We start from the raw sequence: 72,089 nt of genomic DNA, 5'->3' as shown, positions 1-72,089 counted from the left end.
CTTTATTAGATCACTACAACGGCATAGTTCATATATAAATGTCTTGAACATGCAGCTTAATACCTATCTACTTGTCAGTCAACCACACGAGGTTTTCATCTCCCTGTAATCGGTAATAATGCTGGAATAAGACTAACCAATTTCCATAGTGAGTAAAGTTAACAGCAACAAACACTCAACATAAGTCATGTTCAAAGAAGCAAAACATGGCTATGATCGACTCTTTTGAAGAGACATCGTTATATATATATATATATGAAATACATATATATATATATATATATACGATATTTGAGAGAGGGAGAAGGAGAGATAAATTTTAACACGCTGTTGATTCGTTTTATTTTTCATGTCATCAAGATCAATATGCCAGCAGTTATTCATATTTCTGAATAATACGGTATAAAAATTGCCGAAACTCTTTTTTCCCCCTTGTTATAAGCGTACTACACATAACCCATTTTTACCCTGCTCATCATGTATGATTTTGTAAAACATTTCAATCTTGGATTTTCAAATCTGAAACCATTGGTCAGCTTTTGTTTGAAGAAAAAAAAATAAAACATGGTTATAGCATTTCATATCATGGCGAAAAAAAGTCATTATCTAATGCTGAGATTACACTCAATCTATTATGTTTATCACTTCATTTTGTGGTTTGTTATGGTCAAAATTTCTATTTCATGTTTGTGTAAACAGACAATAAAAAAAAAGCTAACGAAGACCTAGGGTCGAAAGCTTCTACCACCGGCCGGCATTGCTGTCTTCATTTTCTCAATACATTACCGTATGTAGATATATATTGAAAATTACCTTTGCTTGATAAGACTTTCGCCTGGTGGATCTGCAGGCTTCTTCAGGTCGAGCGCGGGGAAAGACTTCCCACTAGCTGACGTAGCTGTTGCACGCCGATCTGAGAGAATTGGATCGTATAGGGCTCACACCTGTAAATAAAATGGAATGTCCCAGTCCCCTTCACAAATTCATACCAAAGATACCAAAATAAATGAAGAAAAAAAAATTGAATATCATTAATGCATTTTGGCATAAATTGAATAGCTGCAGATATTGAGCGTGAATTCCTCTACAAACTTCATTTTGGTTTGAAGATGAAAGCTTTTCTCATGGAATTTGAAGGGACTATATTTCATTGGGTGCATGCACGGGAAATAGCATGCACGGGAAATGATTTTTTGAGTGAAAAGAACTCGTAGTCTGGCTTTGCGGACCTTGGACAGAGTTTGAGCCGAAGAACCTGCCTTGGAAATTTGATAGATGTCAGGGTGTAGCTCACTTATCCAGGTTAATGAAGATGAAACACCTCATTTCTCTTTTTTTTTTCCATTTTCATTTTCATTTCATTTTAGAATTTTCAATTTTAACATACGTCTCTATGGAGAATAATTTACCCGTGTGAGCCCTATATTGACGAAAGTGAGTATTGCCCCAAGTCTCGGTTGAAGGTTTTCCCATGTGAATGGCTTCCCTCATCCAGTGTGAGGTTTTCCCAGAGTGTCTGGCTAGGATGGAACACTTCTTCCAGTTGATGTAGTGATTTTCACTGGCCCCATGGTCGCTGATTTCCGACTTAAGAATGTGGGAGGCATGGGGATTCTCTCAGATCGGCGTGCGCAAGCTACGTCGGCTAGTGGGAAGTCTTTCCCACAGCGCTCGATCTGAAGAAGCCTGCAGATTCAGCAGGCAATAGTCTTATCAAGCAAAGGTAATTTCCACTGATTGTGATAAAACGAACGTTCAACCAGTTGATTTTCCAATCAGATGAATCTTTTCAGCGTGTATGTTATATTATTATGTATATAATTGTATTTTTATATTATATATATGTTTATATTATATATTTCACTGTCCTTATACATGTGCTGTATATAGAATCTTCTTTTCTTTTTTTGGATATACGAAGGTTAGAACATTAATTTCAACATCCCTTACAAACATACACACATGTGCGACAGGCTATTTCACGAAAGAGCTTTAGACAAATTCTTCATATCTTTTTGCAAGCTTAGTAATCCAGAGGAAACTACAAAAATCACTTGGGACCAAGAATTATACATGGATAATTGAGCGCAACACGCTCATTAAAATCAAAACGCTGGGTTGCCAATGTGAATAAGCTAACTATCTACATTGCCCCAATCAGCTTCCGCAGGGCGGCGATTGACTTTTCCCCCGTCAGGTCGGCAACGGCTTCTCCATGCTTTTCCTTGGTCTCGGGTTGAACGACAAGGTGTCTGAAAAGCGGGTCGTCGACCTCAACGCATTTCGTCATCAAGACATCAACTACCTCGTCCACTGAAAGGCCAGGGAATTCGGACTCTCTGTCGTAAAGGCATCTTAGTTGACGTCTATCGATGTCGTGCACGGTATCATCATTCATCTGGGCGTCAATTTGAGACAACATCGATGTCTTCATTCCAGTGTCCACCTTAGAAGGTTCGATCAGGCACACCCTAAAGTAAGATCAACAATACATAATGTTCAATCCTAAACTGAATATACTGTCACAATACCTTAGTACAACAAACGCAGACATGCTCATAAGTCACACAAGATCGAACATGGATCTAACAATGTTCGCTACAAGGAGGCCACGCCAGGAGAGATTCGTCGTCAAAAAGGCATCTTTCACTAGCCCTGATGACCTTGTAACCTTTGTTTTAAAGTTATTTTTCACCCATACACCTCTTCTGAAAATCGCCCTTATTTCGAAATAAGAAAGAATCCTTTCTGCTGCGTCTTAAAGTCTACCTCATAAGCAGCTAGCACGTTGTATGCTGCGTCTCGTTTGTTGACCGTATTTGCCAATGATAGATATCCTTATTCAAGAATAGAAATAAAGGTATCCCAGATCCAGAAGGTTTCCGGCTCACTACAAAAATTTAATAATCTGTTCCTTGTGACATTATCAACGTTTCCTGTCAGTTTCATCAAAATCTGTGTACAATTTTCTGAGCTATTTTGGAAACAGACAAACAGACATTCAAACAAACAAACAAAACAAAACAAACCAACGACGGCAAAATCATAGCCTCTTTGTCGGAGGTAATTATGGATCCAGAGGTAAATTTTGATACAAACACCTCAAGTTCGCAAATGCCAAGTCTGGAATCAAGTTGTCAAGAACTTATAGATAATTTTTTTTTTTTTTTTTTTTTTTTTAACAAAATGTGAATCATCACTTATGGTAACTCATCGGTTTGCTCAGATATTTCAGATCCGATTTTTGTCAAGAACATTTTATTTACCACAGAAATCAAGCGTTACTTGTCTTGGTGTCTCAGTATCTGAAAATCAATTTCAGCAAGTAATGGCCGCTTTCAAGTAAATTTGAAAGGGGAATTTATCTTAAAAACTAGTACGCCTGCAGATGTGGTGAATGCACGTATAGACCAGTAGTACGCATCAGTGATGTTTGAAGTATTAAAGTCAGACTAGCCTTTCAGGAGTTATAAACTTATAAAGTTGATGACACGTATAATTTCATTTTTCAACATAGTGAAAGAGAACTTTAACTACCTCTTGTAAAAGTCAGTGTAAATAACTTTACCTTTTACATTTTATTTCAGTAATAAGTCAAAGGAATGATCACTATTTCTTTAAAAGGTATGTTGATTTTTTTCTACAGTTTCTTCATATTACTGCAGAAGTCTTTTCCAGGGATCGTGCATTTAACCTTTGTTTTAAGAATAATCATAATTTTAACCAATTGTCCAATTTTCCTTAAACTTCACTCAGTATGACATATACGCTGATATGTCCGTGTGCAATGATTTCATTGAAATAAAATATTTTTTTGTGGGGGGAGGGGGAAAGGATGTAGATTTCCTGTGATAGTATGAAACGATGTTAATTGCAGAGAAGAATCATATCTTGTACCTGATGTTGAATGACTTGACAGTAGATAGTAGTGATTCAAAGAAACCTTCCAAGGCAAACTTGGAGGCACTGTAGAAGTCGGCGTAAGGTAAACCTGGAATTCAATGAGGCAGTACGATGTAATATCATTGAATGAAAATAGTTTGTGTAAACATGTGTGTTACATATATATATATATATATATATATATAGCAATAATGTCACAATAGAGGAATGCATTGAATGCCAATTGCCTTGATTTTATTGAAAATTCATTCGCACTGTCACAGTCATCCCTGACGAAGGGGGAGGCCCCCGAAAATTCGGATTTTTAATAAAATCAAGGCAATTGGCATTCAATGCATTCCTCTATTGTGACATTATTATTGCTATTTCTAGTACTGCCAATACGTGGAGCAACTACAATATATACGAATATATATACAGTGTATATATAGGTGATTCAGGTTGACGGTCGTCATTTTCATAGGCTCAAAAAGTATGTTAAAAAACATTGTATACAATCCGATTTTTTGGTGAATGTACATTAAGTAGATATTTTACAATACAAAGAATGCAATTAAAGAAAAAATGAGCGGTTTTTTGAAAAGAGATTCACTTCCATGCTAGTCCTATTGACAAAAATACCGTAAATGTGAATTTTTTTTTTGGCAGACATTTGAGCGCATTACTCCTTTTACTGACCTAGCGTAATGAAAAACAATCCGTTACTCTTGGAAGTATATTGTCTGCAGAGAAGTACTGTAATAATGGAACCTATATATACATGTGTCCATGTTTATATTTATATATTCACTTATTCTTTTTGTTCAACAAATTGGTATGGTAAAGATGGATATGATACTTAACAAATACAGTAAGAGCGAATTTTGTCATGAGACGCATGCTCGAATGAAGAACTTCGGCAACAATATTTATTAATGCATGAAGCGATATTCCCGTACCTTGCTTTCCCCTCCGACTCGAGGCAATGATGATTTTTCCCGCCTTTTTCTGCTTCATGTGAGGGAGTACCGCCTGAGTGAGTCGAATTGTTCCGATAGTGTTCACATTAAAGATGCTCTCCATCCTGGCACGTGACACGCGTTCTGGGACCTCTATGATAATAATTCCCGCTAAGCTGACTAAGAAATGAGGAAATCAAGAAGTGTGCATGACCAAATCATAACGAAAAAAAAAAACCCTTCCAATCTCCACTTTCATAATCGTATCATGCAATTGGTTAATGTATTGCGGTTGCACTTCACACGTCAATCATGCCTTTGTAAAGCATGTGGATTTCACTGCGTCATCGCTTGCTTAAAGCCCGCCGCACACTACGACTCACTTCTATAGACTGACAGACATCAGACATTGGATCTGAAATTTTAAACAAGCGTGTTTATTTTGAAGCTAATTGTGATTTATTTCGAATCCGAAGTCTGTCAGTAGTAAAGTCGTGAGTCGTATAGTGAGCGCCGCTTTAGATTCACCAAAAACAAATGACGTAACCTTTTGCTATAAGCAATGCATTCATTGATCAACAGGTTTTGGATTTAATGATGGGCAAGAATATTATTGTTAAAAACAGACTCTTTGATGGACGGGACTCGGATGGAAAAAACTAAAAAAAAAAAGGGAAACACTAAAAAAACATTTACTGGCCATTCAGAAAAGAGGACAGATTCGGTAACAACTGAACAGAGGTTCCTGTGCACTCATTAATAATATCCCATGCAGATAACTCTATGCATTTTTCTATCTTTATCATCTGTTTATGGACTTTCAGAAAGACGTAAACCTAGGAAAGAGACTTCGTAACAAAACAGAAGGCTGATGGCTGGTGTCGCTCTAAGAACTCTGTTGAGCAAATTTTGCTATACACAAGAATCGCAGCTATGCCGAAATACGTAGGTAAAGTCATAGCAGGGTGAAAAAGTAATGGAACCGTGCAATACACCTTTGATACTAGAGCCGATACAAGGGTGTCCTTTGAGGTTCTCACTTGAAACAGTAGTTAAGGTTATTGTTATAGTAAAAACATGTAAATCTTTAAGATATTATTGCCATTTTTTAGATCCGATGTTGATGAAGATTTAACCATTATTTTGGCACCATTTATCTAATTAAAGATAAACAACTGGTAAAGTTAAATTGATGAAGCCAACATGGATATGGTGTGTATTGGTCGTGCCTTTCGACACTGCAAATCATTAGAAGCACAACAATGCCACATATACGCAGGAAGTCTCATACAACAGATTATACACGGTGGAAGAGAAACCGGATTCATGTAAAACATCTTCAGCAATAGAACTGAAACAGACCTTAGTATACAGGAGTGCACTGTCATGTGCTCTTTTCGAGATGTCGTGACGGTATTATTGTTGTGAAATCATGAAAATCTTTACGATTCTTTAGCCCTTTTATTTTTAATCAATGTTGAGATTCTTATCATTATTTTTTGATATCACGTAATGAATTTGCTAATATTTATGAAGATTGTTTGAAATTGACAAGAGAACAACCATTTCGGGGTTTTGGGCGTAAACAAAAAGGCTGCAGAAAATGGAAGGAAAGAGATTATCATTTTTGCTGGCAGCTGATCGTTTGCCGACCTGTCATGGTAAGCATGGTAAGTCAAAACGACTAAAACAAAACTGAGAAAGATCGAAGTCGGCAACATGACGCTTATGAAGCATGCAGTCCGACAAGCGAAATTCTCATTAGGATCATGGGCAATAATCAATTTAAGGTGCAATCTTAACCAACCAAGATCTCCGGAAATTTGCTACAGATATCATCACTGTTTTCATCATTAAATTGGCATGCTTTACTCTCATTGCAAAATTTAGTTTTCTAGAACAAGTGATATGTAATGGGTTTAATTCTGCTCGAAGTAGGAAAGAAATCTCCACTAATTTGCTGACATGAGAGGACATGATTCCATGATCTCTAATCTTGTAAAGATTGTGCTGCACATACCACGTGAGAATCAGTTAAGAAATACAGCAAATGAACCATTTGAAATATTGATAGAGCCATTTAAACATAAGGGAGCAGTAATCTTTGAGACCAGAAAATACTCACTGAGAATATCGATGCGTCCGTGTGTTTTCATGACGTCATCAACTACTCGTGTGATGTCTTCATCCTTGGTGATGTCCATCTCCTTGATGAAGATTGTCTTATCAATAGTGTCCCCAACGGCGGCAACTAACTCGGTCTTTTCTGCCATGGCAATGACGGTAGCGATGACAAGGTAGCGTTGATCGGGGTCTTGTGCGAGACGTCGAGCCGTAGAGAGCCCGATACCGGACGAACATCCAGTCATGAGTACTACTTGAGGAGCCATACTAACCAAATGAAGTTTTTTGATAAAGAGAATGTACATGGGGGTGAGAAGCTCAATCTGTTATAATCGGGGAGTCTTTAAGGTAAAGGTGAGATGTCGATCTCAAATGTCGTTTATCGTTTTTATTTTCAATAATTTACAGTTGAAATGAATATGCAAATAAGAGGGCTGATAATGTCATCAACTCACAATTTTCCATTGATCGTACACACAAAAGAAAGAAATGATGAAATTCCAATGTTTCGCTTCTTAGGGTGTAACATATGATGTAATTCTTGACTGAATAACCTCAGACTAATGATCAATCAGAACCAGGATTTGGACATTGGCGCATATTCTTTTTACAGTGAAAACTGGAAATGTCAAAATCATACATATAGACATTATGACAAGTTATGAGGGAATTGGGACGTCATCATTTAACTATTTGAGTATTTATATTGACTCTAAAAGAGCGGTATCCACCCCCCCAAAAAAAATAAATTCAGAATTTCTTAACTGTCTTATTTTCGTCCCAGTTTGATCAAATTTTTATCGGTGTTCTAACATAGTCTCACTCCTTCTTATCAGACAAACTCAAATCTGCAATACATATTCACCAAATTCATATTTTAAATTTCTTGGTATTTTTGTAGATAATAAACTTTCTTGGAAAATACATATAGATCATATCTGCAAAATTATTTCTCGCAATATAGGTGTTATGAATAGACTGAAATTTTATATTCCTGAAAAGACCCTACTAGTTTATACTCCTCTTTGATACTCCCTTACCTTAATTATGGAATTTTAGCTTGGGGCAATACTCATCAGACACTGCTGAATAGAGTGTTATTATTGCAAAAGAAAGCCCTCCGTATCATTTCTAATTCTCCTACACGTTCACATACAAATGCATTGTTTGACTGTTATAAGCTATTGAAAATCAACGAATTATTCTTATTTAACTTAGGTCAATTTATGTATATGTATGATAACAGTTTACTCCCACCTATCATTGATTTTATGTTTCAAAAAAATCAATCATTCCATAATTACCACACCCGACATTCTAACGAGTTTCATTTACCACTTCTTCGAACGATTTTAGCAAAGAATACACTTATTTACACTGGACCAAATTATTGGAATTCCCTGAATCATGATTTAAAATCTGCTCCATCTATATACTCATTTAAAAGGAGATTAAAGTCTTTTCTTTTACAATCTTATAATGACGACTCGCAGAATCAGATTAGTTTATAGGCTTACTTTGTTACTCATCCGCAATATCGGCATTGCCGTTCTCTGTATTATTGTAACTATTGCTCAAGCCTTGATTATAAGATTTTCTTTAATCTATACTTCGCAGTTGCAGGGGTTGTTCTATATTCTTTTTTCTTCTTCTCTTTCTTCCCCAAACCTCCGAGGATCGTCATCTATGTTGCATATTCCTGTCTATTTTGTTACCTCTTTATCACGCTATAGTCTTGTTTCCTCTTGTGTCGTCAAGTCAGTTTTTTTTTTCTTGTTTTTCCTCCTACAAGTAGTCTTGTTGTGTCCCAGTCCTGTTACATGTTCATTACTCTGTTTGTTGTTGTTTTATGTATAACTGTTTGTTCGTCTGTCTCTTAGTGGGCTGCCAAACTTTTTTGTGACGAACTTTTTGTGCGGATTTTTTGCTGTTTTCAATTCAATTTTTACATCGGACTTCTAATAAAAGAGGGGCCCACACTCTACAAGCTCTGTCTTTTTAGTGGGTCCCTCCGTTTTTTTTTTTCACACAGTGCATATATTGAAAACTATTTCACTTTCGTTGTCTTAGCAACTATTGCAATGTATCGATACTGTTAGTTTTTTTTTTTTGCTATTATTGTTGTTTTCTCTGTACAATTATATGCATTGATTTTGTCACTTAAGAAAGTGAGATTTATGTTTGTGTTATATATTGTGGAAAAAAACGAATAAATATGAACTTGAACTTGAACTTGAACTTGAACAAATGCCGGCAAGTAAATCGCGAGCCATTTTATAGTCCTTGACTTCATGATGACCACTGTTGTATCTCCCGTGTTGGACATTCATACGTAATCTGGCTTATAATATTGGAACTTCTGTAAACAATGGGTAGGCCTATACACACAACGAACATAAACTACAGCAGGGGGATAAATAGAACAAGGAGAGTACTTTCACAGGATGTCGATTGTGGTATATCCGACTGCAGGAATCTGGTGACCGAGAACATATCCGTTCTCCGTATAATTCCACGCCTATGAATTCGGGAACCTAAAGTTTTACAAGCGCCATTGCTTTTATGTAGGCCCCACCATATTTCTAACATTTACTTGTGACATCCTCAGATGATGATGACCATGTACATTTTTTGTGCTAATATGTTTTTTTCTTTCTTCTCCAATCAAAAGATATGGTTGTATATGTTTTTTTACTCTTGTTTTACTGTCAACCATTTTGTAATCCCATCACTGAGAAAGTGGAAATATAAAAAATAAACTTGAAACTTGAGTATTGGCCTTTACACTATGCTCTCCGCTATCTGTTCCTGTAGTCCTCGCCTGTGGAGACGAGCAGAATGTTTTCTGCAAAATGAGTTTTGATTTCAGCCGATTCCATTAAATATTTTGTCAACAGAATCTTACACTTGTCAGATAACTAAAGGTTGAAGGTTCTACGTATACTTGAAGACACATAACGTATTTCAATTTCAATTTGATTTCATATTTCTCGATGAAAAAAAAATACATCGAATATAACAAAATTAAATGAAATACAGCTGTACATGGTATCCAGCTGGAGACCTACATAGAATATTGCAAATATATAAAACATAATAGTGATCGATCTATGGAGTTTGGATTCTTTGAATGAATGCTAAAGAAATATGAAGGAATCTACTTAAAAGCGAGCTTGTTGAGCGTAGGTCCCAGTTAAAATCGAGTTAAAAATTAAGATGGAGAGCACAGGTACAACAATGACCGACACATAGATAAAAACAAAATAAAAAAGTACAATTATACAGTAATGTAGCAAATTCTTCTCTAATGCAGGTTTGGGGTCGGATAAGCCACATGCTGTAGGCGGAGGAACCATTGTCGTTCTGGCAATAATAACAATATGAACCAATATATAATAACAATGATACGGTTTAGACAATATTAGAAATTTATGCATTGCGTGTATTAAAAAGGGAACACATGCACCTGCAAACCCAGAAAAAAGACATTTAACAACCAGTTACAGTGCAGTGAGAATTAAGATACCAGCTGTTACCTCGCCCCAACTGTCTTTAAAGAAGGAAGAATATACCTGAACACAGTGACAGAATTTGAGGGCGCAAACAGCTGGGCTCTTGAAGTCTGGAGTACAGTACAGCGGGATAGTCGTGAACAGCACAAAACAGAATTTTAATGAGATGAATTAATGTAATTATTCAATAAATACTGTCTTAATTTGAATTTTGAGGATGATAGTGATAAACAACCTGTGAGTTCAGGGGGGAGATCGTTCCAGTATTTCGGTCTCGCATACATTGGCATACATAATTGTTTTCATCGCGAAATTGTGCGAGGTGGAATTGTGGAAGGTGATAAGCGTCCCGTTGGCCGGTGGGATAATTGTGAACTGAGTAGTTTCTTTTGAACATGTGAAGTAAAACATCAGGAAGATCATTCGTGGAGTACTTATACCTGAAAATACCTAGGTTGTAATCAAACGAATCCGTCAATTTCAAAATGTTATTCTTGTGAAGAAACTCATTTGTATGAGATAAATATCCAGCGTTAGTGATAATTCTGATGGCGCGTTTTTTTAAGAAGGAAAAGCGAATCAAGCAAAAATCTGGACGAATTACCCCATGCTAGAATTCCATAGTTGAGGTAAGGGGAAATCATTGTTGAGTATATAATTTGTGATATATGTATGGGGAAATAATATTTCAGCTTGCTTAAAATTCCTATGTCAGTTTCTGGACAAAATTTTACTTAAAAAGTTAATATGGGTTTTCCAGATTTAGATCACTATCAATATAAAGTCCTAGAAACTTGATGCTATTATATTTGGTTTAAATTGATACCATTGATCTTGACATAATCAGAAACAGAGTGCAGAGAATTGCTGAACAGCATATAATGCGTCTTATCATTATTTAGTGACAACTTATTTGCGTGGATCCAGGACTGAACAAGTTTTAGTTCATTGTTTAACATGTGTTATATAAGCGTGGTGGAGTTACGATGTGAAAGAAACAAATTTGTGTCATCAGCAAAGCATATGAAAGAAAGAATCTGAGACGAATTTTTGAGGTCGTTTATGTACAAAATAAATAATAATTGGCCAAGTAGGGAACCCTGGGGGACACCACAAGAAGTTGTTTTCAAGAGAGATTCATAACCGTTTGAATAAACATATTGCTTTCTATTAATAAGGTAGTCTCTGTCCCGCGAATGCCGTAATGGTTTAGCTTATAAAGCAAAATATCATGGTCTATCGTATCAAACGCTTTTGAGAAGTCGAGAAAAACACCGATGGTATGGGAAGCGTCGTCTAAAGCATGTGCTACTTTATCAATGATAGCTAACAAAGCGTGGGTTGTGCTATGCAATTTTCTGAAACCAAACTGAAAAATTGAAAAAATTGAAAGATATTTTCCACACATACAAAATTTGTTGCATTTTGACGTGTAAATTCGTGATAGTGTCAGATACAATTGTACTTGTTTTTGCGTGAGTATACCTTTGTAATTGGACAATATGCAAGACGAAAACGTTTAAAGTATTTACACAAAAAATAACCCAACTTGTTTAAGTATGTTTTTTGCGAACTGTGTTCAGAATCCAACCAAAATATGTGTGTCCCTGAATGTTTATTCAATATCATGGCTATAATCGGTGCTTGTTATTATACGATGATAAAGGGTAATTTGTCGATCATGTATAGTGAAAACAACTCGATACAAGAATTCATAAATTTGAATATACACGCTCCCTACGAAGCGCTACTGGAACTAAGCTGGAACTAAGCCTCGCAGCTGTCTGGGTCAGTAGTTCAATAGCTATGATGTCTGTCTTGTAACGAGGAGATCATGATTTTTTTTAAAATTTATTATGGCTACTCCAAAAACACTGAATAGTTAGTGCGTATTTACGTGAATAAAGAGCAATTACCATGCCAATCGGGTTCAAAACTATATTGTAGTGTATTCTTACCTGATGCTAGTAGTCGGGAATCCAGTGGTATGGTGTAGAGTACAGTGCGATCTTGAGTGTGTTGTGCGCCGACAGTGAGCATGATATTTCAGACAAAATGACCTTTCCATTTCATAGTCATGTGACCTTTCCATTTAGTCAAGTGACCATCACGAATGCGAAACAGCTGAGGGTCAAAATCCATGGATGCATTCATATTTTTATATTCCTTTCTTTGAGTGTATACAGGGCTCCACACTAACTTTTTTTGTGGCCCGATGGGGCCACCAAAATCATTAATTCTAAATTTTTGGTGGCCCGAGAGAAAAATTTGGTGGCCCGAAAAAAAAATAAAAACTTTTTTAATGAGTCACACACTCACTGCATGCATTTATGCATTTCCGGCACAAAAAGTTACGAATTTATTAACATAGGCCCCCTACTTTTCAAAAAATTTTGAACTTTATTGAAATTTGGTTTCCCCACTTTCATTTTTGCTGGCCCAGGGCCACCGGGCCACCGTTAATGTCGAGCCCTGGTGTATAGTTTATTGAGTAGCTGTAGATGTAAGTTATGAAAATCGAAACTTGTTTACATGATTATGTTTAGTGGCTGATTCAGTATCACGAAACGATGTGACTAATGAAAGAATTTTACGAATCAGGCAAACGTATAAGGAACAAATTTTTGATATTAATTGTGCAATCGAAAATTGAAACGGGAATTGCGATTATAGAGTTATGCAAAATGAACTCAAATGTAGTTTATAAGTGCTAAAAGAAGTTTATCAAGTATAGGTACACAAACATACACGCGTTTTGTCCCTATCAAAAATGCAGCAATAAAAGCAGAGGAACCAGCAGAAGAGCATTGGACCCACCAGAAATAAATAGATATCTCGTTATGGTAGTTAAGTTGACAGTTATATCAGGACTAGGGACGATCGGAGACATCATATTAGTACTTCACAGAATGATTCGCAAGGCACAGAAATGCAGTGCTACATTCATTCATTCATCCATTCATTCATTCATACATTCAATCATTCATTTATTTATTCATTCATTTATTCATTCATTAACTCATTATTCATTCATTCATTTCTGCTATTTCCAAAGAAACATGAAATATTCGAATCATATGAATATTCTAGGGAAATTGAAAACATAAATTCATTCATTCATTCATTCATTCTGCTTCCAAAAGAAACATACAAATATAAATACACTCAGCAAAAAAGAAGGTAAACACTTTTTCGAGGTAATATTTTACATAGAAGATTGCGATGAAAATCAATGTATTATGTACCATATTAAAGGTGATTTAATTGGTTATTAAGCACATAGGTTGATTAAAAAGAAAACTTTACACATGAGTGAGCACATTCGTTTTTTGTCCTTCAAAGCACAAAATCAAAAATGGCAAAAATTGACATGTTCTCTTTCATTGGCAAATACCCTTCACAATAACATTGACAACAAAAGACCAGTTTAACACAATGAGAGACATGAGTGAAATAGCAAAAACAAGTTTTCATTCTCTTTATCTCTTTATAACCTCTAAGAAAAGCAAAATGGGAAATTAAAGGGGAAAAATAAGAATTTTCTCTCAAGTCAAACTTCAAAGGACATAGGAAATAATAAGCATACAGATGATAAAATGAGCAGAATCTTACATCTATTTGTGTTAATCTAAACCAAATCTTATTTACAATTTCCTTATTTTAAAAGAAACAATTTCTACCATTACATCTTTTTTTATTCCATTTGAATTTAGATTTGACATAAGATTCTTTATTTTCCTCCTGTATTTTTAGCCTTCATTGATCATTTCGGCTTAAAAGATATCATAGAGATCAAAGATTTATTTTTGCAACCTAATTCATGTTTCCTTTTGTGTGAAATTTGCTGTTTGTTCTTATTGTTCTATGGGAGAGCACATACGCATGAATGACAACTTGTTCAGTTTTGCAATTTTTACTTTTGTGTCCTGGAAGATATAAACAAAGGTGTTCACTCATGCGTAAAGTTCCTCTTTTTGTTGACCTACCAGGTCAATAGCCAATTAAATTATCTTTAATATGGTATATAATATATCACCTTTCAGCCAAATATTCTATGAGAAATATAAACTTGAAAAAGCGTTTACTTTCTTCTTTTTTATTTTGCTGCGTGTATATCACAGATATTGAATACATGAATTGCATCAGTTGCCACAAGACGATGACACGATAATGACAGTTAGTAAGAAAGATGGATAAATAGTCAGTATCTGGAAATTGCCAGAGAAAGATATTTTCATAAATGGAAATTTAACAAAAGAAAGGATTCCAAGGACTGGGATCAATATGAGTATTTCAGTAAAAAAAACTAACAATATGAATAAGAGGTAAAAGTGAGCATACTATCGTGATTAACTATATACTAATGATTCAGCAATGACCGGAAAAAGGGTGGAAATTTTACAATTGAATATTACCTGACGATAAGAAATCGAGTACTGTGTTGAACATTACAGTAGAAGGTGAATTGACGACTGCTCTCCCCCCCCCCCCCATAAAAAAAGGAATCGAGTTTAATGCAATGTTTACTAATTTAGGAAAATGTGCTTCTCAAAGTAATTTTGATAAGACAGGGAGCAACTATCTCCGGTTACACAGTTTAAAGTAGATGCAATCTCATTTGTGTGTGTGTGTGTGTGTGTGTGTGTGCAAAACTCACTCTTTGTGTTTCGCTTACATAGCGGTCAGTTCCCGTTTCTTTTTTTTTCTGATTATTTAATTCAAACAAGCACATACATTTTTATCCAATAAGACAATATGACACATTCTATTTACGTAAACCTAAAACGGCGATTTCTCTGAAATACCGATATTTACAAATTTCTTACTTCTGAAAAAGAGATTAAAAGTCCATGTACTCTTTTATATAGCTGTAAAAACCGTGGTGATTGATTTCGTAATTGTAAGTGTACTATCCATGAAATCCCTTCGTGGAAATATCTCCGCACTTAACTCTTACGAAACCATGTGAGCAACCACGACCTGCAACTGTTCATCTGTACCTCCATGAGAAAATATTTTGTCATGCCCTGCTGATCAGTAATCCAGATGATCTTACTTTGTGTAAACTTTTATAATAAAACCGGACAGACCTCTCCTTTCCTGTTTCCTCTCTTCTATATCCTATCAGCCTACAGGTCTTTCATTTCTTTGTTTTTCCCCGATACGTATTATATATGAGCGTTGCAAGCAAATCAAGTTACCATTAAGCTGTATAGTATAGTCCTTCTGATTATTTATTGTTATCGCCGATACGTTTTGTTATTCGTTGCAAAGGCACTGAAAACCAAACTATTTGTTATATTTATGCATATGTATGACACCAACAATGTATGATTATATACAATCCACATGTATGTGCATGTACAATGGTACTGCAGGAACCAATAAATCAAATCAAAAATATTTAGCTACACTTGCAGGTCTTCCGAGTACGTCTACGTATAATAGACCTACACTGCATGTATACAGGACAGGGAACTGAATAGAGTGTCTCTCGCTGTTAAAAGATGTGGATTGATAAACGAATGATTAAATAGATATATTGCAGAGAAAGTTTAATACACAATTTCTTAATGAATTTATGGCGGTTTATTGTGGAGACCTATGGGAGACTTACACGGCAATGACATCGTGAAAAGTCTCGTCCTCAAATATTATTCAATATTCAATGATTCGATGTTCGCTCAAGACTGCTCTGCAATTTTCATCCCTAAACCGCCAGAATTTCAATAAGAATCCCTTCTTTCTTTGTCGGTAACCTTTCTGCGGTGAGGGACAATGAATATCCATTTAAGTGCCATCCTTGAGAATTTTCTATTCAATGTTACGAACTATACATTTTAGTCTTCTTCCTCTATTAATTACAGTGATATGATCAACTTGGTGATATAACTTGCCGAAGGAAAAAAAAATCAAGAGATGTTGAGTAAAAAGCAAGCATATGAAAGCCATTTTAGTCCGTCCTTCATGGCTCATTAATCTTACTGGTTCTAATAAAGACATAGTCAGAGGTTAAGATACCCATTGTTCAACAAAAACTATGTTCGCAATATTCCCCTACAATCCAATAAGTCTGAAGACATATATCAATGCCTTAGACTGGAAAACAGAAATTTATTTCACTAAGGGAGAAAGCTCTTTTTTTTGACAAACATCCATATTTATGTCAATTATCTTTATGATAAGCACATTGACATTTCATATCCATGTGCATCACACGCATACATTTAAACGCGTGTGAATGCTTACCATTTGTGAATTTATAAATATATGTAATATATGTATATAATCCATCTGCATAGTTTGAGGAAGCACATGAAATGGTCCGTATAGCCAGAGAGCTAGCGACCACTCAATTTACCCCATCAAGCCCAAAAGGTTTGACCCCTCAGATTTGTTGGGACCACCCTCCTCATTAACAAAATGCGCGTCAGCCTGATCCCTGGGTTCTATGACATTTGCTCCTGCGACAATTACTCCCATGATATATCTGCATGCTAAGCCAAACGTAAATTCAACCCATAAACATAACCCTAACCCTAATCCTAATTCTCACATCAAACTAAACCTAAAATCCTATCACAACCCTAACCCTAACCCTAAGTCCTTAGAGAAAATAAGACCGGAGCAATTGTCGCAGGAGCAAATGTCGTGTCACCGATCCCTGAGGGCGGGTTCGGCCCCCAGGGACCCCCCTATGCCCATGGACCAAACTTGTTCTAAAAGAATGTCCTATGGGTGTACATCATAAAAATATAAAAACTGACAAAATATCTGGTTGGGAAAGGGGTTGCCAGACCGCCAGTTTGCAGGCACAAACCCTTGTTGGTGGTAATTGAGTCTGCGCCAAGACTACACTTTCCCATAGGCCCTGTACTGTAGCGTCTCCCAACAGTCCGAGGGACAGTGCCAGTTTAGTGCATGTAGTAGTCTTGGCGCAGACCCCTTTACCCCCAACAAGGGTTTGAACCTGCAAACTACACGGTATATCCTTGGGACCCAGGGTAGTTTGCAGGTACAAATTGACCAGGCACAATAGAAACACACACACAGACACAGACGCTAGCTCTCTGGCTATTAGAAAACATTCAATTATGTTTATTTCTCATTCCATTGAAACCACCTCATCCCTCGGCTTTCAATCACAAACATCAAATGAAAGATGATAATGGAAGTTATTGCTATCCACGGTCCATTTTAATTTTGCAGTTGTTATTCATCGATAGCAAATGTATTTGTTTTTATACGACCCATACCAGATTTGTTCAAAATCTAATTTACTCAATGAACAATAAATTAAGCAAACAAACAAACAAACAAACAAACAAACAAAAATACAATATCAAAGACCTGACCGCACGTTTCTCTACTATAACTGCAACTGCAAACGTGATTTTGGCAGATAAGAGAACAAAAACATTAATTAACATCGAGAAATGTCTATATCAAAACTCCTTTCAACCTAGAAAACAAATTTCAAAGCTGATGAGCTTGTCGGATTTTAAATGAACTGGTATGATGCGGTTTTTTTTTTTGTTTTTTTTTTATTTAACGTATTAAATTGTACTTTGCTGCTCACTCTCGTGCACGAGTTGGCTGCATGTCTTACAAGGCAGGAACTCAATAGGCAAAGAAAAACAAAAACGAAATAAATAAATTAATTTAGAATCTTCATGAGGCTTTTGTGGCTATAGGTCTTATGAAGTGGTACAATTATTCCAAATTTCAAACATATTATCATCCAAATGTCCACTTTGTGTACGAGGCATTTACTGCTCTCTCTATTTAACTTAGAGCTCTCTTTCAGGCGATCGTAAACGATTGCCATGTGTATAAAATATTTACCTTTTAGAATAGACAAATGCACACATTCTATAGACGACCCTTTCTTTCTCTGTGAAAGGTCCTTTTGCCCCTTTGATATCAAGCGAAAGTAGGAAGATTGCTAGAGAGTCGGGGAAATATCCTAACAATTAACTTCAGAGCTGAAAATCTCGTAGCCTTTCAATAGTGTGTTTGTCAAATAGAGGGATGCTGGAAAAGTTTGAACATTAAGAATTTCATCGGTGAATGCCCTAATGCAAGAAGCCTTATTAAGTAGTTGAAAGAAAATGAGCCTGCTCTTCCATCGCATTTGCTGACATCGCTTAACTGACAATAAGTTCTCGGGTTTTCTTCGCTCTTCTTTTTCCAAACAATGGGCTACAAAAAAAAAAAAAAAAACCTTGCATTAGGTCAGAAAAAGCTAAACATTGTTTTTCTCCCCACAAAAATCAATATCCATTTTTTTGTCCACTAACTCCACGCCGTTCTGCTGTTTCCGTAAAGTTCTAGGATCTATAGAGGAGATGTGTCTTAATTTAGATTTTAAATTGATTTTGCTTGAATGCATCCAAAGTATAATTAAACCTCTATACATTGATTTGAGGGATATATCTCTTAGGCACTCTCTCTTCAGAATTTTCATATCTCTTCTTCTTTCTCTATCTCCCCCACCCTCTCTCTCTCTCTCTCTCTCTCAGAATTTATAGCAGGATTCTAACTCGGAATGAAGAGTTTTTTTCCTGAATCAATCCTCATATTATTCCCTCCGTGTCGTTACCGCTTTATCTTGACATACGCACGAGCACACAAAGAACTTTGTTTTCTTCACTTCATTTCATTCCATTTATACAGCACATAATTAAACCAACACGGCTGCTATTACTAATTTCTGTGCATCATGAGATAAAATGACATACTAAGAGACATAACAATATATAAAACGTGAATCAAAATGGGGAGGGGGGGGGACACGAAATCGCTACGGTCGAAAACACTATATCTATACTACCTTTTTTTTGCTACTTAAGTTTTTTTTTTTTTGATGCATGTTAACATTGGTAACTATTAAAAACCCCTTTGGTTGAAACACGTTTTGATTTATTGAAGTTAATCTGAATACAAACGTATTTCTTAACTCATCGAAAGTTTTCAACAAGTTACACTTGTATTAATAAAGGGATTAAGTTTTAGGGCGATTTTGTACCATGTGCAGGATAATTATGTATGTTTATTTCTTCTCATCTGAAATACATCAATATGAATTGGTGAGTATAACAACTCTGTTGGATGTTTCAAATTTACCTTTCATACTTTTCTTAAGGATCTATTTTTCCGATGATTTGAAGACTCAGAAGGACAGTACAAACATCTCCTTATCTATAGTGTTTATATATATATATATATATATATATATATATATACATATATATATATATATATATATATATATATATATATATATATTTGGTTATAATCATATTGGAGAGACTTTATAGCCTGCACTTGTGGATGCATCTTAAACACTCAACGAACACCTCACCGTGTATGATTGTGTTTTGTTAGGTTGTCTGGTGATGCACCATTGGTAGTTGCAAAGTGAAACTTCTTGTTAGGGGCCGAGGATAAAGACTAGGAGAGTCTGAGGAGGGGGATTGTATAGAAGAGAGAACCTGTGAAAGTCACGGGTTTTCTTTTGTATTTGTGTGTGTGTGCGTATGTGCGTGTGGGTGTGTGTGTGTATGTTCGTGTTGTTAGATATTAATTTTCCGCTATCCTTTATTTATTCATTTGTATTCGTTTCATTTGTATTGGCCAACAGTGTGTTAACTTGTTTTACCGTTTTCAGAAGGCAGGGGGATCAATGATTATCCTCAATCTATGTCAGTAAACAGTGGCAGAAATCTGTAATTTTCATAAAACCCCGTGTAAAAAATAACATTTTGTAGAGTTATCAATACATTTCTTAACATCGTTGTCAATTTTAAACATCATGAAATGTTGTATTCTTTCTATCCAGTCATGGTGCTAGTGAAACTTTAGAATTCATTTTTTTAAACATCTTATATTTTTTCCCATTCTTCACTGCCGTATTGTGCCAATGTTCATGCGCATTCAACAGTCGACTTTATCATTAAAATGCATACAGGCATAATAGGAACAAACTGCTAGATTGATATTCTGGAGACAAAAATCGACAATTTCCTCTCTTACACACACACACACACACACACACACACACACACACAAATCTTGTCCAGGTAGCCACGTTCCATTTCCCAAATCTGTTTCGCAATTTTTATTAAGTCGTCAGAGCTCCATGCTTTCAAAAGATAAAAGTCTTAGCTTTATTTGTCTAGCAAAGGGTAAAAGAAAATAATGGCAAATATGATAGAGAGTCGTAACCCTCCAAGTAACTGTCTCAGATATCAAACTATACGAACATTCTGTACCTTTCTAATTATAGTAACTATAATGTGTTAGTAACAGAAGTCTTGTCATTCAACGGTAGGGGAGCCCCTTTATAGTATGATTCTTTCAGTCTGAGGTTAACTTGTTCCGTTCTTGGAGGCATAATTATATGGATTTTTCCCATATTTGATCTCCAGACGACATTGGCAAATATCGATGTTAGTCATTCTCTTTGAATGTCACGTATAAACGTTGATGATAATTTTCACATGAATGATTATGTCGGTGGCATCTATACCTCCATTTTGATGAGATATTTGCGGCTATTTCCTGATGTTGTCAACGCACGAAGAATGTGTCCATGTTTTTAAAGATTAAGTTTTGTTGTTGTTGTAAAATTGTGACATTACCGTGATGAATCCAATCATGAATTGTATTTGTGTCGACCCTTCGTGTACAATACATAATGAAGTCATAATAGAGAGTTATAATGAATCAATTTACATGTTTCTATTTCACAATCTGAGTTATTTTCATTAAGCATTGTGAACCACCACGCAATGACCTAGCTGACAAACAATGAACTATTAAAACAAAACGGTAGAAGTTGTGAATTGAATTAAATCTTTAAAAAGTTGTGGAAATAAACCTCTTCATGTTTTATGTCTTAATTTTGTAAATCATATGAGGTTGCACTGATCTTACTCACATGTTTTCCATGTAAATGCATACATTTTTTTTTTCGAAATGAATTTGTTAACAATAGTTATGACCGTGCATCACAACCGACAAAAAGTCACAAGCACTGATTTAGCGTAAGCACTCCAAATAGGTGAAACGGGTCAGCCTCGTCAAATCTTGAATTTTCGTATTTTCTGAAAGAATAATTCTTCAGCAATATTCTGATGTTTTTTGTCATAAAACGAATGGAAAATTAAGAACTTTTTTTTTTGTAGAATAATGTGATGAAACATATCTGAGAGGAATCTGTTAATATCTTAAAAACCCTTGACACACTCTTCAATTTCAACTCTAATAGATTTTGAAAGGACAATGCTACTGCTTTGAAAGTTGATGTTATTCATGGATGTAATGTCTTGATAAAACATGCTCAATTTCAGCTTAGATTTATAATTCCTTCGCTGTTGTTGCTATGGGGTTTACATCCTTTACTGTCCCATTGCACAGAGCACAGCGTGGTAGAATTAAGCACTTGAAATAGACCCTATACAATATACTTTAGAGCCTCTTTTCTCAGTACACACTTTTCCAGAGTGCATGTTTTCTGTCCAATATCGAGATAGGTTAAGAGAGTCCATGAGATTGAAGTTAAAAATCATTTTAAAGCTTAAAATCTGCTCTTCCCGAATCTGCCCTTAACTTCCAAATACATGTCTAATGACTTGTTACTTTTATCGTGCAGGGTCACAATTGATCGTTTCGTCCTTCCCATCATGTGCACATATACACTTCTCCTAATACAACGATCGAAAACATTGAAAGGGAGGGGCTTTTGATAAATCGTCGAATTTTCGGTATAACCATTATTGAAGAGGTGTGAGGCAACATTAACGTTGTCGCACACATATAATGCGTATTGCGTTTGGTCTGATCTTCTGTATGCGAGTCGAAAAAAAAGAGGAGTTGAACTATTTCGGACAGAGAAACAGTTTCTTGCAATTATCTCTGAAACGTCTATTAACGGCTATGTAAACGAAAAGATTAGTGATGTGACTGACATATTTGACCTGATAGAGAAAGTAAAGTACTCCCCTTGGCATAATGCTGCCGATATAGCTGATTTGTGCGATGGAGAGCTGATCGAGCACGACACTAGGCAGCCAGAGGAGAAATAATACGGCCGTGATGACTATTAGCATCTGTGTAGTCTTGTGATCCGATTTCCGAACGTTTCTGGATCTAGTTTGAGCCTGGTCGAGGTTCTGCCGGCTTGCTGGTTCTTCCATATCCGACGGATGTGGTGGACACGGTTTGAGATTTGCCGTATCACTGCCCATGGAATTGGATGAGAAATTGTTCGATTGAGGGTCTGATGAGTTACAGGCCATATCGATGCTCTTGCTTATACAGGAGACAGCTCCCACTGTGTCTGATTTGCTCGTACGTTCGGAAGCAAATTTATCACTTAGTATTTCACGACGGATTCCTTGGTAATATCGGATGTGTTTTAAAATCAAGGCATAGAATACAGTGACAGGTAAGGCGGAGGCGCAGAAGAGAACCGCCTGTGATCGGGCGTAGACATTCTGCACCCATGCAATGTTTCCGTATACATTGCAGAAATACTCGCGGCCTAACTTGTACGACGTCGTGATGAAAAAGAACGGTACATGTACAGAAAACGCGACGACGGCGCACGTAAGAGAAAGCCAGGTAGCAGCCCGACGTCCGACACGTTTTCCGAACGGATTACACACGGCTCGGTGGCGATATGCCGCAATAGACGTCGTTAGTAACAGACTTGCGAAAAGAGGAGATCTTGAGCCAATGACCTCGATGAAGCAAGCCCATTGGTGCTCATCGTGGAAAAAGACGGCGGCTATTTTCACACCACTGATCATACTCCCAACGAGGTCGACTACGGCAAGGGCGATGAAGGCGACGTCAGTGGCATTGCTGATTGACTGCTGGGTAAAGATAGCGATGATGATCATATTGCCAGGAATCCCGAAACCGATAGCTAAACTCCCGATTGTCAAACGCACGATCGCGAAATCGCTTAAAAACATGGCAACAAATTTTCGATGGACGATGACGCTTCCAATAATAAAGAGACCTTGCCAAAATCTATACCATTTATTCGATGATAAAAATACTTGGGTGTTACCAAACTTGCAGTATCAAGCTGGCCAATGACCTTAGATGTGATGGGTGCTGAGAGGAGATCTCATTTGATTGCTCAGAATATTAGTCAATTTGTCCTCGATGTTCTTATATCAACTGTATTCGAAACGTAAAATTAATTGAACAAGGGATACAGTGCCGATATCACCGTCTATGCTTATATGGAGATGAGAGACACGTTGACTATGACTGACATTCAACCGTGATATTAACTTGCTCCTTGTCCGTGGTAGCCCAGCTCACCACTCTAAATGTCGTTGAAAATTCTCTTAAATCTCAAACTCTAAACTAACTTAAAACTAACTTAGAGTCCCACCTCAATGGCAAAATAATACATGTAAATGAATTCGGTGCATTGTAAACTGCGTCGTACACGATCATTTAGGCTCGAAAATTGTGATTACGGTGTTCTTGTATTACAATGTGTCACATGACCGACCTTTTTGTTATTTATTCTTCTACGTTGACTCATAAACATTCCAATCGAAACAGATCAAGTAAAGTTAAATCAACGTTTTTGATAAGCGAGTTTTGGTTGTGGGTACAACGTTGAAGTTTTGATATGAAAATATCAAATACAATATAAAATATAGATAAACACGTAACTTCTAGCTTTGAATGTCCGGGTTCGGGTCCCTCCTTAGAAGCTGGTGCAGCGCCGATGTGTTGCCCGGTAAACCTCGCAGATCGTCAGCAGATTCGGCCCTCAATATGCTAGCGACGTTCCTCGTATCGGAAGTCGCCCCTGCCTTACAGTCCCGCTCGCCGACGTCGAGTCAAGCCTCATGGATTATGACTGGAACCCGTTTCGATGTATATGATGTGCTAATTAAAATGTTCCTTTTAAACTTCTTGTCTGGAATATCCTACCCAATAGAGACGGCATTGACATAATGAACTTCTGTGCAAAGTCAATGGTTATAAACAGTCAAGACAAAATGTATTCCTTTCCTGACACAATGTAATAAGGGTATACACCAAAACTTAGACTACACTGGTATAGGCCGATAGCATTTATACATCTCCGATTCTGAATCTGGAGTGTGTGTCGAATACGATTGGCTGGAAGAAATGACGTAATAAAAAGACCCTAGCGCCTGAGATATTACCCTTGTCCTGTGTGGTGTGTTCATCTCCCCATCTGACCAATAATCATCAATGTTCTGTTGAGGTTTTTTTTTTTTTTGGATGATATTTGGTGGATTTTACTGGCGGCACTATGGCGGCAGGTTTCCTTTTCTGTGGAAAAATAGTGTGTGTGTGTGTGTGTGTGTGTGCGTGTGTGTGTGCGTGTGTGTGTGGGGGAGAGTTGTCGAATCATTGATGAAATTATAAAGCCTAAAGCAATGTTTTTCTGGGTATTACAGCACTGTATAATTCCTTGAGTATTTGTGAGCGCGTGTGTATTTGTATTTGAATGCACATCAGGGAAATAGAATTCCTGTTTCAATGAACAGCGAGTTAAGAGAGAGAGAGAGAGAGAGAGAGAGACTTTTACCTCCGAGGCATTCAAAACAAGTGCGTACGTACCTTCCATTATATATTACAAATTATGCCCTTTTGTTAAAGCTATACAAAGATATTGGTTTAAATTGCCCATTCAAGGATGTTAAACCTGAATATTTCATGAAATTGCACTTATAGTTTTACAAGCCAGCCCTAGTTATTAAAATTTCCGACGTCACAGAAAAGATTAGTGCAACATAAGGAGAGGAGAAAACCTTTTTTTCTTTTTATATAGAAAACCTACCGAGACTCGCGGAACACGACTGATACTTGTGATGTCATTGTATGTAATTTAACTAGCAAAAGCAGACTATGTCCTACAGATAATTCATAGGTTCAACGATTTGCAAGTGTTTCATTGGTGAGTGTTTTAATGATATTTAGCCGGGATAAATGCCATACAAATGCAAAGTGAATCTAACGCTTTCCCGTGTCATTTGAATGATCTGCTTTAAAAACATCAACAGTCACGACAGTAACGACAATCTTTCACATAGGAAGCAAAATTCCAACATTGATATCGTTGTATAACAACACAGAGGAAGGGTTGAAATTTGTGACATTGCAATTTACGAGTAGTCATGGCTACATTTTGCAAACATTCCTTTATTATACGTATGCAAATTGTTTATCTTTATTGGAAATCAAGTTATTCCTGGTTCACAATTGTCCTTTGATGCATAGGTCTTCGTTTATGATTATGGCATCATTTATGTAATATGTCTTTAATGACAAATTATATTATGATACTGCAAATTCCCTTTTCGATGTATCTCCTAATTTCTGTATGCAGTTATTTTGTCATGATTTCACAGATTATCAGTTAAATATCATCTAATTTTACAGGTTCCCATTTACACCTTGTTGCACATAAAGTTTCCCTCCTTCATGTTTATTTCTGGAGGAGCAGAAGGTGCGAAGGGATCAAAACACTCCTGTGCATATTAGGAAACGGGTGGAGACCCACACCCACGAGTCATACAGCCTCCAAGTTATACAGCCCACGAGTCATACAGCCCATAAGTTCGACACTAAGTAAACAAGGTCCACGAATCTGACACATCAAACCCTGTATTGTATCTTTCGAACTCGTAGGCCGTTTTACCCAGTGTCTGTCACATGAGCTTTATTTGCCTAGTGTCGAACTCGTGGGCTGTAGGAATCGTGGGCTGTATGACTCATGGCCGGGTGTCGGTCTTGTGGGATGACCCCGATGAAACACGTATATCTATGACGCCTTTATGAACTTTCGCAGTGCCACGATTGACTTTTCCCCCTTCAGGTCGGCAACGGTTTCAATCAGCGCCTTCTTGGTTTCAGGGGGAACGACCAGGTGTCTGAAAACTGGGTCGTCGACCTCGACGCATTTCGTTATCATGACGTCGACCACGTCGTCTACTGAAATGAAGGGGAATTCTTTCAATACGTCAAGAAGGCAGCGTAGTTGACGTCGATCAATGTCGTCAATGGTATCGTCGTTGATCTGGGTGTCAATGTCCGAGAAAACTCCTGTCACTAGTCTTGTCTTTACTTGAGTAGTCTCCATCATGCAAATCCTAGAGAAAATAATAATCAGCTCAATTGGAACTAAAGATACTGCAACTGACGTGTTCCACACACCACACTCAGAAACACACACACACACACACACACAAACACAAACACACACAGACACAAACAAGAAGACCTACCCACAACAGGCTAATCGTTATTAAGAGGTCACGCCAGGAGACATCTTGAAAGTGATCTTGTAGCCTTAATTTTCAAACTTATCTCAGTCAAGTTCAGTACAACGCAATCACCAAGCTAAAGATATCTTTCATAAAGTGTCTGAACGACTTGAAATATCTTCTCCTGACTTCCCACGTCAGTAATGGTAGAGTAATGCATTGCTTTTTGACAAATACTTTTTGGAAAAGTCTAATTTTTGTAATGAGATGGACATTCAATAAGAGGTTAAGGCTTCTCCCAATCTTTTAGTGACTTGCTGGCTAGCTTTCGTCAACTCCTGTGGACTTCTTCAGGCCAAGTGATTGCACCGTTTCTCTTGTTTTGCCTGCTAGTGTCCTGAGCACTGGACCGAATATCGGTGATAAAGTGTATCTCGAATCCTAAGTGTGGGCTTAATTCTCTTAATCCAGATGCATTCTTTCACTTTTCTTGGCCAAATATTCCTTTCAATTGACTAGGACTGCGGCCGTGGCGTCATTCCATCCTATTTTGTGTTTTGTGTTGACAAGTGAAAGAGTCCATCTTAGTTAAGATAATGAAGCCCACGCTCAATAGGGATTAGGGATACTTATTTATCACCGATCTTCGGTCCAGTGATCAGGAGACAGGCAGGCAGTGAAAGAGAAACGGTGTAACCATTTGGCCTGAAGAAGTCTAAAGGAGTGGAGGAAAGCTAGCCAGCACAATTACTAAATTCAATGACTGAGCTTCAACCAACCTTGAATTGTAGAGGGCAAGCTTTCGTCCTGCTCCTGAGGACTTTCTCAAGCCTTACGCAGTGGAGTGTTGTCTTGCTGCCGTTGCCTGTCTTTGTTAATCACTGGACCATAGATTGGTGAAAGGGTATAGCCCGAGTCTCTGTTGAGAGCAGGATTGACCCTTCTGATCCAAAGTGCTTCCTTTATTTTTCTTTTTAACCAGTTGCTTTCAAAGTCAATGTCAATGTCAAACTCCTTTGTGTTGAGTGTTTGCTAGATCTTTGTATTTGAGAGCTCGAAATGTAACCTCTGACAATGATGCACTACAGAGTGAATTCCACCATATTGACAAGGCCCTTACAGCATGTGGATACCCAGCTTGGATGAGACAAAAAGCCAAGGACAAAACAAGAACTAAGTCACCCACAAAGGAAAGGAAGGAGACTAGCATTAGGGTAGTCCTCCCCTTCGTAAACACCATATCCTCCCTTCTGAAAAGAGCATTCCACAACAAGGATGTTGATATTGCATTCAAGAGCTCTAATACCCTGAGAAGTAGACTAGTCCATGCTAAAGACAAAGTCCCAAGGCAAATAAGGTCAGGCATTGTCTATAAGATCACTTGTGCTGATTGCCATGATTGTTACATCGGGGAAACCAGCAGAACCTTGAACGAGAGACTCAAGGAACACAAAAGGGCGCTGAGACTAAAACAATCCATCACACTCGGCGATAGCTGAGCACTCTTACAACACAGGACACAACATTGAATGGGATGAGGCGCGTATCATTGACTTTGAAAGCAACTGGTTGAAAAGAAAAATAAAGGAAGCACTTTGGATCAGAAGGGTCAATCCTGCTCTCAACAGAGACTCGGGCTATACCCTTTCACCAATCTATGGTCCAGTGATTAACAAAGACAGGCAACGGCAGCAAGACAACACTCCACTGCATAAGGCTTGAGAAAGTCCTCAGGAGCAGGACGAAAGCTTGCCCTCTACAATTCAAGGTTGGTTGAAGCTCAGTCATTTAATTTATCATCATCCCCAGCCGATGAAAGTTTTTAGTACAATTACTTAAGGTTGGTAGAAGCATTTACAGTTCGACCTCGATTATCCGGCCATGTCGGGACCGGCGCTCATCCGGATAAGCGAATTGGCCGGATTTGGGAGACACAATGTTAATGTATATAGCTGCCGTCCAAGCTGCCGTCCCAGTGCACTGGCAGCTAGGCAGGTAGCGTACCCCGCAACGGTGGTGTAATCTATGTAAGCCTGCGCAAAATTGTAGTCCCTTCTTCACAAAAATAAAGTTTATCTTTATGTGAAAATCATACATGTTTTACCTCATTAGATATTGAGAAACCTATCATGCACATCTTATGAAATTAGTGAAATAGATCCATGAAAAGATGTTAAAGTCACTGTTTTTTTCTCAATTTTTGGATGAAAAGTCCTTCAATGCGTGAAGGCGTCCGGATAATAGAGATTTCCGGATAAAAGGAGGCCAGATAATCGAGGTCGAACTGTACTTCCTATTGTTTGATCGTCCCAAACTGATGAAAACAGATGGACATTGTCTTGTGAATAAACTGCACAAATAATAATCTGGTCATATAGGAGGTTTATACCGTATTTAGACTTTATATCTAACATAACATTGGCACGAAGCTCGAATCCAGGGGTAACTCGACAGCTTCATGACTTCATTAATACAGAAACAAAATTAACATTTTCAAGACGAAATGAGCTTTTCCGAACATACAGCGATTTCTCACCTTCCGTTTAAAATCCGGATTGAGAGATTGGAACACCATTTTGATATGGCAAGGATGATGATGACTTACTTTGGTTATCTCATTCATTTTCAAACCGATTTTAATCAAGATGCTCTGATTTACCTTTAGAATTATACATTTTGGCCTCGTTTTGTAACATACCCTCCCCACCCCCCCCCAAAAAAAAAAACCCCAACAACAACAAACAAACAACAACACCAACAACACGAACAACACCAACAGCAAACAAACAAACACGAAACCAATTGTGAACAATCCTAAGTTCAGACAAATAATCATTCAACAAAACGATCCATTTTTAGTTCTAATAAATGATTGCCCTGCTCTTAATGAACAGGGGCTGTACCGGTGAATTATACTGGCATAAATATTTCACCTGGCTGTTACCTGAGATTGAATGATTTGACAGTAGAGAGAAGCGATTCGAAGAACCCTTCCACGGCAAATTTGGAAGAGCTGTAGAATTCACCATAAGGCACACCTGCGATTTGAAGTACACGGTAGGTATGGTAATTAAAACATATCATCCAGCTTTGATATAGAGATAATGATGATAACAATAATGTTAAGCAGAATAAACCTTGACTAAGCACCTTAATCTAAACGAGGAATATTTACTGATGCTGAAATTTTCACAAATTTCACCCTCTCTACTTCTAGTGCAAAAATGATAGTACGTTTATAATTTGTGGATGTAAAGTCTCCAGAAAAGTGTAGTGACGTAAATTGGCCGGTGTGGAAAATGCATCGCCTGAAAGCCATCGTTTAACACGTTGCTAACTCATTTTGTTTTTTTTTTTTTCATTGAAAGCAAATCGTTTTCTTATGCTACGATTCGTCTGCATGTAGCTACGTCAATGGTCAAAGAAGATGTTGATACGAAGACTACTTCAGTTAAACCTCATTGTCATCAATTTACTTTTGGCTGGCGCTATTTATATTGCATTGGCGTAATTTTTTGTCAAACAGCAGGGCATTTCAGGAGAGATACATTTAGAGCAAAGTATCAACATACAAAATACTAATCTTTCACAAAATCAAATTTGCATAATTTTCCAAAGATGGCAAGTTCGGAATGAAGTAGTTTGGCAACAATTATTCATGCACGAAACTTTATTCTCGTACCTTGCTTTCCCGCCAAACTCGAGACGCTGATGATTTTTCCCGCCTTTTTCTGCTTCATGTGAGGGAGTACCGCCTGAGTGAGTCGAATTGTTCCGATAGTGTTCACGTTAAAGATGCTCTCGATCCTGGCACGTGACACGCGCTCCGGGACTCCTATGATAGCAATTCCTGCTACGTTGACTGAAAAAATGGATACATGAAAAATGTTTCAATGATCTATATAATACATCTCGAGCAGTTCGTCAAGGCAAAGCATTTCAAATCTACCGGGTAAGACTTTTCAATTCCACTTCAGATGACATGGGCGTTGCCTTTGCACCTATACGAATCATCATTACATCATGGCATGCTTTGGATTAATTAAAAAATAAAAAATAAAAAGATGAACAAACAGACAAAACAAGGATGACGTCAGAGCACCCTTGATTTTCACCGCATATTTTGTCTTGAACAAAGATTACATCACATCGCACTGAATCCGTAAAAAATAATGAGAACTGTATTTATACATTTCCTAAAGTGTGTTGCTTATTCATAAGCATCAGTCAAATATAACAGTCAAAAGGTTTTTTTTTTTTTGAAAATTGAAAGTGTCATTCGAACATAAGGGATTACTACCATGAACTGCAATGAGTACTGTACCGTATGATGCACAGGGATGGTAGGACACCATCCCGTCTCTTTAAATAGCAACAATGGAATGACAGTATTTTGTTCGCTTTGTTTGCGACGACAAATATTATAACCTGTCAAGTACAGACCTATTAACCCTTTATGTGCCCAGAGTCAAAGCTTAACTTGTAATGATTTTTTCTGTAGCATTCATTAACCCCTCCATATTTGATCTACTTAATGTAAGGTGTTGCAATCTTACGCAGGTAAGACAATGTGGTGGCATCAAATCCCGATCAGTAAAAGCACAGATGCACCTACAATGTATATGGAATTCTTTTATCCATCCAAACAAAACTGGCAGCGTATGAATAATGGCTATCCAGTTTTTGTACTCCAGATCTTGAACCTCCTTGATTTGGACATTTCGGGGTTAATAAGGTCTGAATATTTAGACCAGATATGAAAGTAGGGCCTACTCACTGAGAATATCGATACGTCCGCGCGTTTTAACGACGTCATCAACTACTCGTGTGATGTCTTCATCCTTGGTGATGTCCATCTCCTTGATGAAGATCGTCTTATCAATAGCGTCCCCTACGGCGGCAACTAGCTCGGCCTTTTCTGCCATGGCAATGACGGTAGCGATGACAAGGTAGCGTTGATCGGGGTCTTGTGCGAGACGTCGAGCAGCACAGAGCCCAATACCAGACGAACATCCAGTCACGAGTACTACTTGAGGAGCCATAGTAACCAAATAAAGTTCGCCAAGTTCGTTCCTACGAACATGATGAAACAGAATGCAAGATACCATTTTTTTTTTGAATGGATAAAAAGTTTAGATTGAGGTACCAATCATGGTGTAGGTCAGGGACGAACATTGCCCTAAAGTGAAAGTGGTTCATTTACATTCACACAACATTTACATGCTTGACAGCAACACTTTGTGATTGGTAAATATGTTTTTTATCCACTTTCTTTTTTCCAACTCAATTGATTTCTTCTTCTCCTTACATTTCTTGTCTCCTTTTTCATTTTCTCTGATAGCTCCAATATCATAGGACTAATATTAGTTTATAGTAGTAGTAGTAGTAGTAGTAGTAGTAATGATGATTATAATGATAATGATAATACTAATACTGATATCAAAACTAATACTAATAACAACAATAATAGTAATAATAGGTGGCTATACTTGCATAGTACACATGACTGTCATTTATTTGGTTCTTCCTGCTTGATAACTCCTGCTTTGGATTAAAAGGGAAATACATTTTCCATTTGTTTTTACATGATGTATACACTGACTGATCATGGGTCCTGTAACAACGAGTGCAAATCACGGTCCCACAGTAGGCCCACATTGAAAAAAAAAAACACACACAAAAAGATAGTTTTCTCACCTGTTGCCACTAGCCTGAATTTCAACGGGGTAGTTTAGATGGCAGTACGATCATCTGTGTGCTCCGTCCGTTGCTTTGGATGCCAATGGTATGTTCCAGTGAGACGGCCAGAATATTTTTCTGCTTTGGAGTTTCGGAAGACCTAAAGGTCACACACCGATCACAGACTCGGTCACAGACCGAGGTCACACATACAAGGACATATTACAATCGCGAGATCAGATTACGGTTAAAGTTCAAGTTTCCATTTGGGAATGAAGTTGGCTTTTTTTTCCCAACATAAGCTAAATACACAGTTTGAAATCTATTCGTGACTGAGTTTGAAATAGATCTATTCGGGACTACATTGAAATTGAGATTTAGGGATGTGAGAGATATTACTAATGAACAAAATATCACAAAAGAAAGTGTTGTCAAATCTCAGATTAACGTTCAATCAAGTTTACGTTATGATCAAATCTTATTTTGGTCAGAATTCCAAACAATGTTTAAGCAATGAATATGGCACGGATAAAAAGCGTCATGATATTTTCTCCATCCCTCGATCTTTAAACAGACTACCACACACACAAACAAACACACACAAGGACACAAAGACAAGATACACAGACAAGAGAGAAAACATAGAGAGTGTGTGTTTGTTTGTGTGTGTGTGTGTATGTGTGTGTGTGTGTGAGGGAGAGAGAGAGAGGGAGAGAACAGAGATGGCACCAGCTGTGGAGAGCTCGACATAATCGTTTATTTGCCTTGTTTGTTTTTGTTCTGATTGTTTATTTTCCATTTTTCTTTAGAAAAATACACAAAAATACTTATATCATACATGAATAGTCAAAGATTACAAAATAGATTCAGATTCAAAAAAGATTACAAAATAGATTCAGATTCAAAAAAGATTACAAAATAGATTACATTTCAGATCCATTGTTAGAATGATTCTATTCTGCCATGGGGCCAAATAATATCGTACATCTTTTCTTAAGTACAATAAATTCAGTAGCAATTCTGACAAACAAAGTTAACATCAGGAAAAACCTAACCGAAGGAAAGGTGGGAAGTGAAAAAAAAAAATCGGAACCGAACGCATGGTTCTGCAACCGAAATGAACAATGATATAAATGATAAATATGGGTCTCTTTTGAATTGATCAGTGCCGTATCGTCATTCCGAATCTTTCAACACTACACTGTATTTTCAAAGAATGGCGAGCCTGTAAATAATCCCCACATGCTTTGCCTGAAATTGTCATACCGGGTCAGTGTCATAGATGGCTTCAATTGAAAAAAAGGGGGCTATCCCCGGGTCGACTACGAGTAGCTATTGCACATTAGGAATCGGGTGTAACCCAGGTAGTGGGTATTTTACAACATAAATCATAATCGTGAAGCATCACAACGTTGCAACTGATTGACAAATTGCCCTACATCGACGTAAATAAGCACTGAATTGATCAGTGTTTTAGTAGTAGCCATGATAAAAAATCATGGGCGTACATACTCGAGCAGGATTCGAACCCACGACCTCCTGATCACCGGACAGGCGTCATCTCCACTAGATTACCGAGCTTTCGCCCGACAGCAAGTGTTGAAAGCACTGATCAATTCAGTGCTTATTTACGTCGATGTAGGGCAATTTGTCAATCAGTTGCAATGAAAACATCTCGACGGAAGAACTTCATAAATTTGAATAACAAAGCAGTACCCGCTGCATGCTATAAGGATTAGAACCAACACTTGCTGTCGGGCGAAAGCTCGGTGGTCTAGTGGAGGTGACGCCTGTCCGGTGATCAGGAGGTCGTGGGTTCGAATCCTGCTCGAGTATGTACGCCCATGATTTTTTATCATGGCTACTACTAAAACACTGATCAATTCAGTGCTTATTTACGTCGATGTAGGGCAATTTGTCAATCAGTTGCAATGAAAACATCTCGACGGAAGAACTTCATAAATTTGCATCACAACGTTAATCTCCTAAAATGCTTTTCCAATTTAAAGGGTGATCATACATCAAAGCAACCATTCTTGTAAGTTGTAGAAACAAATTCTGCAACCGAAATAATCAACGGTACAAAAAAAAAAGACAAAATATGGGTCTAAAGATGAGAGAGAAGTTTAAGCTTACTTCATGAAATACAATAAGAGACAAAAATAACATAAACGTGCAACATTACATATTGTTATATTGAGGACTTCAAGGGTTAAATGATTTCCTTTTTTAAACAGAAGTTTCCAAGTTCAGAAAACACTAATCTATTGCATCGATTGTCCTCAAACTTTCACTCATGTGTTCTACTAATGTTGCTGCTTTCACTCAATCCACATTCCTCTTGGGGTTTTGGTTTCCTTAAAGTACAACTCAATTTTTCACACAAACACGCACACACAAACACAGACACACTTTTCGTAACACACGTTTTGCATTATCGTCCCTCTCTCTCCCTCTCTTATATACTTTCTCTCTCTCTCCCTGTCGCTCTTTTTTCTCTTCATCAGTATTTATTTCTGCCACTCCCCTTTTCTGTGCTTCTTTTTCTGTTTGTACGTGTGAGTGTGTTTATGTTCTTGTTTGTCATGAGAGATGGATATATTATGATGCTGCATGTATTCCATTCTTTCACCTACATGAAATATTGACTTTTATTTTATTTTATTATTTTATTTACGACGCAGGAGTAACAGTGATTTTCTTTTCTTTTTCTTTTTTGGTGTGTAAACGTAATCTTGCAGAATGTCTATTGAGAAAGTCTTCACGCACATCAGGTATTATGATGCGTTCGCGAAGTCACACATGAGAAAAAAAACCCACAATAAAACACCATATATTCACGCTATGGCAGATTAAAAATATGTGTTAAGCACACATAGACTTTAACCCTCGGGTATCTGGCAATGATGTACTGTCCTGTTGACCTGAGGTTGATTCAGGGCTACTAACTCCATGGTCGATGGAAGTCGGCTGAAACTAAAACGTCATTTCGCCGAAAATATTCTCTTCTACTCATTGGTGAAAAGCACAGCGGACGGTGCACACACAAAATCGCACTGCCGTTCCATACAACCGGCAACAGGTGAGAATACACTCTGATACGTGCATGCTGCTCTATTCTTTCGACGTATTGTAGTTTGTAGACCCGTGTTTTTGCATTCGTAGATATTTATATGATGGTACCATTGTAAGCCAGCGTACGTGTAAAAAAGATGCAACATAATGTGATGGACTTTGGATTACTCGCGTTCTTGGTGTCGTCATTGGTTTGAAGTGTTAGAGATGTATCGTGTAGTAGTGGTAGTAGGCGCCTAAATTAAACTGAGAAGCGAACGGGCACGGCTAGAAGCGAAGAGTTCACATCGCAGGAAATGGGGGAATAAACAGTACTGTATTGACTGAATCGACGCTCCAATTAAATCTAAGCAGACCGTTGTCAGAGAGGAGAACATGACGTTTAACTTGCACACTTAAACTATGAAGGCCTATCAGCAGTTGAATGGAAAGAAGACACAATATGTAGGAAAGGTAGATGAAAATGAGAAGGCGAAGAAAAGCGCAATACATGGAAAATAAAATGAGGGATGATAAACTTAACCAGCCTCGCTTTCCGGTCAAAAACAATTATGATTAACGTGTGAAATTATTATTTTATCATTACATGAATGACTCCCGACAATATTAAACATTGAGATTAACATGTTCCCGTGCATTCTGTTTACCACAAAAGAACTCGGTAAACTTCATAAGGTTACCATGGCTCCTAAAGTAGTACTCGTGACTGGATGTTCGTCGGGTATCGGGCTCTCTACGGCTCGACGTCTCGCACAAGACCCCGATCAACGCTACCTTGTCATCGCTACCGTCATTGCCATGGCAGAAAAGGCCGAGTTAGTTGCCGCCGTTGGGGACGCTATTGACAAGACAATCGTCATCAAGGAGATGGACATCACCAAGGATGAAGACATCACACGAGTACTTGATGACGTCATTAAGACACACGGAGGCATCGATGTTCTTAGTGAGTAATTGCTGGGCTCAACAGTTACTGTCACTGCACGACCAGTAGTTATTCTCGACCTAGACCTGTGAACTTGGCAGGGTATATTTCTCGCCAGAAAAATGAAAAGAAAGATCCACAGGTTTACCTTAATTACCTTGTTATTTCACTGTTGGTATTGCCGCTAAAATGCAGCTGGCAGCATTTCACCTGAACTGGGTTATTCCTCTTTTTCGAGTGGAATGCATTTTTGATATTCAAAGGTTTAAACGCTTTTATTTCTTACCTGAGTCCTCTAAAGGCAGTAGACTCAATACATAGACTATAGGTTTTTGGCTTTGGTTTTATCTCAAGTGGGAAAATTTGTTAACATTTCTGATTTGTGCAGATATGAACTATTTATTTGCAGATTTCGGTGTATTGCAGTGTTTTGTTACCGCCGTTATGACAAACCATGACAGACCAACCCGAATTCGGGCGCAGGCTATATCAAAACTTCAAAAATTATATTCGCTTCCCCTCTATGAAAGCGGAACCCTCATTTTCTTTTTAGTAGTGTGATTTTGACTGAATTCCTGACATTCTGTTTCTGATCTCATCCTATACTGTATCTAGTAATCTAGTAAAGTCCACTGAACGTGGTGTGGAATCGCACACTTAGTAAATTAGGCTCGTAAAACATTCTTCCAATCACGCCAATCGAGAAGGAAGTATGACAACATGCAGCTGACTTGTGAAAGTGTAATTTTCTTCTCTAATGCCCCAGTCACATAGACGTCCCGGATCACCCCGGACCATCCCGGATCTGATCCGGGATGATCCGGGGAGAGATCCGTGTTGACGCCTTGAACATCCTTGGACATCCGTGTATGTCCGGCCGTGTAGATCCGGGGACATCCGGGAGTCCAACACGGCAACTTTTGACTTTTGGAGGTCAAAAACATCCGGCGTCATCCGGGGATTGCCGTGTTGGCAGAGCAATCCGGGACGGTTTGTCCGTGAAGACGCCGCGCTCTTCCGGCCTTATCCGTGTAGCTGCCGTGTTGATGCCGTGTGTACAGTCATATCAACGCTTGTCGACACTCCATCGAGGTCGAAACTATCCCGGATCTCCCCGGATCTTCCCGGATCTCCCAGGATCTTCCCGGATCTCCCAGGATCTTCCCGGATCTCCCAGGATCCGGGGAGAGACCCGTGTTCACGCCTTGGATATCCGTGTTTGTCCGTGTAGATCCGGGGACATCCTGGAGGCCAACACGGCAACTTTTGGAGGTCAAAAACATCCGGTGTCATCCGGGGATTGCCGTCTTGGCAGAGCAATCCGGAATGGTCCGTGTGGCTGCCGTGTAGCTGCCGTGTTGATCCGTGTAGATGCCGTGTTTGTCCGTGAAGACGCCGGGCTCTTCCGGTCTTATCCGTGTAGCTGCCGTGTTGATACCGTGTGTATCATATCATATCATATCAACGCTCGTCGACATTTCATCGAGGTCGAACTATCCCGGATCTCCCCGGATCTCCCCGGATTACCGTGTGGATCCTTGAGGATCCGTGTTTATATGTGATTGGGGCCTCCGCAATTTTGAATGTACCTCTCTAGTACTTATCACCATTGGATTTTGGAGATGCTGTTTTTTCCTATTCATACTAATCCTGTCCATCAATACGTTGGTTTGTTTCTGACCAAATATCTGTCCATCGTCAGGTTCATATACCTCGACCAAAACCTGCTGATCAACCGGTACATTGCATTTTTCCCATAGATTGCTGTTATTTTTCTTTTTGCCCTTGTGATGAATCTAAAGCTAGCTTACTTCGTACGTCAAAATGCCATGTAGACGTCATCTGAAGTAAATCCGCAGTACATTGGTGACTTTTAAATGGACACAGGTAGACTGAAAAATTTGCGTTGTGATGAGATACTCGTGATGTTTATTTCCTTTTCTCATATTGATCTCTGTTCAGTCAACATAGCGGGAGTTCCTTCCACAGATCTCCCAGAACGTGCGTCTCGTGCCAAGATCGAGAGCATCTTCAATGTGAACACTATCGGCACAATTCGACTCACTCAGGCGGTACTCCCTCACATGAAGCAGAAAAAGGCGGGAAAAATCATCAGTGTCTCGAGTTTGGCGGGAAAGCAAGGTACTAGATTTATGCCAAATTTCGTCATTCCAAACATGCCTATTGGTAAATAATAATTATAAACATCTGAGTTTATAATTGACCACTACATTCACCTAGTTCACCATGGACCTCACTTAGATAATTCCAGTCTCCACTTTGCCTCATTCATCTTATTTGCATCGCCCCTTTCTACTACAAAAAGAAAAAGAAAACTCAACAATGAACAACCCACATACACATTGTACCCTCGCCAAATTGTACATTGATAACATCCAGGTTCGACCTAACTGTTAATCCAAACCCTCCAAACATCACATAATGAGAAGACTTTGTGATAGTATCATCGTGAAAATAAAAGTGATAGAAACAATAATAATGATAATAATAATGATAATAATTATAATGATGAAAATAATGATAATTATAATAATAATGACAATTATAATAACATCACATTTGTAGCGCATTTGGCTTCAGTCCCTTTGTGTTAAAGAGTAAAAGATAATAACTTGGTGGGTAGCACAGATTAACATAACAAATTAACATAAGCACACACCTTAAATAGGAAAGCTTTGAAGGTTTCACAGCTTTCTTGAATTCACTCAACAAATATGCCTACAGTCTTGCTAATTGTTCCATCGTTTTGCACTCACTTATTTATACTTATTTTTGGAGAAACCAGTAGTGATATGTGGACGAAGATCTGAAATGTGAGGTAGGCGTGTATCTATACATTATAACTATAATACATGTATTCGAAGAGATTGCTTCCAAAAGGCGCTAAACCCATGGAAAAATGATGGGTTTAGCGCCTTTTGGAAGCAAGCTCCTCTTATAAACGAGAAATGTCCATCGAATTTCAGGTTTGCCTTACGGTGACTTCTACAGCGCCTCTAAGTTTGCCGTAGAAGGATTCTTTGAATCACTACTCTCCACTGTCAAGTCATTCAATATCAGGTACGGAGTATATCAAAAAGTTCCGTTTTCTAACGTTAACCTTGTTGATTAAATCCATGCGCCACCATCTAGAGGAATATAACAATTCATGATGTAACGGGTAGACAACGATTTACAGAAAAAAAATTATATCATTGTAGAGAGAATTCCATTTCTTTTTCATTGAAAGTATTTATTCCTTGTACTTCTGACTGACATAATTATGCTACGGATAATATTCCCCTGCTTCCTTAAAGATGTTATCACGTGGATTGCACTGTCATCATGCCAGAAAAATAAAATGAAATTGTGTGATATCACGAATTTTTATTGGCTAATGGTTAGTGGACATGCAGTGCTAATCTTATCATGATATGGCGTCAAATGGATCACTCGAAATTTTTTTAAAGTCATAAATTATCTTTCTAATTGATTGTTCGATTTCCTTCGATCTGCACTAATCTTTAGTACTAACATTGTTGCATTCTTTCTATATATTCAAATGTAAACTCTAGATTGAATCCCCCTCTATGTAGAAAGTGCAGATTCGGTTGAGAAAGCCCTTCATTCTTTTCTCATTGAATTTGTTTAGATACTTGATATTTGATTAGATTCGATTCAATAGAGAATTAATACTTAAGAATATACTATCTAATCGAATTTTACAGATTCCAGATTCGGCTTAGTTTTGTTTCTCTTGGATCGACAGACTAATACAAACTATTTTCAAAACTTTGCCACTCAGTAGCAACAATCTTGCTGTGTACAGTTTATGTATATTATTACTGTTTGTCTGTCGCTGTAAACATGACTATGGAAAGTGAAAGTATGTTTAACTTGATATGTGTGTTTTATTTATTTTACTCTGAACAGGGTGTGCATGATTGAACCTACTCTCGTTAATACAAGAATGTTACCATCGGGTTTGTCAGCACGCAATGCCCTGATTAATGACGACACCATTCACGAAATCGACAGACGACAGCTAAAATTCCTTTGCGACCTAGCGTCAAAGTTCCCCGCTCTTTCAGTAGACGACGTGGTCGAAGTCTTGGTTACGAAATGCATTGAAGTCGAAGACCCGGTTTTCAGACACCTGGTCGCTCCCCCTGAGACCAAGGAGGCCCTGGAAGAATCGGTTGCCGACCTGACGGGGGAGAAATCTATCGCCGCACTACGCAAGTTGATAGGGGCTGTATAAATAGATCGGATATATGCGCAGGAGCTTTTAAAAACAATAAATATCTATGATAATTAATGATGTTAATGAAACAAAGTCTGATCGTCATCAATGTGCTCGGGTGTATACGCGTACGTAATTGGTCCATGCATTATTGTGAATACATTTGATTGAGTGATATGTTTTAGAACCTTCGATTTTCTCCTCTCCCTAAAGAATAGAAAAACACACGGAATAGATAATCAATGGTCAAGTATTGAAGTAAATCTTCCCCATGCAAGTAAGGTAAATTTTCAATAAAGATTTTGCATGGTCATTATTAAACAGGGTTAAGGGTGTCTACCGTGTCGAAAGTCATTCTCCAACGGATGCAGCAAAGTTGTAACTCTTCATTCGACAGAATATTCTAACTATCAAGGGATCGTGTGGATTCTGGCGTTTCCTCTCGAAGGCCTCATTTTCTATTGATAGTCAGACTGAAGTCAACTCCGATTTCTGTCCTAAGTCATCTCTACGTTTCCCACCATGAGAGCCGATCAAGGCGGTCGACGAGTTGATGACAAAAGAGGTCGACGACCTGGTGTTCAGCCACCTGACGGTTACTTTCGTTATTCCGATGGTTTGTTATTCTGAAAATGACCCCCCAAAAAAGAAGCGCTATTCCGAAGATACGATAATCTGAAAACGAAATCAAGTTCGTCATTCCGATAGTTCGTTCGTATACCCACCTTGTTTTCATGTCGGATTAACGAAAATTTGAAACGACAAAGGTTATTTCGTTTGCGGATAAACGAACATTTTCTTTTAAAAAAATACACTTCTTCATAAAAGACTTTCATACCCTTGCCTTTGTTTCTCAAACATAATGCGCTGAGTATCTGTTATTTTTAACGCTGCACATCAGTCCTATTTCAGAATCACAGGATTGCGTAACTTCGTGCGGATGACCGATAAGTATAAACAGGTATCAAGCTGTGTGTTGCAGGCATTAAGGTGTCAAAAGTGCTGGTTGAAAGACCTAATAAAGTGACAATCTTTAATAACTGCTTGTCGTTTTGTCGTTCTTCCTATTGTGGTCCGGTTTTGATGAAATATTCTCCTTCGATTCCAACTTGTACTCTCCTTCATCCGCATTATGTTCTTCGGGTACCTTTTTAATCCGCAAGTTTTACGGCGAAAGTAATCACTACACTTAGCTAGCAGTAGGGCCTATTTGAATAATAAAATGAAGCACTTACCATAACAATGAACCTTCAACGAACAAGGTCCATGCCAAACTTGCTTGCCCATAAATTCCGGAAGCATTGTCGTTTTATCAGGATATGCCAGTTCATGAACTATCTATGAACTCCCTTTATCACGTTGGAATATTTGTAGAAATTTAGGATAAAAAATAAACGTAGGGGTTGGTTATTCACCATTGCAATTGAAAAGATTGCTCTACTTTCAAACATTCACTGTGTTCGGGACGGGGTCACTCTCGTAAAGCTAAAAGACGTTTGTGGTGTGACATTTAGGGGTCAGCTCTATAAGTGTTCCTTTTTTAACTTAGAGTTGAGATTACTCAGAGATAAAAACTGTCTAATGATTCCAATGTGTGATGAGTGTTCAGTTATCATTGAAATTGCCTTTTGATTACACGGTAAATCTTCTGCAGCTACCAACGGCAATGTCTGCCTTGTAACATTAAGTAGACTTGCTTCGCGTCTCTGATGGACCAGTCAGCATTGGTGTTATCCGTGCATTCCATCGTTCTCCTGAGTGAACCTATCACTCGTGATATAGACTCATTCCTATAATTACTTGTTAGAGAAGTGTTCCAAAGACTGTAGACCTTTGTACATATATGTCCTTCTTTGATAACAGGCTCTTGCCTGTAATTGAAATTCGGAACTCCTTCGTAAAAAGTCAGTTGAATGAAATCCATGCACCCATGCCAAAAAAGACATTTTGCCGTTTGATGCCGCACCGTTCTTTTCACTATAATATAGAATTGCTTTATTTATTGTTAGTAGATTTTAAACTAGTATGAAAACCTCTCTTTCATCTTTGGCCTTGTTCGGTCATATAATACCGTTGTTTTAGTGACATAATTCATTCTAAAAGTATCCTGTTCCTTCATTAAAAGTACTTTATATAATTGGCAACTGCACTTGTAGCAGGTAATAATCACTCTTTCAGTCTCAAATTAGTAAATTTCTATATTTTGTTTCGCGATTTACGCAGATTACATGATTTCAAATAGATAAAGAAATAAATACGAGCAAATATCCCTCAGTGTTCAAGATGTCATAATGGAATAGTTATTCCTGCTACCAAACGTCTTCCAGACTTGTTGTTAAAACAGACACCTGATACTCGCAAAGATGATCCAATTTTCAAGCAATCAATCTGATTCTGATTTCATACAAAGTATTTTGGTAACTATTTACATGAAGGAAATAAGTGATAGATTCAGGAGTAAAGAAACGGAAAGTGTTACTTCTAAAGAAATATGAGAGCATCTTTTCTATATATATATATATATATATATATATATATATATATATATATATAAATCATCTTGGAATTTTCCACGTGTTGGACTTCGATTGTTGTAATTATAAGAAGAATGAGTCTCAAATACGCCATATGTAGATTCAACAAGAAGGTTTTCATTCACAAAATTTTCAATCCGCCTCGTTTTCAACCCGTAACAACATAACATCATAACAATGCTCTGCAAAGCTCTGCAGAGTATTGTTATGATGTTATGATGATTCATGTTTGTAAAGACTTTCTTATTATTGTACTAGTATACACTACACTGACGAAGGCCCAAGGCGGGTTGAAAATTTTGAGAATAAAAACCTTCTTGTTGGATCTACAGATGGCGTATTTTAGACTCATTCTTCTTATATATATTATATACATACATATATATATATATATATATATATATATATATATATATATATATGATTATTGTCCTTGCACCGCTCCACCATGTCCTGGTCAAGTCCATTGCTGTCACTATAAATAAATAAATAAATATATATATATATATATATATATATATATATGAACAATTCCGCCTTTCCACAGTTGACCCCCTCTTTTGGTGTAGGTTTTTATCTGAGGTCATTTTGTTTGCCATCTGGGCTCCTGACTTGTTTGCTTTACACGAACACGCGCACACATACGCAACCGCACACACACAGACACTATGTAAATTGTATTTTCGTCCTTCTCTCTCTCCCTCTCTCTCGCGCCCTCTCTCTCTCTCTCTCTCTCTCTCTCTCTCTCGCCCTCTCTCTCTCTCTCTCTCTCTCTCTCTCTTTCTCTTTATTATTACGTATTCGTGCCATCAGACCCAGTCGTACGACTGAAACTGGCAAGACTGGTGATGTCACATCTCCGGTGTAAAGGTCGTACGACTGATCAGATCGTATAGTGTGCGGCGGGTGCTGAACATTGACCTTGGGTTGATTCATGGCCCCATGGTTGATGAAGTTGGCAAAAAACAAAAATCCGATCGTCTTACTGTCAAAGGCTCAACAAACGTAGCAGACATAAAATCGTACTGCCTTCCAACATCACAGCGGTGGATTCCATGAAACAGGTAAGAATAAGCAGGGAGGTGACCCTCTCACCTCCCTGGAATAAGTTAATATGTGGATGTTGCTCTGTTCTTTTGACGTGTTGTAGTCCTTGCAGATTTGCATTGATATAAGGAGTTTCCATTGCCAACCAGTAATGGACTTTGAATTGCTCGCATTCTTGATGTCGGCATTGTTGTGAAGTGTATTACAGATGTAGTAACTGAGAAGCGAACGGACGCAGGAAGTGAAGACTAAACAACGCAGGAAAAATGGGGGAATAAACAGAAACGTATGACTGCAACGACGCTCCAATTGTCAGAGAATAGAACAGAAACGATAGTCTTTGTGGTATATTTAAACTACGAGGACATATCAGAAGGCGAATAAAGAGAAGATTATGAAAAGGATATGAAGATGAGGAGGAGAAGAAAAGTAGTATGGAAAAGGGGCAAAAGCAATAATACATGTGAAAAGGACATTTCACCTTTACATGAACGACTCCCCGACAACACTTAGCGTTCCCATGCATTCTGTTTATTCAAAAGAATTGAATGAACTTCGTGTGGTCACCATGACTCCTCAAGTAGTACTTGTGACTGGATGTTCGTCAGGTATCGGGCTCTCTACGGCTCGACGTCTCGCACAAGACCCCGATCAACGCTACCTTGTCATCGCTACCGTCATTGCCATGGCAGAAAAAGCAGAGTTAGTTGCCGCCGTTGGGGACGCTACTGATAAGACAATCTTTATCAAGGAGATGGACATCACCAAGGATGAAGACATCACACGAGTAGTTGATGACGTCATAAAAACCCATGGACGCATCGATATTCTCAGTGAGTACTTTCTGGACTCGGTAGTTTCTGTCACTGCAGGACCAGTTTACCCTCGATACGGTCAACCTTGGTCTGCAGTTTACAGGTAATTATATTTGTCACCGAAACTTCCCCCTCCTCCCACATTTTCCCATCGATCGTCAAAAAATGACGAAATTGCACATTTTTCTGTTATCAGAGTGTAAGACATGTTGTTATTTCTGGTTGAATACCCTCAGGAAAAACGATCAGTTAGATTTCAAAATTCTATGTACAAATTATGACAAATTGTGAGGGTACGACATCATCAGTTCACTGCATGCATATTAATATTGACTGTTTAAGTGCTGTTTCCTGAAAATTAGGGACAACTGCAGTGGAAGTCCCATTCAACTGATTCCTCCGTAAGCAGCGCACTCTAAACAAAAGATTGCAGTTTTCGTTTTTGTCTCAGAGATTTGCAAATCTGTAAAAAAAATGATTTGGGAGGATTTAAAGCATTTAAACAGTACTGTTAACTTGCTCAAAATTGATATTTGATTTGCAATATTAATCAGAGATGCCAATTTAATGATAAAAGATAATGATATCTGTAACAAATTTTTGTCTTGATTGGTAAGATTGTACCAGCAGTACAGTCAGGCAGTCTGCTTTATTCACCCAGCGCCATTTTGCCGACTTCGGAATGTCGTAGTGTCTTGTTTTCTTTTTTTTTTTCTTTTTTTTTTTGGGGGGGGGGGGGGTTGTTACCAACCATGACAGATCAACCAGTATTCGGGCGCTATATCAAAATTTCAAAAGTGATATTAGCTCTCCCTGTAGCCGAGCCGTCTTTTGTCCTTTTTTTGTTATTGAGATATTAATTGAATTTCTGACACTCTGTTTCTGATTTCACCCTGTTCATAATTGAAATCAACTGAACGTGATGTGAAATTGCACAATGAGTCTGGATTAGGCTCGTACAATATTTTGCCGATCATGTCAATCGAGAAATTATCATGACAACATGAAGCTGACTTTTGAACGTGTTTTTTTTTTAATTCTTTTAAGAAAATAGAATGCGCTTTTTTATATTTATCACCCTTGGATTTTTGGCAATAATGTTTTTACTTTCTTCCTAACCGTGCGAATTCTGTCCATCAACACGTTTGTTTCTGACTTTCAAAATTCTGTCCATCGTCAGGTTCATATTCCACGTCCAAAACTTGCTGATCAACAAGTTAAGTGGTATTTGTTTGTGTTGCGGTGGATTCATTTACAAGTCGAAAGATGATAATGATGTTATTAAGAATATACCAGCAATATATTGGTGAGTTTTGTGGACAAAGTGAGATTGCAAAGTTTTGTCGTAGATAGGATACTTAGTTTAAATAGTTTACATAGTTTATCTCGTTCGCACTTATTGATCTCTCTTCAGTCAACATAGCGGGAGTTCCAGCCATATTTCTCCCAGAACGCGCGTCACGTACCGCAATCGAGAGCATCTTTAACGTGAACACTATCGGCACGATCCGACTCACTCAGACGGTACTTCCTCACATGAAGCAGAAAAAGGCGGGAAAAATCATCAGTTTCTCGAGTATAGCGGGAAAGCAAGGTACGGGAATGCAGATTCCTGCTGGAAATATTGCCAAAGATCAGCGTTTCAAACATGTCATCTCTTCATTATAATCATTTATGAACGTCTGCGATTATGACAGACTATTATCCTTACCGTGAACCTAACTGTAATTATTCGTCAAGTCTCCATTTTGTCTCCTTCATCTCGCTTAGATAATTGCCCCTTTCCACCGCAAGAAACGACCTTTGCCAAATTGTACATTGATGACCATCAAGGTTTGATCTAAATTTTAGTCCAATTCCTCAAAATCTTGCATAATGAGACGAGATGGGGATCTACTGCTAAAGGAAAGAGTAGTAAATCTGACAGTGATAATGATAATCACAAAAATAACAATAATACAAACCAATAACAATAATAACAGCGTATTTCTCTTCAGTTCCCTTGCGCTAAAGAGTACAAATAACAAATTGGTGGGTAAATAGGTTCACATACAGTTTTCGTCGTAAATAGCAAGCACCTTTATAAACAGGGAAACTTTAAAGGTTTCGCAGCTTTCTTAAATTCACTCAACAAATATGCGTACAGTCTTACTAACTGTTCCATATCGTTCTGCGGAGGAACCATGAAATAAACCTTATCAATAAACTCGTGTACTTATGTTTGGAGAAAACAGTGAGATCTCGAAGAGGATCTTGAACTTCTGGTAGGAGTATGATCATACGTGAAATCACACAGAGAGACCGAGGCAGATCCTTCCAAACATTATTTTGAATGTAAGAGTACAATTCCGAGTTAAATACGATATCTGATAGGTAACCTGGGTAGTTGTTGCAATAGATTAATGCATGGGTTACAGTGAATATGACAGGGCTTCGGCAAGAGACCTGCTTCCTTAATTCATTATTACTCGTACATTTGTAGAAACCCTGGTTTAGGATTGAGTGAACACATCCCAACTTTCTAGAAGCCTCACTAATTACAAAGCAAATTGTTATAAGGTTTAAAATCCTCAATACACATCTTTGAAAAATATTTGAAAGACAAATGAGGCGGCGAGGCTGCTCATCATAGGCGCTTAGCATATATTCCATTGACAAGTTAATTTGTGAAAACTATAGGCTTTAAATCACTATCTTCGTACTTCCCGTCAGATATCAACATCTCAAAAATACCCTAGTTTTCTCATTCATCATTCGTGAATCAAAATTTAGTTCAGTAAAGGGCAAATGTCGCAAAATTCCAAACCCCGAAATACTTTATATTTCTATTTGGTACACCGTGTTTATACTTTTGTCGTCTTTTCTATTCAGTTTATACTTTAAGTCCTTCAAAACTATATTTCAACATCTCCAGTGCATAGATATTCAATAAAAAAAACTGCCTGATAGTATAATTGCTATGACACGACATGATGAAATATTCATCAATCAAAACCTCATCTTAGCAAAATGCATGATCACACACTGCACTCTGTTGTGTCGTGATTGATGGGTAATGTTTTGTGACCTTAACACGCGCACACACACACATACACACACACACACATTATGTGTGTTGGAGGTGTTTACACAAATATCATAAATTATATACAAGCAATGTCCATCGAATTGCAGGTTTTCCTTACTCCGACTTCTACAGTGCCTCCAAGTTTGCTTTAGAAGGATTCTTTGAATCACTGCTCTCCACTGTCCAGTCATTCAACATCAGGTTAGTGTAGTGTTGATTTACCTTAACTATTTGATTTACACTATTGTGGATTTATGTAATTATAGGACGGCAGAAATAACAAGTTTCATCCCAATCCGTTCACCACTCTTTGAGTTATTTTGCACACGGACAAACGAACTAACGAACTAACTAACGAACGAACCAACGGTAACGAAAACATAACCTCCTCCCTTGGTGGAGGTAATAAGCTCTTCCTATTAGCAGACTCGTGCAGTTTGATGAGAATCAGGGGGATTTTCTAAAGGCGTAATTAATTCCATGCACCGCCATTAAGAAGCTTACAACAATTCATGATGTCACAGTTAGACAACGATGTAAAGAAGAAAGAGAATTCCTTCTTTTTGTATTGAAAGCACTAATTCCTCCTATTTGTTTACTGAAATATGGGTATGGGTAATATCCTCCCTGGTTTTTGACAGATTATTAGTAAATTGCGGTGTCATTATACTAGAAAAATGAAATCGCATGACATCAGTATTATTGTACATGTTATCCTAATCTTATCAAGCTATGATATGGACCACTCAGAAACTTTACAATTCATAACTTTTGATCGGATACTCAGATTTTCCAAGAACTTATCTACTGTCTAGTAATAACATTGTTGTATTTAGTACAGTTGAAATTAAATTCACCTTTTTTAGAGAAAATACGTATTTGGTTGAGAAATCTCATTTTTTAATACTTAGAAACGTTAAATCTGGATTTACTATTTGTGAATAAACTATTAAATCAAGTTTTACCCCTCGATTCCAGATTTGTTTCATTTTTTTTTCTTAGAGTTGTAGTAATGGACTACGTGTATTACGAAATACTCAAAATTGTGCCTCTTACACCAGCGAACGCCTTGTATTGTGCGGTTTATATACGTGTTTGTTCTTGTCATCATATGGATTTATAGTGGCAGCATGTGAGCATGCTTACTTTGAAAATGCATGTTTTGTTTATTTTTCTCTGTAGGGTGTGCTTGATTGAACCTACTCTAGTAAAAACTAGAATGCTGCCATCGGGTTTGTCGGAGTACAATGCCCTGATTAATGACGATACCATTCACGAAATCGATAGACGTCAACTAAAAGTCATTTATGAAATAGCGTCAGGGTTTCCAGCCCTTTCTGCAGACGACGTGGTCGACGTCTTGATGACGAAATGCATTGAGGTCGACGACCCGGTTTTCAGACACCTGGTCGTTTCCGCGGAGGACAAGGAGGCTATTGGAGAAGCCGTTGCCGACCTGACGGGAGAAAAGTCTATCGCCGCACTGCGAAAGTTGATTGGGGCTGAGTAGCTTGTTAGTTTTAGGTCAGATATAGGAACCCTTTCCATGTCAAAGAATCTATATCGCTACAAGAAAAAAAAATAATTGAAAGTCTATCAATAAAACGTAGTCTGATCATCATCAAAATGCCCGGACTTATAGGCACACGTGATTTGTCAATTCATTATTGTTATTGTTATGATTGAGTGGTTAATTTGTCAACGAGAGGAGGAAAACAAATATAGGCCTACATGATAATCTCACAATACCTCAAATTTCATGCAGCATGATAAATGTACAATCTGTCAGAGTAATCTGTTTAATGAAAGACTCCTTCACTTTTAACTGTAACATTTTCCATCATCTGTGAACATGTTGTCTTTTTACTTCTTACAACGCAATCAGTACATTCGGCTGGCAGTGTTTGACTTGCAAAATAAAAACATTTGATAAAACCATGGACCTACAACGAAATAAATCCATGCCAAAACAAGATTCCCATAAATCCCTAATGCTAACACGGTAACGTCTCACACGTCTATAAAACAAACTGTTTGATTTACTCTGTCCTCTTTAAAAGTTAACATTACTTGTGTGAAGCTAACTAAAAATTACGGACATTCCTGTTATATTTCCTATACACATAACTCTCGTCTATGCATTCCCGCGTTGAAATGCTTGCAATATTCTATTTACAGCTCGTTTTTATACTCCTGCAACAGGTACGATGGTGTTACACTGTCTTGAAATTAACACAACATAACAAGGTGGCAGTAAGACTGTTGAATCTTCAATGTCGTGTGAAGTATTTCACGATTTATTTCATCGAAATAGTCACGTGGGAAATACTCCACTTGACAATGAAATGAATTCCTTCTTCTACTATTCAGAACATTCGTTTATACTGGACCCAAACTTGGATATACCCTTGATAACAGTTTAAAAGAAGCTTGTAAAATCATTGCATTTAGATATAAACTACGAGAACATCTGCTTCTGATAGATAGTAATAGATGATTTTTAATGTAATAATAACGTTCATGCATTCACCTGTCCTGACGACTTAGTGTCGTATTCTATTATGCAGACCCCTCTTTTTCTTAATTCTTCTCTGTCCTCTGTCTTCTTGTACTTTGTTGTTTTGTAATGTTATTGTGTTATCTTCCTTATACGATGTTGCATCTTTAGTGTATGTATCTGAATTGTTTGTTTTTGGGGGGTTGTTTTCTTGGTTTTCTTTTTTTTTCTCACATGAGTGGGCAATCGTATGCGCATGTGTGTATGTATTTGCTATTCTTTGCTATTTATTCTTCTCCATCATTCTTTAGTTGGGTACACACAACTCAGCGAATAGTTGTAACACTGTAAGATTAGTCTGAATTTGCTCTTTTTTGGACTTAATGATTACTGTTTTTAATGATATAATTTAATGACATAAGTTTTTGAGTGGTCCACGTATTACAAACCTAGCTGTTTAGAGGCCCACACTTTTGCTCTATACTTACTTTTCTGTCAACCTCTTAAAGTTCTCAGTTATTTTACTTACAGTAGTTGTAAACATTGTGTCACTCTCATTACATCCTACATATACTTTACGATTTACATTACATTATGTATTTTTTCACGCTGATCACACAATGTTAATGTGTAATGCATACTTTGTATTTTTGTTTTACTCTTTGTTGGACAGAAATTTAAATAAATGAAACTTAATTAAACTGAACTGGGAAATTTTGCCTTGAAAGTGCCTCAAAAGCCAATCAGCAGCCGAAGCAGGTGCGATAGGACTACAGAGAGTCAGACGATGGCACTCGTACCCACACGCAGACTACATGAAGATGTGAAACTTTATGATCCGTATTAGGGCACACGAAGTAAACACAATACACCAAGATTTTGCCATCGCTTTAGGAAGACATCTTTGAAGGCTTCCGTGGCGGTAGAACGTTGGGTGGTAGAAGGCTTAACGGTGCACCACGTATTCTTTGAGAATATACTCCCTTGAGAACGGCGAGAACATGCTTGCCGAAACGTCGGGACTGGATAGGCCCTTTTCAGGGCCAAACACATACCCTATATAGGAAGAATACGTGGTGCACCGTTAAGCCTTCTATACCACCCATCGCTCAGGAAGTTTCTTCTGTAGCACGAGAGACTCCATCAAAGGTCGTACGATGGCCTTCCGAATGACCCGATATTTCCTTTTCTTCGCTCCATTTACAGGGACAGTGACAGCAGTATAACGACTTTTTCTAGGCGTCACACTTTCCTGAAGTTGAGCAAAGATGCACACGCGATAAAGCCACAGTTTACAGTGCACAAAGTCCCACTTCTATGTTTTTGCGACGTTTTATGAGGATACGTCAGTTCATGAATTATAAACTGTGAACTATCTTTATCACGTCGGGATATGTGTACATTATAAGGTAAAGAGTAAGCGTAGGAGTTGGTTCCTCGCCATTGTAGTTCAAAGATCGCTTAATCACTGGCAATATAACCTTAAAAACATTCACTCTGTACAGGACGGGGTCACTCTTGTTTAAGGAGAGGTGATAGACGTTTGTGGTATGTCATTTAGGGGTCAGCTCTAGTGTTCCTGTTGATTAAACTTACACTTGAGAATGCTCGCAGATAAAACTCTTTATCAATCCCAATGTGTATGGACGACTCGCTTATTATAGATAGCACTTATCACAGTATTTACTCTGTAAATATTTTCCATCTATTAACGACATTGTTCACCTTTTAACATTAAGTAGACTACGCTTCAAGTCTCTGATCGACCAGTCAGCATTGTTGTTATCCGTGAATTTTATTTTTCCCGTGAGTGACCCTATGACTCGTGACAGATTCGTTCCTATAAGCATATGTGATAAGGGGTTCTTATGAGAGAATTCTTCCTAAAACTTAAAGCTTTGGTTCTTTTATGATACAACCACCTGCCTGTAATTGAAATTCGGAACTCCTTCGTCAAAAAGAAGCTCTTTGAACCCCAGAAAACATATTTTGCCGTTTGATGCTGCATTTTTTTACAACAATGTTTTTATTCATTGTCTGTATACAAATATACTTTGCCATTCAAGTGAATAGTATATTTGGAGGCACCAAGGCTCAGAGTTTTAACTAGTATATAACTCGAAATTAGGCAGAGCATAATTGTTTTATATATGGGATTAAAAAAAAGGTCAAACAAAAGTAAGGGATGTGAGGCAAGAGGTCATGGGTTAGACGCGATGTTGCGGAGGAATCCTACATGAGTGACTTTGATGGAGGGCGCGATGTCACAATAATTGCTCTGTGATGTCATAATTGCTTGTCTGAATGATTACATTTCACAGTTCAAAGTCTGATTTTAGATAATTATGAAAAAAATCACCTTGCAGATTGTCATTTATTCTTACAATGTATTCACGCATATACAGGTATAATTATGATTTCACGATTTTACATGACAAAAAAAAAAAAACACAACAAAACAAATAGCGAGGAGTCCTATAATTATGGCAGGTTGAAAAAAAAAATGTCATGTGTCCTCAGTATACATAGACTTTAACCATCCCCTATCTGGCTATCGCAATGTTTAGTTGACAAGAGGTTATTAAAGTCGGCTGAAATTAGATAGTGATTTTGCCGGAAACATGTTCGTCTCACTGGTGAAGGCACACCGACAGAGCACTGATCGCACTGCCCTCTACATCCCACGGTTGGATTCTCGACTATCGGCAACAGGTGATAATACATTGGTTTGCGCAGTATTTATGTGGTTGCAGTTTGATATTCATGAATTTCCTTGTTGCAAAGGTTTCGTTAATCTGAAAATGTCAAAAAGCTTCTTTATTCCAAAGGTTGGTTTATCCGAAAACGAAATAAGGTTCCAACACTGTAAAACATCGGTGTTAGATTTAACACCATGGGTGTTAAATCTAACACCGATCAAACTTCAATAGAGGACCACACCCACAGGTGTTGAAAATGTATTCTGACGGTGTTAAAAAGTGTTCGCCTGGCAATTTGTGGTGTTAATTTGATGCTGTGGCTGGTGATATTTTTGACACTGCTCTAGAGTTAATTCAATAATGACACCGCATGGTATTGATTTGATATTGGTGGTGTTAATTTCAATGGTATAACACCCGTCCAGCTTCAATAGGGGACCACACCAACTGGTGTTGCTGTGGTGTAAATGTGTTTACACATTTTTTTTTTCAAAAATCAAGTACTTTATCGGAAAATTCCTTATCGTCTTGTTGAAGTTCAAAATTAACAAGAAGTGCAGTAACTAAGAAACTATTCAAAAAAAATCTTAAATTTTGAAATGACACCCGGAGGTGTTAATCTAACACCATGAATGAGCACCGGAAATTTAACAGCAGCTCGGTGTTTCATATTTAACACCGGACTTTTTGCAGTGAAGGTTCGTTTCTATACGCACCTTTATTCCATTTTCGGGTTAGTGACTACCACAATGACGCCACAAATATTCGAATTGACCAACCCTGTTTCATTTTCGAAATGTCGGACATCCAGGTGTACAGGGAATTTATGTATGTGATTCGGAATAACGAACCTCATTTAATTTTCGGATTAACGAACTCGTTCTTTTTCTCATCATTGTTTTCAGCTAGTCTACGTGTAAAAATCAAACACAGGAGATACAACATGAAGTAATGGACTTTGAGTTGCTCGTGTTCAACATGTTTGCATTTGTTCGACGTGTAAAACGTGTAAAATAGAATAATAAATCAGTACTTGCATCAAATTGAAAGACATCATCCAAGGAGGAGAAATAGCGATATTACTATTACGACGTAGCAGTAGTGGTGGTATAGTAGTAGGCCTAGTGTAGTATAGCAGTAGTAATAATAGTAATACACTATAGTAGTAGGAGTAGTAGTAGTAGTAGTAGTAGTAGTTGTTGTTGTTGTAGTAGTAGTAGCAGTAGTAGTTGTAGTAGTAGTAGTAATAGTAGTAATAGTAGTAGTAGTAGTAGTTGTTGTTGTTGTTGTTGTAGTAGTAGTAGTAGTAGTAGTAGAAGTAGTAGTAAATTAGTAGTACTAGTGGTAATAGCAGTATAGTAGTAGTAAGCCTACGCTTTAAGACTCTACAAAAGAGAGAGAGAGAGGACGAGAAGGATAAGAATAAGAAACGTACAATACATGGAAACTAAAAACTTGGAAAACAAAGTTAATCTCATTGCCGGCGCCACGTTTTCAAAAGTGTTGGGGGCACTATCTGGCTTCATGAGCTCACAAACAAACAAACAAACAAATGAATGAATAAATAAGATAAAAAAGACACCAAAAGTTTCATTCTTATTTTTGTAGTACTCCTATGTACGGGTGTAAAAAAAAAAAAGTGGGATTACTGCAGCCCTAAACCTACCCGGCATTGCCTTAAGAATTGAAGTGAAATCGTTTATGTACAATGTGATATGTTGAAATCAAACGCCATTTAGAATCATTTTTGACATCTCGCCTTTTCATGAAGAATCATTCCACAATAAAAATTGTCTATTCAGGTGTATTTTCCCCTATTCTCAGTACAAGGAGCTGGGATAAATTCGTGTGGTTACCATGGCTCCTCGAGTAGTACTCATGACTGGATGTTCGTCGGGTATCGGGCTCTGTGCTGCTCGACGTCTCGCACAAGACCCCGATCAACACTACCTTGTCATCGCTACCGTCATTGCCATGGCAGAAAAGACCGAGTTAGTTGCCGCCGTTGGGGACGCTATTGACAAGACACTCTTCATCAAGGAGATGGACATCACCAAGGATGAAGACATCACACGAGTAGTCGATGACGTCATTAAAACTCATGGTAGCATCGATATTCTCAGTGAGTACTCTCTGGTCTCAGCAACTGTTTTACTGCGTAAGTCAGCAAGTGTAGGCCTACTCTTCTGAAAAAGGTCAACTTAAAAATGCAGTTAAAAGATTATAGTATTTTGTCCCCTGGAAAACGAACAAAAGGTTTAAGTTTTTCTATTCATCAATGCTTTGGCGTTCCATTTATTGCGTTTACTGCTGTTAGGATTAGTGCGTTATGCCCGTAGAGGGCGTGTTCAGCGCAGTTGCGGGCTTCTCTCGGCATTTCCACTACAGATATCAAGTACTCGGCTCCATCCTGTGTATACCTTCTGGTCATGATGATTTTGCCACAATTTCAGTCACACACACACACACACACACACAGGCGCGCACTTACAGTACAACCCAAGCCAAAACACCTCCTCACAATGCTATAAGACCAAACAGCAGTTTACCAGTCATATGTTATCCCTATTGTTCAATGCAACTGTCAATGTCTCATATAGTTCATTGAATAATTTCTTTTTTAACTGATTTTTCCATGACCTATAAACCTATAAAAGATTGCAGACAATGATTATTTTTTGTCTCACACAGCCAAATTTATGTGGATTTCTTCTTCATTATTAATTTGTGCAGATTTAAAGCGTTCAGCTAATTCAAGCTTTCTCTAGAACACATCGAATTGTGATGAGAGTCAGTCAAAAGTACCAATTTGATAACGAAAGAAGCGATGATATCTGTAACAAAAATTTCCAGAGATCTCGATTCGTTTGATCACGGCTGCAATTGATATTTACGAGACATTGCCAGTCAACCTGATTAATTCAGCCAGCGTAAGTTTGCTGCCTTCAATCTTTCGCAGTTTTGTTCTAGTCGTTTTGAACTACCATGACAGATCAGCAAACAATCAGCTCCTATCAAAAGTGAAATTCACTCCCCTTCAGTTATTGTCTCCTGGCCGGCCATTTTTGTTACTCTGGAAAGCCCCCTGGACCGTATTCTACTGTAAACCAAGGTTTGAACCCACTCTAGACCCGCTTTTTAGCAGAATGCGGGCCTATATTATGTCCAGACGCCTGTCAAGTTTTGCCCAGTATGGAACACATTGCAAAAGGGACTCTGCTCATCACTGTTAATGTCATTTCTTTTTTCAAACATTCTTCAAATGTTCTTTTATTCCTTTTGAGCTTGACATTACGACAATTTCAAAATGTAATGTGCATTGCACTTTGATATGCAATAATATGTTTATAATGAATTAATATAATATGTTAAGATATAAATATGCCACAGGGGGTATACAAGATTATTCTTATTGCCTGAACTAGAATTGTTTTGCCCGAGTCGAAGACAAAGGCAATACAATTCTAGACATCATTGTATATTGTACATCGTCATAATTGTATATCAAATCTGTCCAATTTTTCCGAATGGCTGTAACTCAACTGATGTTGCTCCAATGATTGCACCAAGGTTGTGTGCTTTACTTAACTGTGAGTGTAGAATTGTCAATACCTAAAGAAGTTACATTTTTAGCATTTTGTTTCGGATTTTGCCCTATTTTGTAAAGTTAATTAAATGTGATGTGGAATTCATTACTCATTGAATCAGGCTCATACCATTTTTCTCTCTTACGACAGATGATGAGCCTCTATAATTCACCGATGAAATGTGGTGATGTACCTTGATCGGGTGTATTTTGTTTTTACCGTCTGAATTCCGTTTATCAAAATATTCGCTTTTAACCACCCAATTTTTGTCCATCGCCAAATTCATTTGCCACGACCAAAGCCTGTTGATCAACAAGTGCATGACATATTAAATGAGGTTATATTGTTTGTTTTTGATAAATATAAAGTAAGCAATGACGCAATGAAATCCAATTGCTTTTTACGTTGAAAGGCAGTATGTGGACGCATGGAGTGCAAGAGCAGTACATTAGTCATAATATTCATATGTCAAGTGAAGATTTTTTTTTTTTTTCAAATAAAATTCTTCAGTCAACGTAGCGGGAATTGCTGTCGTGGACGTCGCAGAACGTGTATCACGCGCCGGTATCGAGCACCTTTTTAACGTGAACACTATCGGGACTATTCGACTCAGTCAGGCGGTACTTCCTCACATGAAGCAGAAAAAGGCGGGAAAAATCATCAGTTTCTCGAGTATAGCGGGAAAGCAAGGTAGGGAAATACAGTTACACTCTCGTAGATACACTCAGCACCAATCTCTCAAAATAGGTGATCAAAAACGAAGCACGCATTAACAAACATATTCCTTGAAATAAAAAAAAATACCTACCAGTGCCTATACTACAGTTCCAATATTTCATTGCTTGTCTGCCTGTTTGCAGACATTGAAATATTCGTGTGTTTTGTCTTGTTTTGTTGTTGTTGTTTTTTTTTCATTTTCGCACTAGTTCAATAAAGGTGGAATTCGCTGAAATTTCGAATGTGAAATCAATCTACAGTTACGGTGTTTCATCGATAGGTCAATTATGGAAGTGGATCTTCTTGCAAAATAACACAAAAAAAAATTTGTTTCATATCTTTTGAGAGTTTAAAGGCAAATTTACTATTTGCAGATGAAATAAAAACCCAGCATTAGTGCTTTAAAATAGTTTAAATGTGAGATAGGGAACGAAACAACCACTGTAAAAAACAAAAGATTGAATCGGTAAAATCAATGTTAGGTATTGTTAAATATACAAAATGTGAACAACAGTTATAATAAAAATGCTTTCAGATTAAACTGTCTACAGCTGTTACGATTTATTGAGAAGAATACAGATATCTTGAAATAACGTTAGGCTTTATCGCGGAAATCTTATTTGATTGGATGTTTTGTGGTACAACAGAGCTACTCTTCTCCTCTTGGTTGTCTCTCGAAGTCCGAGGAAGACTAGGTGTTGCGCCCTCGTTGATGTGTTCGCATGTGACTGCGTAGTCCAAAACTGGAGGCACACATGCGGTTACAGGTGGGACATGGAATGCCAGACGGTGGGACACAGGTAGATGCAGCTTGATGCCGTCTCTCCCGAGCAGCTGCAAGGCGTTGGCGGCGGTTAACTTCAAAGGCAGTTACAGCCTTCTTTGTTAAGGCTCGCCATCGATATCTGTCTACAGCAGCTGTCTCAAGTTCACGGGGTTGTAAATGCGCCCATTTGAGGTTGGCCTTGAGATTGTCTTTATAACGTTTCTTGGGACGGCCTTGATTGCGATAGCCCTGTGACAGCTCGCTATAGAGGAGCTGACGAGGGATTATTGACTCTTCCATGCGGATGACATGACCGGACCATCGAAGTTGAGCTTGGAGGATTTTGGTTTCAATGCTTGATGTCCTGGCTCTGTCCAAGACCTCTTGGTTTGTGATGCGATCTTGCCATCGAATATGCATAATGGACCGCAGAGAGCGCATGTGGAACGGTTCCAGCTTTTTGGTATGCCTGCGGTACAGGGTCCATGTTTCGCAGCCGAAGAGCAGAGATGACAGGACAACTGCGTTGTACACCTTGAGTTTGGTTGAAGGCGAACGTTTTTGTGTTGTAGGACTTTCGTGCGTAGTCTTCCAAGTGCCAAGCTGGCCATCTGTATTCTTGCTGCTATTTCATTGTCAAGAGTACCGTCACTGGAGAGCGTACTGCCCAGGTGTTTGAAGCTTTTGACATTCTTAAGATGTGTGCCATTAACAGTGATGCTTGGCTGGCAGGGTGCACTGTTCGGTGCTGGCTGGAGGAGGACTTCTGTCTTTCTGAGACTGACTGTAAGGCCAAACATCTTCGACGCTTCAGAGAACTTGTTGACGATCAGCTGTAGGTGATTCTCTCCCTGTGCCATCAGAGCACAATCATTTGCGAACAGAGCTTCAAGAATGAGCCTTTCCAGCACCTTTGTCTTTGCTGCAAGGCGTCGCAGATCCAACATCGACTCATCTAATCTGTACCTGATGTAGATGCCGAGGTCAAGGTCTCTGACAGCGTGGAACAGGACTTGTGCGAAGAAGAGGTTGCACAACAACACAGGGGCGAGCACACAACCTTGCTTTACACCATTGGAGATGGCAAATTTTTCGGATGGTTTACCGTTTGACAGAACCTGACCAGTCATATTTTCATGGAACAGTCTAATGAGTGTAGTGAACTTTGCTGGACAGCCAAGTTTTCTTAGAATTGTCCAGAGAGCTTCCCTGTTCACACTGTCGATTGCCTTTGATAGATCTATGAAGGCAGCATAGAGGTTCATGTTCTGCTCGATGCACTTTTCCTGGACATGTCTCATAACAAAGACCATGTCGACTATACTACGATTGCGTCGAAAACCACACTGAGTCTCAGGGAGGTTTTTCTCTGCAACTGTGGAGATCAGCCTATTCAGAATGACACGGGCAAGAATTTTTATGGCAATGGACAAGAGGGATATGCCTCTGTAGTTTCCACAGTCTGCTCTTGAGCCTTTGTTTTTGAATAAGGCAACTATAGTGGCATCACGCAAGTCAGCTGGCATTTTTTCTTCATTCCAGATACTGGTAAGAACATAGTAGAATGCCTCAAAGGCCTGGTCGCTGAGTGCCTTGTACACCTCTGCAGGAATACCGCCGTGGCCAGATGCCTTTCCTGGCTTCATCTGTTTGATGGCTTTCTTGACTTCGGCTATTGATGGGGGAACATCAAGTTCCTCTTTCACTGTTTGCTGTGGGACCTGATCAAGTGCGGCTTGTTCAACTGCAGACGAGTGATCAGGAGTTGACTGAAGTGTTTCTTCCATCTCTCATTTATGCCAGCCATGTCCCTGATCAAGGTGTTTCCATCTGCTGAAAGCAATGGACAGGAGCCTGATTTTACAGGGCCAAAGACTGCTTTGATTTAGCTGAAGAACTCTTTAGATTGGTTCGAGTCAGCAAAACTATGGATCTCTTCAGCTTTTTTCTCCCACCATTGATCTTGCATTTTGCGCAGTTTTTGTTGGGCCTTTTTCTGTAACGACCTGAATCTGTTCCTCTTAGAGATGGAGTCATTGTCGTTCTGCCATTCCATGAAAGCCTTCTTCTTTTCGGCAAGCAGCTCATCGATGGCAGCATTGTTCTCATCAAACCATTCCTTGTGGTGTCGCTTCTTGAGGCCAAGCTCTAGCTTGGCAGCGTCGGTCAGCACTTCTTTCAACTTGTTCCACTTTTGCATTGGGTCTCCATTCAATGGTCCAGTGGAAGACAGCTTTTCATTGAGCCTAGATTGGAACTTCTGCAGGACGAAAGGATGCTTGAGTCTGGCTGTGTTGAAGGCAGTACGAACAAGCTTTTGTCGTCTATGGTGATGGGGAGCGATGTGCAAGTTCATGGTGGTGCGGACAAGTCTGTGATCTGTCCATCATTCAGCTCCTCGCATGACCCTGGTAACATAGACGTCCCGGAGATCTCTCTGTCGAACAATGATATAGTCCATCAGGTGCCATTGTTTTGATCTGGGATGCATCCAGGTAGTCTTGTACTTGTTTGCCAATCTGAACACTGTGTTTGTAATGACGAGGTCAACCTCAGCACACTTACTCAACAGCAGGAGGCCGTTGTTGTTCATGTTGCCAACACCATGTCTACCAAGAACCCTGTCCCATCGACCATGGTCGCTGCCTACTCGAGCGTTGAAGTCTCCTAGAAGGATGATTTTGTCAGTGGCCGGGATCGTATTGAGTATGGAACTGAGGTCGGCATAAAACTCTTCGATTGCTTCTTCTGAACTTGTTAGCGTTGGAGCATATGCACTAAATGATTGTTGCATGTCGCTTATGACTGAGGGGCAGGCGTAATGTCATAAGCCATTCACTGATGCCAGTGGGTAGGTCTGAAATTTGTCTCATCAGACTGGTCTTTATAGCCAGGCCAACTCCATGGATCCTGTCTTCCTTTTTGGCTTTGCCTTTCCAGAAAAAGGTGTAGCCAGTGGTAGGTTCTGTGATTGAGCCGTCCTCTGCAATCCGAGTTTCACTGAGGGCAGCAATATCAATGTTGTAGCGTGACAACTCTTTGGCAACTAGGGCTGTTCTCCGTTGCAGCCTTGCTGCATCATCTCTGTCCATGAGGGTACGGACATTCCATGCTCCCAAAAGCAGTTTTGTTTTTCTTTCTGTTTGTTTCCTTATTTGATTTCGACCGCTGAGTTGGATGATCCTGTCAGCCGCGGTAAACTGACCAGATGCAGTAGGGCAGGCAATGTTTAGGCCACCTTTTTTAGGCCCCTCCCTTACTAGGGTGAGCAGTGCTATCCTAAAGAGGGCTGCTCAGTCACCCTGGATGCTGCCGAACTTCTCTGCTGCCCTGGGTACATAGAAGAGCGACCACTTGTCCAGAACCGCCTACGTGTGGGATTGCGACTACAACTGCCAGTGGTCACCTCCACCTGTTGCTTCACCGCTCCTCCATCGCCGCAGGACTTTTACAGAAGTTGGGTTACGTGGGACGTAGAGAGCACAACGTAGCCTGTGCTTGAATGGGTTTTAAGTGGGAGAACTGTTGCACTGGAGCAAACCCACTCTCTCGGCCTCAGAAGTCACGTTCCAGTGGCACGAATATACCGTTACGTCTGGGGGCTTCGTTGGCTGCAGTGGATGGCCAGGTCTTCTTTCGTGCTCTGACTTGCCCTTCGCGCTCCACAGTGCTTTTGCTGAGTCGCGTTCACAGCGGTTGAAACACAACATTTCTTCCGCCTGGTCCGCCCAAACAGGCTTGGTTAACTGGTTCAGGTGAGCAAAGTCCCTAGGTGGATGGCCTGCCAAGGCTAACGAGTTCCACCTGCCCGGGTTTTGAAGTCAGAGGTTACCTTCTCCTGAGGTAGATTTTCAACCAAGGTGTTCAGGATTGAGGGTTCCACCAGCCCAGAGTGGCATGCTTTTTATTGGGGTTGTCTTCCGTAGATCCGCCATGTTCAGCCGTGGTAGGGGCGCCTCGTACAGGCACATGGTCGGTCTTCACCATGAGGGAAGCTGGTGTTTTTTGGGACTAGGTCCCATGTATTGCGCTACTCATGGTGCTGGATATGGGGAGACCAGTCTAGGACTCCCAGGGGGCAGAGGGGGCCACCTAGTAAAGGTAAAACTCCTCCAGTGATCCTAACCCCCAACAGAGCTACACATATGCATTAAATGTCATATCTTAAATATTTTTGAAATGACTGTTCCCAATGGTAAACATGACCTTTAATGAGTATTACCAAATAAAAAAAAATGACGTTTGAAGATGACTTCAGTCACCTTCCAACGTCGTTCAAAAGTATATTGTTGTAACTACTTTTGGAGGCTATGAATACGAAAAAACTTTTAACGTGAATTACCTGCAGCGAAGGTAAACTACCTTCAGCCAATGGCATTACACTGTACTGCCTCATTTAAGTGAACTTAAACATGATATGTATATAATATCATATTTATATCATCATGTATATATGTGTGATATAAAATTAAACCACTCCATTCAATGGCACAACATTGAACTGTTTCATTAAATTGAAGGTATACCTTACCACGACTTCTACTGCGCCTCCAAATTTGCCTTGGAGGGATTTTTTGAGTCACTGCTCTCCACTGTGAAGTCATTCAACATCAGGTAAAGATAATAGCAATGGTTTTCTCTTAAAGTAATTTTAATCCACACAAATCGTCGTAGGGTATTTTTGCCCAAATAATTAAATACCTAAATTTATGAATATAGACGGACAGCGATACTGAATTTGTGTAAAGTTTTTGTTAAATCCAGGAACCGTCAACAAGAATTTTACAACAACATGAAGATGACATTTAAGAAAATCCACATTATTTTTTAAGGAAAAAAAAATAATCATTCCTTACACTTTTTAAAGTATTTCTCCCTATCGCTTGCACAGTCATATACCCTTGATTTTTGGCCTTTTTTTTGGTGGGGGGGGGGGAGGGTTTACAGAGGGTAGCTGTTTTAGATGCATAGTTATAAATCCCGTTTATTGTGTCTTGCAATACCGATATGATATGCACTTATATTCTGTATATAATCTACATATTTCTTATTTACAAATTACAGTAAATGGATAAAATGAATACACAGTTTTGAATGCACTGTGAAATAGTTCCGTTCGCTAATAGAGTCCCATTGATTGTTCTAAAGCTCTTGTGGCTTTGAACATGTAGTCTTTGTCTATGTATTTCTGGATTTATTATTGTATCAACATTTACCCTTGTATTCAGGATTCTTTAATTTTTTTTCCTTTGATTCATGGTCTGTCACAGAAGCACTAAGCTTCACTAAGATGACTTTGGGCAGTATCTGTAAAGTAATTATTCAGATTTATTCGTTCATCTCTTTAGTTATTTGTTTCATTCATATTTTGTTTAGTTATCAACATATTCAATTCTGATTATTGAACCATCAATTTTTTATTTCAATTCACAGTATTTTCATCGATTGCAATGTTGTGCTGGTTTTATGTAATTATGAGTGCATATATATACATGTATATATATTTGCAATTGAATAATTGTTGGAAAAGGTATTAATTATATCTAGCTAGGTAAATGAAATGAGATGAGATGAGATGAAAAGGAATGAAATGAAATTAATTTTCTCTTAGACATGGCATGGCATGGTCTCTTTCTAGGGAACGTTGTTTGACCGTTGATCAATCTTGTGCGATTTAGTGCATGTTCGCAACTGTGTTACTTGTAATATAGCAGTATGTTCAGTTTAAAACCGTATTAGATTGTTAATTTATTTTTAGGGTGTGCCTGTTCGAGCCTGCTAAGGTGGAAACGGGACTAGTTAGATGGGCTTTGTCTCAACTAGCAGCCCAGAGTAATGACGACACCATTCACGACATCGATAGACGTCAACTAAGAGGCTTTTACGACTCATTGTTGGGATCCACCGGCTTTTCCGTGGACGACGTGGTCGACGTCTTGATGACGAAATGCGTGCAGATCGACGAGCCGGTTTTCAGACACCTGGTCGTTCCCTCGTCGAACGATGAGGATACAATGAGAGAAAGCGTTGCCGATCTGACGGGAGAAAAGTCTATCGAAGTTATCCGCGAGTCAATTGGAAAAAATGAAAGAATATATGAATGAATTGATTGGGGCTGTGTAGTTTATTACGTGTAGTTTGATCAGATATCGAGCGCTGGAACGTTTTGATTTCAAAGCACCTATTACACAAAAACGGCAAAACTGATGAATGCGCCCTCTGTCGTTTGGCGACATGAATATTGAATTTTCAATTTCGTAAGAAGTTGACCCCAAACGTGGTCAAAAACCAATCAACAGCCGAAACAGATACGATGACTAGAAGAAGGTCGTATGATGACACTACAGAACCACACAAGAAGGCTACATGAAGATTTGAATCCTTTTATGGAGGTTTACCTGAACGATATACGAAGGAAGTTGCTGCCCGAGCTTGAAAACTCCGCCGGATGGTTTTAGAAGCCCTCACTAAAGATGATTCAATGTTTATTTGATCAGAGCCAAATTTGAACATTTCCTTTGTTGTCTGTCCATCTCTGCTCAATTTTGGACAATGTGGCGTCTGCATTACATCCGAAATATAATAAAGGCATACATACATCAAATGTTCATTACCGGTAGTTTTTCTGCGTTGTAGTTATTATAATTAAACGCATTGCTGTAAATCTAAAAGCCAGTATGTGACGTGAAAAAGTAATTCTCGCTATCGCCAATGACGTAAAAAGTACCCGGATGTGGCTTTTTCGTCAAGATTTAGTGCACTTCGTGGGCAAGGGCACTTCCGGCGCGGGGCATATTTTGCACAGCGCTAGCGTGCGCGTACGTGTACTTTACCTATAGCGCCGCGCCGACCACGGATACTAGTACAGTATGTAGGCGGCTGAACCGCCCGCTGATCGGTCATCTCTGCATACGCTGAAAATGTGCTGGAAAATATTCACCCACCTGGATACCGTCATGGAATGCCCATCTCGTTTTTATTTGTTCTCTGTCGAAGTGTCGCGAACACAATCGGGAACGAACCGTGATCTCGAACTTATCCTGTCTCCGAAGCAATTTCTTCCAAGCAAGTACGTACTACTATTACTAGTAGTAAGTCGCAAGCGCACGTACTGCGCTGTGGAGTCACCCGCAAACTTCACCCACGCGGCCACGTCACGTCTCGCATGCCAGTAAGGGTCCTATTTCTGTAGAATTTTTTTTTCATTTATTGTCGTGCGAACAACACATGGCAGCTTCGCAGCAACAACCAATAGTCGTATTAACAGCAATTTCTGAAGAATGGAGAAATTTTAAATATATCAAAGCTTAAATTCAAGTCGAGAAAACAGGAAGTACACGTCGAATACAGTCGGTTGTGTGTGTAAATAGCATTAGTCACGTATCACGCGCGTACGAACGGAAGTGACTACGCTACTGGACTATCCCATAATGCACCGTAAATGACGCTAAAATCGACATCCGCGTACTTTTTATGTCATTGGCGAAAGTGAGAATTATCTTATTGTTTCTTTGTTGTTTTTTGAGGATATCTCCATCCATATTTCATCTGCAGGCCCCTCTATCATCGTCGAGGCATGTGTAAGTTGGTAAAGCATACACGGAGGGCGGGCTTTGGTTTTCTCTCCATTGCGGTCAAAAGATCACTGGCAATAACGATAACCTTCAAACATTCACTCTGCACGGGTTGGTGTCACTCTGGTTCAAGGGTATAGTCCTTTTAGTGTCGCCTGAAGTGGTCGAGTTTTTCAGCTTGCAGTTAAAATGCTTCACAGATAAGATTGTCCATTGATATTCCAATGTATAGTGACGACTCGGTTTAAAACACACACACACACACACGCACACACACACACCTGTAAACAGAAATATTTTGCAGTTATCAATGGGAGTGTTCATAATAAACTTCATTTTGAGCCTCTGATCAACCAGTACGCAATTGTCATCTGTGAATTTATCTTCCCTCTCTGTGCCCTTATATACTCGTAATGGACTCCTTTTTTAATGGGAATTTGTAAGAGAAGTGTTCATAAAACTGATTTTTTTTTTCTTATGTTTTCATACAGGTACATGCTTGTACTTGAAATTCGGAACTCCTCCATCAAAACGGAACAAAACAAAACAACAAACAAACAAACAAACAAACACGCACACTATTTATATTATACCGCATCATTCTTTGATGCCTTTCTTCCCTCTATAGTTTCTGTATCTAAAAGATCAGGGGCGGATCCAGGGAGGACCGCTACCGGCGCACGCCCCCCCCCCCTTATTTTTTGTTGAAACAAAAGAAATAAAAAGAAAAAAATGGGGGAGGGGTGCGTGCGCCCCCCCCCCCCTTTAATTTTGTAAACGCGCCCCCTCTTTACGGAATTCCTGGATCCGCCCCTGAAGATGTTCGTTAAAAGTCATCTAGGGGTTAGCTCTTTGTTCTTATTTACTAGTATATCAAAGTTACTCTTGGGAATGCTCAAAGGAAAGACTCTAGAGTCTAATAATGCCACGGTTATCATAAAACTCACCAATCATTGTCTACACGATGAATCTTCTGCAATTATCACCCCGAGTCTCTGATCAACCATTCAGTAATAAAATGTTGTCATCCGTGCGTTTACCTTCCCTCTGTGTGCCCTTTAACAGAGTTATTCAAGCGTATAATGGATGTGCCTTGCTGATACCGTTTGCCTTGACTTGGGGCGAACCACGAGGGATTGGAACCACTCGCCAGTTTTCTTGTACAGTTGGGTAGGGGGAGCACGTTACATTGCACTGAATGTATACAGTGCGTGTGGTCTCATACCTGCCTGAGTCGTGGCCCGGGAAATGTGCAAATGTCTTGCCGGGAAATTTGCAAACGTATTGCCTTGAATGGCAGGGGTTCAAAAGCACCAAAATTATGGAATTGTTACACAAATCTAGCTTGTATTATGCCATTGGTTTGTACATCTCGAAAAAAATTTAAATATATTATACATGAGGAGATCAGTGTTATGAACGATAAACTCGAATCCCTTTTCATTGAACTGATAAATCCACATGGAAAAAACATTGTGATTGGCGTAATTTACAGACCCCCTCGGTTGAATTTGAATGATTTTCTGACATATATGCAGGATTTAGTACAAAATCCCATTATACTTAACAAAGACACGTTTTTAATGGGCGATTTTAATATTGATCTCATGACAAATGTAATTCCCAAAACAACCCACAAGAATTTATAGAAACATTAATGTCTGCTTCATTTTTACCATTAATTTCCAAGCCTACCCGTGTCGCCAGTCAATCGGCTACCCTCATAGACAACATTTTTTGTAACGTTCTTCCACTTCCTGAGTCTGGTATCGTCCTCTCAGACATCACTGACCATTATCCTATATTTGCCCAGGTTCCAATTAAACTTACTAAATAAAATAACTATTACAAGCGACGTAAGATTACCGCAGATAAGCTTACAAGTCTCCAAAACAGCCTCAAAGAAATCGACTGGTCCTTTGTATACAACACCACCGATGTCAACTTGTGTTATGACTACTTCATATCTACTATTACCTCCGGAATCGATAACCGTATTCCGCAGCGTAACATAAAAGATAGATATAAGCAAATTCCAAGACTCCCGTGGATAACCCAGTCCATATTACGATCTATAAATAGAAAAAATAATTTATTTTATAAATACAGATGCAATCCTACTGAAACAAATAAGAAAAAATATGTTTCATACAAAAACACACTCACCACATTATTACGTACGCGGAAGAAAATTTTTTACGTAAATCAGATAAGTAAATATAAAAATGATATTAAAAACACATGGAAAATATAAAAAAATGCTATGAATACACCTTACAATTCATCCAATATTACTGAAGTTCGATGGGGCGATGCCTCCAGCAACACTCCCGCTGGCATGGCTGAAATTTTTAATGACTTCTTCTCTTCAATTGGACAAAATCTTTCTCAAAATATTCCTCTTTCTAGTAAAACTTTTACTGATTTTTTAGATACACCCAACTCCAAAACTATATTTTTTGACCCTACTGTACATATAAAGAAGAAATAGCAAGGATTGTTGCCAATTTGAAAGAAGGAAAAAGTCCTGGCCACGACGGAATTGATAACCACCTGATAAAAAACATAATTCCCCAAATAGTGGATCCCTTTAGTACATACATGTATTATCAATTCATCGCTTACAACTGGACATGTGCCAAATAGCATGAAAATTGCGAAAGTAATTCCTATTTTCAAGAAAGGGGAGAAGGATGATGTCAACAATTATAGACCTATATCTTTATTATCTTCTATCTCCTAGATTCTTGAAAAAATAGTTTACATCCGGACAGTACGTTTTCTTAAAACCTGCGACATATTTTCAAATTTTCAATTTGGATTCAGGGAAAACCACAGCACAACACACGCATTACTCGCCCTCATCGACAAAGTCACACACGCACTCGAAACATTTTCACACACAATAGGTATCTTCTTGGACTTCTCCAAGGCCTTTGACACGATTAACCATGGAATACTTATCGCCAAATTATCCCATTATCGCATACGTGGAAAGGCCTTGGAGTGGTTCACGAGTTACCTATCAAACAGATCCCATTTTGTACATGTCAACGGCTTTGACTCTCAAAATAAAACGATAACATGTGGTGTCCCACAAGGGAGCTTACTAGGCCCGTTGTTATTCATTATTTATATCAATGATTTTCATAGATCCTCGGAGAAACTATCATTCATATTATTCGCGGATGACTCTAACCTTTTCTTTTCCCATCCTGACCCAAATATCTTAGCAAGAACAGTAAACGAAGAACTGAAAAAGGTCATACAATGGATATACGCAAATAAATTGTCACTTAACATTCAAAAAACAGAATTCATGCTTTTTAGTAACTCTTTAGATAGCCTCCTGAGCAATGTATCATTTGACACTACTCCCCTAGAAGAAGTTTCTACTTTTAAATTTCTTGGTGTTTGCGTTGATAACAAGCTTTCATGGAGGAATCATATTGATAGCATATGTAAAATTATTTTACGAAACATTGGCGTAATGAACAGATTAAAATATTATCTTCTTTCATATGCATTATTAACTCTTTACTCTAGTTTGATACTACCTTATCTAAACTACGGGATTCTTGCTTGGGGTAATACATATCAGATATTACTTGATAAACTTTTTTTATTGCAAAAGAAAGCGCTCAGAACTGTTTTTAGCCTAAATACACGAGAACATACAGATCCTTTGTTTTTTGACCATAAAATACTAAAAATAAAAGATTTGTATGTGTTTCAACTTGGTCAGTTCATGTTTAATTATAACAGCAACTTTTTACCCAAAATATTTCACAACTCTTTTCATCGAAACAGTCATGTACATAATTATCCTACGCGACGATCCGACGAATTCCATCTTCCATTAATGAGAACCGCACATGCCCAAAATACATTTCTGTATACCGGACCCAGACTTTGGAATAATCTAGATGATAGCTTAAAAGATTCACCCTCATTCCTCACGTTTAAATACAAATTCAGAAAACATTTATTGTCTACTTATAATTTTAGATAATCTGAATTAACTGTTTTAATTTATGCTTGAGGTTTCACCTGTCCTGATGTCGCAGCACTTGGCGTGTTCTGTATGCAGACCTCTCTTCTCTCTTTTTTCTTCTTTCCTCTTCCTTCCTGTCTTTTGTTCCTCGTAGACTTGTATTGTCACCGTCTTCTCTCTTCTCGGTACTGTCTCGCGTCGTATATGTGTGTGGGTAACTGAATGTCTGTACGAGTGTGTCGTCCTTCTCATATTTTCCCGGTACACCAGTTCAATGAACACCGTCTGGGCATTAGCATTGATACTCTATTCTTATTTCCTATTATTGTCGAAGCCAGCGTATCTCAAAATAGCTATATTTTTACAAATGACATTCAATACAAATGCTGTAAGAAAATGATAAAACAAACTTGAATAATATATTGCTTACTCATCAATTATCTAGCGATCCACGTCCTACAAGCTTAGCTTTTTAGTGGATCGCTATTTTCCAAAATTGAAGTTATTTTCTGAAAGCTCGCGAAGTATACATGTATACGCATCGTTCCTTCTGATTATTGTACATATGTTGATGTATATAATTTATTTCGTATATTACATGAACCTTTTGTAAAAGTTTAGACAATATCATTTTATGATATGTATACTTTGTATTACGTTTTGATTTTCGCTGATTGGAAATAAACTATGATTGAACTGAACTGAACTGAACTGAAATTAGTTTGTATTTTAATGCTATCAGTATGCAAATTGCTTGTGGCGGATCTAGGGATGCCTTCCTCGTTGCGGGGGGGGGGGGGGTGGGGTGAAGGAATAGACTCGAAATGTTCCCAAAATGATTTTGTTATTTTTATACGGACACTACTTGACTAAACACACACACACACACACACACACACACACCTTATATTGCCGTTTGACACCACATCAGTTATTGTTACTATGTTTAACTGCAGTTTCTATAATTAAAAGACTGTTGCGGTGTGTCATTATCATTTTGTGGGTCAGCTCCAGTATTCCTGTTCATTAAATTTACACTTTGGAATGCTCAAAGATAAGACTACCGAACGACTGCCAATATGTAATGTCGACTAAGTTATCGTAAAAGTGACCTATCATCTATAATTGATGAACCTTTCTCCAGCTATCAACGACAATGTTTACCTTATGATATGACGGTCACTATAGTATGCTTCGAGACTCTGATCAACCAGTTAGCAATAGGATTGTTATCAGTGCATTCTCTCTTATTGTTGAGTGAACTCTTGACTCGTATAAATGTGTAGGTACTCGTTCCTATATTGGGATCGTGTAAAAGAAGTTTGATTTTGAATTAACTTTTTTTCGCACACATTTTTTTGGTAGTTTTTGCATTCAGTTTGAAATGCTTTCTGCATTCATTACAAGGCTTTAGCAGGCACTTAGCATGTTATAATTTATGAAGGCCTTCTAAGTTCCAATAATTTGCATTAAAAGATTGTGCAAAAATTAAATAGAATGTCATGTTAGCCGCTATTTTGAATTTTTTGGGGTGCTGGGGTGAACTGGGAAAGCATCACTGTCCCACTTCTCCCTGTATTTAAAGTTATACATGTATCAAAGATTTGTTCTGTATGCTTTAAATGCAACTTTCTGTTATGGACTATAATAGATATATCATGTTGTGAAATGAAACTCTTCAGGTGTAAATATTCAAACACATACACACATAGGACCTAAAACATAGTGTCTAAATTATCTTTGATATTCACTTCGCGTAGATGAGGTAAAATTATAATGATAAAAGATAGAAATAAGAGAATATGGCACTCATAGTTATGGGTACATGGAGGAGTGATACTCTCCTCCCACACGAGGATTTTTTTTTACTGCTATATTTAGGAGAAACATACTAGTATAGTGCAAACGTTTGATAAGATATTGAACTGTTTCAATCAAAGAGTAGGAAAAATATAAAGTAGTATTCAGGGAAACGGGCAATAGGGTGTGGAAGAGGAATCCCCCCCCCCCCCCAACATGTGGGAGATATTGCATTTTCAGACTTGATATTCAGACATCTGGTGCACCCTACTGGTGAAATATTAGATTTTTGTTTCCATCAAAAAAGGAGCAAATATAT

At 38.3% G+C, this 72,089-nt stretch overlaps 5 protein-coding genes across 5 annotated transcripts; 3 read left to right on the top strand and 2 right to left on the bottom strand.

Moving 5' to 3' along the window:
• Positions 1-2,143: 2,143 nt before the first annotated feature.
• LOC139712825 (retinol dehydrogenase 8-like) lies at positions 2,144-7,231 on the bottom strand. The gene is made up of 4 exons (XM_071624620.1): positions 6,967-7,231; positions 4,842-5,021; positions 3,898-3,991; positions 2,144-2,471 (listed from the first exon to the last, which is right to left on the bottom strand). Exons 1-4 carry the CDS (start codon positions 7,229-7,231, stop codon positions 2,144-2,146), a joined length of 867 nt encoding a protein of 288 aa, XP_071480721.1.
• A 19,078-nt stretch (positions 7,232-26,309) lies between these two features.
• On the bottom strand, positions 26,310-31,793 carry LOC139712816 (retinol dehydrogenase 8-like). The gene is made up of 4 exons (XM_071624610.1): positions 31,529-31,793; positions 30,434-30,613; positions 29,696-29,789; positions 26,310-26,637 (listed from the first exon to the last, which is right to left on the bottom strand). Exons 1-4 carry the CDS (start codon positions 31,791-31,793, stop codon positions 26,310-26,312), a joined length of 867 nt encoding a protein of 288 aa, XP_071480711.1.
• Positions 31,794-36,185: 4,392 nt separating this feature from the next.
• On the top strand, positions 36,186-40,691 carry LOC139712807 (retinol dehydrogenase 8-like). Its single transcript, XM_071624601.1, has 4 exons — positions 36,186-36,451; positions 38,393-38,572; positions 39,418-39,511; positions 40,364-40,691. Exons 1-4 carry the CDS (start codon positions 36,187-36,189, stop codon positions 40,689-40,691), a joined length of 867 nt encoding a protein of 288 aa, XP_071480702.1. The 5' UTR covers position 36,186.
• A 4,131-nt stretch (positions 40,692-44,822) lies between these two features.
• LOC139712796 (retinol dehydrogenase 8-like) lies at positions 44,823-49,646 on the top strand. The gene is made up of 4 exons (XM_071624591.1): positions 44,823-45,087; positions 46,484-46,663; positions 48,244-48,337; positions 49,319-49,646. The coding sequence occupies exons 1-4, from the start codon at positions 44,823-44,825 to the stop codon at positions 49,644-49,646; spliced, it is 867 nt and encodes a 288-aa protein (XP_071480692.1).
• Positions 49,647-55,189: 5,543 nt separating this feature from the next.
• On the top strand, positions 55,190-64,506 carry LOC139712785 (retinol dehydrogenase 8-like). The gene is made up of 4 exons (XM_071624580.1): positions 55,190-55,454; positions 57,430-57,609; positions 62,923-63,016; positions 64,161-64,506. The coding sequence occupies exons 1-4, from the start codon at positions 55,190-55,192 to the stop codon at positions 64,504-64,506; spliced, it is 885 nt and encodes a 294-aa protein (XP_071480681.1).
• The last annotated feature ends 7,583 nt before the right edge of the window (positions 64,507-72,089 follow it).

This window comes from Diadema antillarum, unplaced genomic scaffold (genome assembly GCF_040938485.1).
Source record: "Diadema antillarum isolate AM-2024a unplaced genomic scaffold, OU_Dant_1.0 scf00000042, whole genome shotgun sequence".
Classification (NCBI taxonomy): domain Eukaryota; kingdom Metazoa; phylum Echinodermata; class Echinoidea; order Diadematoida; family Diadematidae; genus Diadema; species Diadema antillarum.
The sequence above is the reverse complement of the archived record's forward strand: the minus strand, read 5'-3'. Positions and strand labels throughout refer to the sequence as shown.

Coding starts and splice junctions, on each gene's coding strand:
- LOC139712816 (XM_071624610.1), bottom strand. CDS start 31,793: ATGGCTCCTCAAGTAGTACTCGTGACTGGATGTTCGTCTGGTATTGGG. Junction 30,614..31,528: donor CGGACGTATCGATATTCTCA/GTGAGTAGGCCC, acceptor CCATTTTTTCAG/TCAACGTAGCAGGAATTGCT. Junction 26,638..29,695: donor GTCAAATCATTCAATCTCAG/GTAACAGCCAGG, acceptor TATTTTCTCTAG/GATTTGCATGATGGAGACTA.
- LOC139712785 (XM_071624580.1), top strand. CDS start 55,190: ATGGCTCCTCGAGTAGTACTCATGACTGGATGTTCGTCGGGTATCGGG. Junction 55,455..57,429: donor TGGTAGCATCGATATTCTCA/GTGAGTACTCTC, acceptor AAAATTCTTCAG/TCAACGTAGCGGGAATTGCT. Junction 57,610..62,922: donor GAGTATAGCGGGAAAGCAAG/GTAGGGAAATAC, acceptor ATTAAATTGAAG/GTATACCTTACCACGACTTC.
- LOC139712796 (XM_071624591.1), top strand. CDS start 44,823: ATGACTCCTCAAGTAGTACTTGTGACTGGATGTTCGTCAGGTATCGGG. Junction 46,664..48,243: donor GAGTATAGCGGGAAAGCAAG/GTACGGGAATGC, acceptor ATCGAATTGCAG/GTTTTCCTTACTCCGACTTC. Junction 48,338..49,318: donor GTCCAGTCATTCAACATCAG/GTTAGTGTAGTG, acceptor TTTTCTCTGTAG/GGTGTGCTTGATTGAACCTA.
- LOC139712825 (XM_071624620.1), bottom strand. CDS start 7,231: ATGGCTCCTCAAGTAGTACTCATGACTGGATGTTCGTCCGGTATCGGG. Junction 5,022..6,966: donor CGGACGCATCGATATTCTCA/GTGAGTATTTTC, acceptor CTCATTTCTTAG/TCAGCTTAGCGGGAATTATT. Junction 3,992..4,841: donor GAGTCGGAGGGGAAAGCAAG/GTACGGGAATAT, acceptor ATTGAATTCCAG/GTTTACCTTACGCCGACTTC.
- LOC139712807 (XM_071624601.1), top strand. CDS start 36,187: ATGGCTCCTAAAGTAGTACTCGTGACTGGATGTTCGTCGGGTATCGGG. Junction 38,573..39,417: donor GAGTTTGGCGGGAAAGCAAG/GTACTAGATTTA, acceptor ATCGAATTTCAG/GTTTGCCTTACGGTGACTTC. Junction 39,512..40,363: donor GTCAAGTCATTCAATATCAG/GTACGGAGTATA, acceptor TACTCTGAACAG/GGTGTGCATGATTGAACCTA.